The 72,089-nt window shown below is 38.7% G+C and overlaps 3 protein-coding genes across 3 annotated transcripts in view; 1 reads left to right on the top strand and 2 right to left on the bottom strand.

Annotated features, from left to right (window-relative positions):
- Positions 1-38,631: 38,631 nt before the first annotated feature.
- On the bottom strand, positions 38,632-43,519 carry GNG11 (G protein subunit gamma 11). The gene is made up of 2 exons (XM_001492818.7): positions 42,801-43,519; positions 38,632-39,069 (listed from the first exon to the last, which is right to left on the bottom strand). Exons 1-2 carry the CDS (start codon positions 42,894-42,896, stop codon positions 38,944-38,946), a joined length of 222 nt encoding a protein of 73 aa, XP_001492868.1. The 5' UTR covers positions 42,897-43,519; the 3' UTR covers positions 38,632-38,943.
- Positions 43,520-52,815: 9,296 nt separating this feature from the next.
- On the bottom strand, positions 52,816-57,634 carry GNGT1 (G protein subunit gamma transducin 1). The gene is made up of 3 exons (XM_001492791.5): positions 57,552-57,634; positions 57,355-57,457; positions 52,816-53,062 (listed from the first exon to the last, which is right to left on the bottom strand). The coding sequence occupies exons 2-3, from the start codon at positions 57,448-57,450 to the stop codon at positions 52,934-52,936; spliced, it is 225 nt and encodes a 74-aa protein (XP_001492841.1). The 5' UTR covers positions 57,451-57,457; positions 57,552-57,634; the 3' UTR covers positions 52,816-52,933.
- Positions 57,635-71,171: 13,537 nt separating this feature from the next.
- The window catches only part of TFPI2 (tissue factor pathway inhibitor 2), a 5,176-nt gene continuing 4,258 nt past the window's right edge, over positions 71,172-72,089 (top strand). The window contains exons 1-2 of the mRNA XM_001492769.5: positions 71,172-71,596; positions 71,902-72,084. Of these exons, the coding sequence (XP_001492819.1) occupies positions 71,509-71,596; positions 71,902-72,084 (271 nt within the window). The 5' untranslated portion in view covers positions 71,172-71,508. The remainder of the gene's footprint in view (positions 71,597-71,901; positions 72,085-72,089) is intronic.

The raw sequence follows: 72,089 nt of genomic DNA, 5'->3' as shown, positions 1-72,089 counted from the left end.
TTTGAGCCCTGTGTGTAAAGAAATAAACTTAGTTCTTAGGAATTTATCTTAGTACCTGGAAATTCTCAATTTACTTTCTTAAACATCACTTGACAGGTCCTACTAACTTTCAAAAGCTAACAATTTAGTTTTATCTTTGTTTTGTGAAACTGGACTTCCAGGCTCATCAGAGGTGGTCTATGTCGTTCAGCTGTAGTTTCAGACTATGGGTAAATATAGAAGAACTCCAAAACAAAGACTAAGATGTAAAAAAAAATATGGTTGAATTTTCATCAGTTCCTTTTGACATTCTTTTCTTTATTCTGATCTCTTTTCAATGACAATTCTTTGGCAAGACTAGAAGTCTACTTTTATGGAAGCTATAAACCCAGAATACAGACCATGAATTATATTTTTATATATGATGTCAAGCTCATCTGTAAAATCTTGTATATAACCCTAGCAGCATAAAACTTGTCTATAAAAATACTAGGCGACTGATCATTAAGAATTATATCTGTGTGAAATGATCCCTGAATGAAATTAGAAATATCTAGGGAGTTCTTAACATCTGCACTAGAACTAGAATTATTCCCATAGAACACTTACTAACTTTAAAGTGTGATAGTTTATACCAAAAAACATGTTGACCACAACCAATGAACTATGGTGTTGTTGAAAAACTAATATTTTTAGAAAAAACTACTTTCTAAAAAAGCATGTATGCCAATGAAAAAGATGAAACCTTTTAGAAATCTTTGAAATCTACTTCTATAACACTGGTTCATAGTTTGGTACATATTGGTGAGAATGTTTTGATGAGCCAAAATTTTATAAATATACACACACACGTATATATATATGTGTATATATAAATTCAGCATAAGGTTAAAAATAGTTTTTTGGGGCAGAGGATTATTCTCTTGTATGAATTAGTGTGGTAGCCAGTCTCCAAAATGGCCCGCAACAATTCCCACCTTTTGATGTTCACACCTTTGTGAATCTGTTCTCCAGGGTCGGCTACCTAATCTGCAAGATTTAGTGCAATATGAGAATGAAGTGCCCCATGTCCAAAAGCAGAAAAAAAATCGCCATTAAAGGTACTAAAATGTAGTTTTTTTCTTGTTCCATGGTCACTCCCTTTCTTGGCTTGTCATGGCATTTTTTATTTTCTATTTAGTGTTAACCATATTATTTACATATGTGTGTGTGCACAAAATATTTATAAACTATCCCCTCAGACTTCACCTACAAAACATAAATTCAAATGTAAAATTATTAAGATTCTCAAGAAGGCATGAGAAGAACATTAAACCCAATGTGGTGCCCTTTGAGAATGAGGTTCTCTACAGCTCCACAATTTGTAAGCCTGGAAAACCAGTGGGAAACCAGCCTTTCCCCTTTCACATTGTACAAGGATGATCTATGTGACAATTAGAATTTAGCAGAAGTGATGTTATGTCATTTCTGTAATTAGATTACAAAAGACACTGTGATTTCTCTTTCTCTCTCTCTTTTTTTTCTCTCTCTCTCCCTCTCCACTGACTGCAAGAGAAGCCAGCTTTCATGTCTGAGGACACTTTGGCAGCCCTGTGGAGAGGGCTACATGGTGAAAAATGAGGTTTCAGCAAGGAAGAAACTGAGGACTCATCAATATCCATGTGACTGAGCCTTCTTAGGAATGGTTCCGTCAATGCAGTTCCAGCTTCAGATGACTCGGCTCCTGTGGAAATCGTGATTATGGTCTCATGCAAGACCCTGAGGAGAACTATCCAGTTAATTGCTCTTGAATTCTCAATCCTTAGAAACTGTGAGATATAATTGTTTGTTGTATTAAGCGACTACATTTTGGTGTAAATTGTTATGCAGTGATACAAAACTAATACAGTTGGAATAGGCTAACTGCTTTAAATAAATAGACTTCCTCTAAATTTATGACTTATTAAACACAATAAAAGTTTACTTTTTCTTTACATGACAGTTCTGGGCAGTTCTTGAATGGGTTGTCAAGGCAACTCTCTTCCATGAAGTATTCTCAGACCCAGGCTGACAGAGGGTTTGCTGGCTTCAATATGTGGCTTCCAGGTCACTCTCACAACTAATAGAATTTCTTTTTCCAACAAAAAATGCAATATCATCCAGATTTTCCAATTTATTGGTGTAGAGTTGAGAAAAGCAGTTTCTTATTATTCTTTGTATGTCCTCTAACTCGGTGGTTATTCTACCCTGATTATTTGATATTTTGAGCATCCATTCTTTTTTCCCGATTAGGTGAGCTAGTGCTTTATCTTTTTCATTAGTATTGTAAAAAGAACAATTTTTGGATTTATTTTTGCTAAAAATTTTATTTTTATTTTATTACTGCCCTTTTTCTGTTTATTTTGTTCCCATTTCAGCTTTGTTATTTGGATGTGTAATTTATTATTTTATTTTTTATATCAAATTTGTTATAATATTGAATGCATTTATCTCTGAGGACTGCTTTAGCAGTATGCCATCGCTTCTGACATATAGTGGTTTCACTATTGTTACAGATATTCTGTAGTTTTGGTTTGTATTTCCTCTTTGATCCAACAGTCATTTTAGGGATAATATGAACAAATGAAGAGACGTTCCACATTTTCTAATACAATGATTTTTTCTTATTTTGGTAAAAAACGCATATTATAAAATTTACCATCTTAATCATTTTTAAGTGTGCAGTTCAGTAGTGTTAAGTACGTTCCCATTGTTAGAAAAGCAATCTCCAGAACTTTATCATCTTACAAATCTGAAACTCTATACCTTTAAACAATTGCTCTTTTCCTCCTTTCCCCAGCCCCTGGAAACCACTATTTTACTTTCTCTTTTTTATGAATTGGATTACTTTAGATACCTCATATAAATGGAATTATACAGTATTTATCTTTCTGTAACTGGCTTATTTCACTTAGCATGATGTCCTTAAGGCATATCCATATTGTAGCATGTGACAGGATTTCCTTCCTTCTTAAGGCCGAATAATATTCCATTGTATGAATATACTACATTTTAAAAAATCCATTCATCCATCATGGACTTTTGGGTTGCATCCACCTCTTGACTATTGAGAATAGTGCTGCTATGAACATGGGTGTGAAAATATCTCTTTGAAACCCTGCTTTCAATTCTTCTGGATGTATACCTAAATGTGGGGCTGCCAGATCATACAGTAGTTCTATTTTTTAAAATTTTTTGAGGAACCTCCATACTGTTTTCCATAGCGGTTGCACCATTTTACAATCCCACTAATGATACATGAGTGTTCCAGTTTCTCTAAGTCCTCACCAACAATAAATTATTTTATGTTATTGTTTTTTTACAGTAGCCATTCTAATGAGTGTCAGGTGATATTTCATTGTGCTTTTGATTCGTATTTCTTTTGCAATTAGTGGTATTGAGCATCTTTTCATGTGCTTGTTGGCCACCCATGTATCACCTCTAGAGAAATGTTTATTCAATTCCTTTGTCTATTTTTAAATTAAGGTTATTTTATTTTTTGTTTTTGAGTTGTTGTAATTCTCTGTATATTTGGGATATTAAACCTTTGTCATACACATGATTTGCAAATATTTTCTCTCATTCCATAGGTTCCCTTTTCACTCTGTTGGTTTGTACTTTGATGCACAAAAGTTTGTAAGTGTAATGTAGTCTCATTTGCCTATGTTTGCTTTTGTTGGTTGTGGTTTTGGTGTCATATCCAAGAAATCATTGCCAAATTCAATGTCATGAAGATTTTCACCTAGGAGAATTTCTTCTAGGAGTTTTACAGTTTAAGGTCTTATGTTTAGGTCTGTAGTCCATTTTGAGTTAATTTTTGTAGGTGGTGTAAGATAAGAGTCCAACTTATTCTTTTGCCTGTGGATATCCAATTTTCCCAGCACCGTTTGGTAAAGAGACAGTCCTTTCCCCAATGAGTGGTTTTACCACCCTTGTCAAAGATCATCTGACCATATATGCTAGGTTTATTTCTGTGCTCTCTGTTATATTTTATTGATCTATGTGTCTTCTAATATAATGACTTCTTATTATAAAGATATCAATTTTCCTCCAAATTAACCTACACACTCAATGCAATCCTAATGAAAATTCTCATCTGATTTTTTTTCTTGAGGCACTCAAAAAAAAAAAAAAAAAAAAAAAAAGAAGACCCATAATTGACTATCTCAACTTAAAAGCAGAAGAATAGGTCAGGTTGGGGGTAAGGTATTGCCTTAAGGACTTTATGACCTACTACAAAGGCATAGCGATTGCAACAGGATGATACCTGCACAAGAACAGATGGAAAGATGAATGAAATAGAATGAAGAGCTCAAAATAACACCTGCATATATATGGAAACTAAATAGGACACTGCAGATCCATGAGGAAAACACAATCATTTAGTAGCTTCTATAGAAAAATGGTCACATTATACGGTGAAAAAGTAAAACTGGATCTCCACATACACCACATGCAAAATGGAACTCCCGATTTATTGAACGTATAAAATACGATGGTAAAACTGGAAAGTAAATAGAATAAAATGTAGAAAAATATATTTGTTACCCCAAAATTGGGAAACACTTCTTGAATAAAACTTCAGGAAGTGCAAAAGTTTGGTAAATAAGTAACAAAATCTTTAAAGAGTTCTGTTCAAAGAAAGACAACATAGTTAGGGAAGAGCCAGATGGAAGAATAAAGAAAGATTTCGGTAATATCTAAAAGCCATGAGTGGTTGTTATTCTGAATATATATGACTTTCTGTAAAGCAATAAGAAAAATAGAGCAACTCTGACAGAAAAAAGCGTTCAAAGCATGTGAAGTTCTACATCTGCCTTGTGTGCTATGGTACCCACATATGGTTATTGAGCACTTAATTAGGAAATCTCACAAGCTTAAGGAGAGACGCTAAATAATATGAGAGGAATGCAAATTAGAACACTTAAAACATCCTGACTCCTGTTTATGTGGCAAAATTAGAAAGATACTAAATGACAAGTGTTGGAAGAGGTGGAGATGCAGATATCCTCATGCACTGCTGACATGAGCATGGTGTCTACACGGTCAGAATTTCTGTGTATGTTTGTGTGTGTGTGTGTGTGTGTGTGTGTGTGTGTGTGTGTGTATAAAATGGCATGATCTATTTTTCTGGATCCCCAAGGGAATTTTTCTTTAACTTTGAGGTATTGAAAATTTTTTGAAGTAAGTTTTAGTTTTGACTATTCTTACTCAATTTTGTCCAGTACAGGGATGTCTTTCAATATATAGATTCAGATCTCTTATTTCAATAAGAGTTTTCTTGAGTATTATCTTTAAATATTTATTCTCTTCTATTACTTTTTGCTTTCTTCTTTGGGGTTTCCAATTATGGGTATGTTGGATTTCCTTTGCCTGTCCTTTTCTCTCCAAAGCTTTTATTTGTCCTGGATTGGAGTTACACCACTGGCTTTCCTGGGTCTCCAGCTTGCAGATGGCAGATCATGGGGCTTCTCAGCCTTCATAATAGCATTCCTTATATATATATATAACCTTATATATAACCCATTCCTTATAATAAATTGTATATATATATCTCCCATTGGTTCTGTTTCTCTGGAGAACCCTGACTAATACATTGCTTTTGGATGATTTCCAGAAGGAGAGGTGGAAAATGATGATATATAGCCGTATTTGTACTGGAGGTCAAGAACTGCGTTATGAGATTAACGCTCTGGCAACACTGCAGAGAATAAATGAAGAGGACCACAGTACACGTAGTAAAGCAATTAGGAAGACGCTTCAGTAGTCTAGATGAGAGATGACAGTAGATTAGTTTAGGATAGTAGTCATAAAGTCACAGTGAGAGTCAAAAGCAAAATGAGTGAGAGAATTTGGCTTAGGTGGCTGATCTGTGTCATACTCCAGTCAGCACCTCACATTACCACTGATATGGGCTTAAAGTAATGAGTGCTGAAATTGGCCCTCAACTCTATTGTTGGTCCATGGAGATTTCTATTTTCTCATTGCCAATAAGTTCCTACTATCAGTTTTACTAGTGCTAGGCTAAAAAATGAAATGAAATAATCAGTGAAATTCTTGCAAGTTCTGATTCTCACTCTTCTCAACCAGTGACAAAAAATCCAAATCTTGACATATATGAACAAGAAAAATTCCTCTTGATGTCCCTATTGCTACTACTATTACTAATGCTTTTGCACGTATATATGCTTTTAATATAAATGAAGCCACATGGTTTAAAGTTAATAGTAGATGGAATGGAAAGGAATAGCATTAAGTGTAAATGCCCACGCCTGTCCTCAAGCATATGATCAGCCCCTAAATAGCTCCCCTTTTCACTTGTGTGAGGTGAAGGAGTCCCTACCCTATCTTCTGTTTCACACGCAGAGAGCATAAATGAAACCTGTCGAAATTTACTACATTTATAATTTCTCACATTCAGTTTTCTTTACATTTAAGTATACCTATAGCATTTTTCTAGGGTGAATGCTGACTTCATTTATGAAATATGTTATTTATTTTGTGTGAATAGAGAAATTTTATGTATTGAACTACTAAAGGGAAGCTAAGATATATTTATTCTTAATTATCTATCCTAGAGAAACTTTTGGGGGAATCAGTTACCAAAAAAGATGCAGAGCCAGTCTCTGGAGCAACCAACCACTTTTTGGTGGCTCAGATTCTTCATGTTCCTCCCTCTTAATTTAGAGGAGTGCAAACCTGGCAGCCATGTTGGTACTGAAGAGCTGAATGTCTTAGCTGTGGATGACAAGGACTAAAGTCAACAAGGAACCCAATTAAACCAATTGGATTATTTCTCCGTGTGCAGTTTCTTTCTCTCTCTCTCTCTCTCTGTCTCTCTCTCTTTCTGACACACACACACACACACACATATTACTTTCTCTGGCTGGAATTGTTATCCATGGAACAGTTTCCACAACTTGGATGGAAAAGCAGCATAGAATACTGGCATGCAACATGGAGGGGAAAAAACACAAAAACAGCAGGATAAGAGGGGAAATATGGGAGAGATGGTCTGGAGAACATTTTAGTTCTTGGTTTTAGACCCTACCTGTCTTTGGCATCCTTCGGGCATTTATGTTTAATGATTTTCTTTCTAGATCAAGCTATTTGAAGTTCATTTCTCTCACTGTAATTAAAACAGTCTCAACTAGTCTAATCTCCCAGTCATACCCATTGGCACAAGAAAGCATGGACTGATTGCCAGTATTTTGCTCATACTCTGAGACTGGTATACAAAACTGTAGTTTCCCCCAAAGAAGCTGAGATTATACTTCTGTGGGAAAACGAACAAAATGGGGGGGCTCTTCCCTTTGCCTTCTCCTACTTCAACTTTCTTGGTAGTTGCTGTGACAAAGCTAGATCCTCCAGGCCTGCTCTGTTCTGCAGTCAGCTCAGCCTTGGCTCGTTTACCAAAACTGCCTTCTTTTCTCTCCCCCACCTGGACAAATTTATTTCTGCCACTTTGGCTCGAGGAAGGTGGAAAGGAACTAATGGGCAGAAAATTAGGAAAAGTTGAAAAGTGTGGAGAATGAAAGATATAAAGAAAGCAAATGATAAAAGGGAAGTCATGCCAAAGCAACCAGAGAGGGTTGGGTTGGCCTGAAATAAGGAAGAAGATTGGTGGAAGTAATAAGGGGAATAAAATAGATAAGAGGAGAGAATAACGCAAAAGACTGCATTGAACAGATAGATATTACATTGCATTTTCCTTGCAGCCAGCACCACTTTTTCTTGATTTTTCAGTCAAAAGACATTATTTTTTAATGATTCTTTAATCTCAGCAGGTGTCCACACCTTCTCTACCTTCTTTACCTCCTCTCAATGTGGGCACCCTCACCTTTCTCTCTAGCCTATGGTTCTCAACTCTGGTTGAACATTAGAATCACTTGGGAAATATTTAAAAATACTGACCCCTGGGCTCTGCATCAAACCACACCTATTGGAATCTTGGAAGTGTGACCCAGCATTGGTATTTTAAAAAGCTGCCCAGCTGGGTTGAAGACTGCTCACTTCCTGCTTCCTATAATCAGAACCGTATGATAAACATTCTCTTGATATTATACTTCTTTTGCCTCAAATTTCTTCAGCTATTGTGCATATTTCCTTTCTTCCCTGTGATCTTGGAGGAAAATTATCCCCTGTCCTTTCCAAGATAATGCCTCTATGGGTACTCCTGATCCTAGGGATGGTAAGGTTCTGGAGCCTGAAGTGATTGTTGAAAGTGTGGTTACATGTTTGCTAGAAGATTTTTACAAGCAAACAACAAGAACAACTGTTACAAAAAAAATTCAAAAGGAGGTGATATGAGGAATAAAATAACCTATCTGCTCGAGTATGATTGCATCTTCGCAGTCAAGAAGGCTTCTCTGATATTTCACCACTGTCATCATCATCCCTAACCTTTTTGGAGAACACAGTGTGACCAGGCACTGTGCTGACTGCTTTACGCCTTCTTACAACTCAATTATGATCTTTATAAAGCAGAAACTGAGGTTTAGAACCAGTTGCCTGAGGCCGCATAATTATTAACTTACGAGAGTCATAATATCAGATGATGTTTATCATACGTAAATATAACACAAGAGCTCCTAACATCATGACTACTGCAACATCCCCTCTTTTGTGCTACCACCAAAACTTGTGACTTACTAAAAGCTCTCAAAACCAACCTCCGCTTAACAAGTGGCCTAACTGATACTCTGCATTTCCTCAATAGCACAAGCCATCAAGTCCCCAAGGCATGCTGCACAACACGGTAAGTGTGTCCCTGCAATTCCACTCCACAAATCGAAGCTGTACACTTACCCAGAGCTAGTTTGTATTGTTCTCAAACCTGTTTATGCCATTCTATAGACAGGGTTAAAGAAAGGATGTCATTGTTTAATGAAAACAAAGTTGAATAAATTTACAAATAACTTTGTAAAGATGAATTGCTTGATACTACTGTTGAATCAGGTATAGGCAAGACATTACTAAAGTTTCTGAAACTTTATTCAGCATTCAAATTGCTTTTCAAGTTTTTTGTTTCACTTTTTTTTTTGAAGAAGAAGATTAGCCCTGAGCAACCATCTGCTGCCAATCCCCCTCTTTTTGCTGAGGAAGACTGGCCCTGAGCTAACATCTGTGCCCATTTTCCCCTATTTTATATGTGGGACTCCTGCCACAGCTTGGCTTAACAAGCTGTGCCTAGGTCCACACTTGGGATCTGAACCGGTGAACCCCAGGCCACCAAAGTAGTATGTGTAAACTTAACCACTGTGCCACCAGGCCGGACCCTTGTTTCACTTTTTTGAAAGCTAGAATTGGGCAATAGATTGAAAAAAAAAAGAAGTAGCCATTCCAATTGGCAGATACACACTTAAAGGAAATGTCTTAGCACTATATCAAATGAACATGCCTTTTTAAGTTTTATGTCTAAATTAAATATTTACAGTATGTATGCATCACTTTTTGTGACTCACAACTTTAGTCAAGTTTTTTTGATTATCTGACTGGTCCCGCTTGCATCAGATCAGTATTTCCACCAGACATCTAATACCACACTTTTCACAATGTATCATTTGTTCACACACCTGTCTTCTTACCGGCTTGTGAACTCCTTGATTACAGCATCAGTGATTTCCCAATCATTATATATGACTTTGAAATATATCTTGGTACTTAATATTTTAATAAAAAATAAGTCTGATAATTTGCAATAGCCCAAAGATAAAATCAAACTCTCTTCAATCTTGATCCCAGGAAAGCTTAGATGCTCAATGCTCACATTCTCTGCCTCTAAGCTGAGAACTGTTGCAAATATTACCAGAAACACAGCTGCCCCTCCCCTTTCTAAATAATATTTTCCACATATGCTGAAACGGTAAGTAATAGGTTTAATCTAAACCACCTCCCTCCCTCCCATTTAAAATTCTACTTAGGTGATATAGGGAAAGGATCTAGTATTTATGATATACCTACTACATGGTAGAAATGGGTTAGGTACTTTACATGACATTTAATTGTTGTAGCAACCCTGCGTGGTTATTATTACACTCATTTGACAGATGAGAAAACTAAAACTCCAAGGAGAGAAGTGATTGTGCAGTGTTACACAGTAAATAAGGATTCAAACACAAGTTTGTCTAATTCCAGATTCTACAATCATTCTGATGCACCAGGGTATTTATGTCACCAAAGAATAATTATATAACATGGGTAAATGGCAATATGAATTTGAAGGCAATGGGTTTTTGCACAACCCTCTCGTTTGTATTTCATTTATTTATTTATTTTCTTTTTAGAGTGTCATTTAAGGTATCTCATGCTGTGTTTAAAATAAGCCTCTAAAGGCTAAAGCTTTAAAGAGGAATGATTTATTTATTCTCACAATAGAAGTATCCTCATGCATGAACGCTACAACTGTGTAATCCTCGTCAAAACAGAGAGATAGATTAGATAGATAGATAGATAGATAGACTGATAGATAGGGAGAGGAAGAGAGAGAGAGAGATGAGGGAAGGAAGGAAGGGAGGGAAGAAGAAAGGAAGGAAGGAAGGAAGGAAGGAAGGAAAAGAGACACAGAAAGAGAGGGTGAAAGAGAGAAAGAAAGAAAGAGAAAGAAAGAAGGAAAGAAAGACAGAAAGAAAGAAATTTGCAGGCCACTTCTAATGGATATACAATATACATACACACATATATCCATCCATACATGTGTAAATATATACATTTCAGTCACAGTTTTTCTAGACCAAATGGTTTGATCAAGGAAATGTATATTATATTTAGCACATGTACGTCTCTGTAAATTCTCTACCTGAAACTCTTTTTCAGCAGTTGCTACAATGTGTTATATAAAATACATAGAAATTCCTGCAAATATTTATCTATGATATCTCATTATTATCTCCTCTCTTGCTAGGAACTCCATCTACTCCTTGTTTCATTGGGTGCAATCAATTTTATCTTCAACAAAAGCTGTGTCATGCACTCATCATGCCATGCTGATGGTCCATAAAGTTACTTGCTTTGATGAGCAGCCCATCATTTAACATCTTGCCAGTTCTCTTTATCTTTTATGTAACTTTGATGAACCATTGTGAAAACACCCAACAGCGGTTCCTGGTTACACATTTCTATGTGTAGAAGAGGGAGAGAGCATTGAGGCATAGAATAAACTCTGCCCTTTTCCATATGTTTCAAACCCACAAGAGGTATGGCCCACTAACTCTCCATCACAGTTTCTTTAAGAGGAAGTGAGACGATTTCTTCCTTTGCATTATAAAAGTTCTAATTGAAGAAGTACTCCATTGAGAGTAGGTTCAAATATTAGGGATATCTCTTTTTGCCCTACTTCAATATGCATATTCAATTAGCAACTGAGTAACAAAAACATATTTTAGAAGGGTAAAGTTACAAACCCTCGGGGAGGAAAATGACTTGTATAATGAAAATGCTACCAGGCACTTAACTAAAGCAGCTCTGGCAGGGACAATTATAATATAATTTATCACCAGAAAGCACACTAAGATGCAGAATACATAATCATCTTATCAGCAAGCTGAGAGCAGTGGCAAAACTCATTTGAATTAAGAACCAAAAATGTAAGTCTCAAGGAAATTATAAGGTGTCAAGCAATCAGCAAAATTGAGATGAATGCTAAAAGTCTTTCAAGAGGTATATTTAATTTTTTTTTGGACTGAAGTCTGTAACTATACAAAGGGTTAAAAATATGGTACTGTGGGGGGCTGGCCCCGTGGCCGAGTGGTTAAGTTCGCGCGCTCCGCTGCAGGCGGCCCAGTGTTTCGTTGGTTCGAATCCTGGGCGCGGACATGGCACTGCTCATCAGACCACGCTGAGGCAGCGTCCCACATGCCACAACTAGAAGAACCCACAACGAAGAATACACAACTATGTACCGGGGGGGCTTTGGGGAGAAAAAGGAAAAAATAAAATCTTTAAAAAAAAAAAAAAAAAAAAAAAAAAAAAAAAAATATGGTACTGTGGGTTCAGAAGTAAGAAGTTTGTTAGGGATATATATGTACTTGAAGTAGAATATAATATTCCACTTTTTTTTTTCTTTTAGAGAACTGTATATTTAGGTATCACAACTATAAAAATAAAATTATTTCTATTTGCTAAAAGCCTAAAAGTACATGGTCAAGGGCCTAAACTGCATGAAGTACACAGTGTTTGGCTTTTCTCTGCTATATTTCCAGTTTTATTTTATTTATTTTAAGGGACTCTGTGTTGTGCATACACTGCCATTATGCTCTTTTAGAGTGAATTGATCCACAGTCAATTGCACTAAAAATGTAATATCTGGCACACTTAAACAGTACTTTGTCCTTTTCAACCATTTTCCACCTGTACTTTTGTAAGAGCATTGCCCTGGTACAAGGAGGAAAGAGCAGTCTTCTTTGTCACATCCATTCTCCAGGGAGAAGTTAATAACTGCCGCAGCCCCAGACGGCTCCTGCATCTCTGACTCGAGGCAGCCTTGCACACTAGGTGTGCCCCTGCAGGCACAGCATGGCCAAGTTGGCTCCCTTCCCTGTTTGTCTTCGGTACACACAAACCGGGATGTAGTTTCCAAAAGGAACTATTCTAAGAAGGGACAGAAAAATGAGCAAAGGAAACGCAAAAGCACAAAAATAAAATACATTGTATAGTGGCAGCGTCCAGTTTCGTATATCCGAAGACTACAAAAAAGCAGTGGTAGCAAAGGAGGACAAACTTGAGACTTAAGCCAACTTGTCTTCATTTAAAGTCTTTGGTTTACCTTATACTGGGTTTGTGTACTTGGATATGGCTTGAAACCCGTGGGCCCTCAACGTTTGTTTTAATTTGTTTTAATGTGTAAAGTGTGACTAATGACTCTTACTTTGCAGGGCGGTTATGAGGATGAGTGTGATGGATGCTAACTTGCCTGTAAACTCCTAAGTGCGATCAAATGTAAGGCATTTGTCAAGCTACGGAAGCAATTTTAATCAGGGACACCACGTTATGCACTGTTACGGTTGGCACTGCCTTTCAGGGAGGTGGAACTCCCTCATCCTTAGTTCAGAGCTCATAAGTAGATTCGATCACAGCACAGTTGCTCTCTGTATCTGCAGTTCTGCATCTGCAGATCCAACCAATTGTGGGTTGCAAAGCCTATGATAGTTGCATCTGTACTCAACACGTAAGACTGTTTTTTCTTGTCATTATTCCCTAAACAATACGGTATAACAACTATTTACACAGCATTTACACTGTATTAGGTATTATAAGTAATCTAGACGTGATTTAAAGTATACAGGAGAATGTGCGTAGGTTATATGCAAATACTATGCCATTTTATATAAGGGACCTGAGCATCCATGGATTTTGGTATATTGGGGGGGTCCTGGAACCAATCTCCTTCAGATACCACGGATGACTGTACCATCTGAGACTTCTCCAGTGAGTGCTGCTTTGTGTCTGAGAACCTGGCCACGACCCACCTGTAATAAATTAAAAAACAAAAAGTTTTGCCTGGTCCAAGAGCCCCAAGCCTTTTAAAGGTACACTGTCCCCAAGATCTTGCTTCTCCCCTCTCTATCCAATTTTAATTTCTTTGACAAAACTCAACAACAGCTAATGTTAAGAATTTCCCATCGGAGTAAAAGTAGAGGAAAAAATCCTAAATTTGATTGAAGGAGTCTACAAAAAACCAACAACTAACTCCCTATTTAATTGTGGAATATTATGCATAAAGCTCTTAGAACAGTGCCTGGAACAAAGTAGGTACTGCAAAAGGGCTTGCAAAAAATAATTACACTGATTTTGTCAGACATGCTACAAGTAACTACATGTGCAAATTTGTGATATAATACTAACTTTTATCCTAGCAAAACTTAGATGTTCAATAGATGTTCTTTTTTTTTTCTTGGATTCCTACTTTTTTCTTTCTTTAAGAAATTTTCTTCATATTTGGTTTTGAAATTTAATGATGTTCTAAATACGTTAGTACAGGAAAAGAGAGATTTTGAGTTGTAAAATTCTTTTAAACACTTTTACTATTTCTTCCTCTCTAAAGAATAGCTAATGCCTTCCTATTTTCGTAGACTGAAAATCTTTGCAGCAAAAACACAAGTTTGTGATGGGGTGACTACGTGTGTTTCTGAGAGAGTGAGGAGGGTGCATCTATTTGAGCTGTTCTGCACATCTGGGTCCCTTTCTGTCTTTTCCTGCTTTATGTGTCCATCTGAACGAGGCTTGGACTTTCCTGACTCGTCAGATGTCACTAAGTCCCACTCATTTCAGTGGTCGCTCAGTGGTTCCAGGGGCCCTTAGTGTCCCAGTAATGTTTCCCAATATAGACTTTAAAAATCAAAAACCCATTTAGAGAAGTGCAATATTTCTCTACTTCTCCCTAGGTTTCTGAAAGATAAGAAGTTCTCTTCCTTAAAAATCTACCTTAAGGGGCCTTCCTGGTGGCGTAGTGGTTAAGTTCACGTGCCCTGCTTCAGCGGCTCGGGGTTCGCAGGTTTGGATCCTGGGCACAGACATAGCACCGCTCCTCTGGCCATGCTGTGGCCACATCCCATATAAAGTAGAGGAGGATTGGCACAGATGTCAGCTTGGCCACAATCTTCCTCAAGCAAAAAGAGGAAGATTGGCAGTGGATGTTGGTTCAGGGTCAATCTTCCTCACACACACACACACACACACACAGAAGCTGCCTTAAGAGTTATGAAGTGCTCCTAACTTCTTATTTCAAATTGTCTGAACTTTAGTCTTCTCATCAGAAAGAAAAAAAACCCCACCTTAATCAATAATAATTCATATCCTGACTCTAGCCCTGTGATATGATGCTACTATTATCCCATTTTATAGATAAGGAGACTGAGTCAAAGTGAGACTAAGCAATTTAAAGTGCTGTAGCTAGTAGGCGGCAGAGCTAAGCTTTGAACCCAGGTATCCTGGCTCCAGACTTCCAGCTCTGAAACAATGCATACACTGCCACTCAAACTAAAATCACTCACTTAACGTCTTCACTAAACTGTAGGTTTTGCAAAGCCTTCTTACATTGCTCACAGGACCCAGTGCATAGTAGACACCTAAGAAACAGATGTTGAATGAATGAACCATATCAGGGAGCTATTCTTATCCTTGATTTACAGATGAGGAAACTGAGATTAAAGAAGGCAGAATAATCTACTCAGAATCAAGCAAATAGTACATTCAAGATTTGAACCTGGACCCCTTGGAGTCCACATCTTTTCCTCATTCCTTCTATAGCATGCCACTCTACCTCTTCTTTAGAAATCTAGAAATCTCCAGAAAATTAATAGATACCAAAAATAAAAACACTGGGGAGAGTCTGTTCTTTTGAGGGACTGTATATTAAACACTTTTGTCATGAGGCCTTTGTGAAAGGAGGGGTTCAACATCCCCTGCTGGTGATGGCAGTGGCCCTGAGGTACCTGCTGATGATGATGACGATGATTTCTGTGATGGAGAATCAGTCTTAGTACTAGAAAAAAAAAGGGAGACTGAAGTTCTACTCTTAGGACACGATATTGTTTACCGCGACTAGTCCATTAGGCATCGTGCATGCAAACTTTGATGTGTTCCATAAAATACATCTGCTGTTTTAATGGTCAGACATTATCTGGGCAAGTGAGAAATTCACTCAATTCAGTAATAAAACATCAGATAGTACTTCAGTACTGTCATTAAAATAACACTACTCAATCTAGTTCACAGTTATTTATTTTAAAAATTTTTGAAACTTTTCATTTTTTAACTGTATCTTAGACAATGTGTGACAAATTCTTAAATAGGAAAAGGATAAAAGAAATTTAAGTTAAGGTAGACAGACTGGACTGAAAGATATCAATACAATCATCATAAAAAATATAAAGGAAGTAAATTGGACTAATTTGTATTCTTTACAGATTCAGAGGTAAAAATGGAAAAATTTATATTTTAGTGATTGGCGAATTACTAGTCTAATAGGAACAGCATTCACGTCACCAGCAGCAAAGTCAGAAAGCCACTATCTTAACAGTGATGTTCAGTGAAGTTCTATCCTGTTACATCCAATTGTTTTCTTCTTAAAGAAAGAAACTAAAAAGGAATTGGAAAAGCAGCCGTTTGCTGCCATTCCGGGTCAGCTGCAGGCATAGCCACAGGATCTGTCCAAGTAGATAATGGTCTGTTGCTGTCCAGACAAGCTGGTGACTCAGTCCCAGACTTGCCTTCTGGAACGAATTGTGATCACTGGAAAATTTCACAATTTTCTGCTTCATGTTGTGAATAATAAGAAAGCACAAATGTATGTTTAATGAACAAATAAAACATTTGTTTTGCTGGTTTGAGTGACCTAATCTAATGCTTCAATCTTTGGATCAATAAAAGACTAAAATATCTTCCATTAAGTCTTAGAGTTGCAAGAAAAGGAAACAGTATCAGGAAGATATGTGTTGACAACAACCTGCGAATAAAGGCCAAGATAAAGTATCTTGTCTTACTTTAATCCCTTCTTTCCTTCCTCACTTCCCTTATTCATTCATTCAACAATTATTTATTGAGCACCTATCATGAGCAAGGCTAAGGGTGTGGCTGTGTACACTGTACACACTTCAGGAAGTTAGGGCATTTTATTGAAGTACAGTGGTATACGGTGGATGACATTACAAAGAATGATAAGCAGTTCAAATGACTGTGAAAGTGAGGCTAGATGAAGAGAACTCCTAGCTGGGGCCATCAGAAAGGGCATCTGAGACCCTTCTTGACTCTGATCAAGATTTCCAATCCATTTACAACTCTTTTTTAAAACATACACTAGCCTTTCATTTTTCTTCACTTTCCTCTTAACGGGAATGGATATACTCCATTATCCAACATTTCAATAATGCTCCTGTTCATACTCTAAATGAATTTATGTCCCTATATTTTGATCTCCTTGGTCTTGCAAAATACAAGTCCTAGATAAACCCACCTGTTGATTCTCTCCTTGCTTGTATTGTTTGTTGGCATTCTAATAACTTTTTTTTCATATTATTCTGCAGTCACATTATTCAGCGGTGACCATTCAAAACCTTTTCCATTCTCTTGAAACTTACATCCCAGTTACTTTCTACTTCTTCCTTGGTGTCAGCAGTTGACATTACCTACTATCTCAGAGGGTAAGTTGGACATTTCCTTGATCTTTAAATCACCAAACATGTTCCTTCTCTCTTCTTCCTTCTCCACCCTCTCTCTTTTGCAAGACAGGAAGTAGTCCTCCTCCTCGTAAAAGTCAAGCTCTCCCAGCTGTGATTTGAAGCCCATCCTCTTTCACCTTCTGAGAAACTTTACACAATCAAATGTTTCTTTCTGTCTGCAATATTTTCTATTTTCCCTTTAAACCTAAATATTTTCACTTGCTTTTAAGCTCTCTCAAGCCTCTCCCAAAGAATAAACTAAAACTCTTACCCAATCCTTCCTTCGCCTTCAGCTACAACAAATCTGTCAAAAACGCTGTGCATATTTTGCTGTTTCCAAGTCCTCGTCTCCTGATCACTAGTCAACACTCTAATCTGGCTGGAACCTCCACCATTCCCCCAAAACAGCTTTCATTAAGATTGGTAGTGACCTCCATGTCACTAAACACAATTTATCTCTTTTAACTTTTCATTTTATTTGATTTCTCAGTAGCATTTAATAGTAAAGAACACTATCTCCTTCTTGAGACATTTTCTTCTTTTGACTTGTGTTGTATGTCATTTTCTCCTGTATTAGGCTATGGTTTCTTGGTGTCCTTTGCATGCTCTTTCTCTTCTATCCAGAAGGTAATTGTTGGCCTTCCTCCAGGCCAGGCCTAGGCTCTCTTCTGCTTTTACATCTCTCCTTAAGCAATTCCATGGTTTTAGTTACCATCCATAAGTCTCTTTTGGACATAAATCTCAAACACCTCCTAGGATGTCCTTCAACTGCCTCCTTTTTTATTCTTTCTTGGACAGCATCCCACCTAGACCTGGTCACAACTCTACTTCAAGGTGAATACTGGGGTTGTTTGATTTTAGTATTAAAATTGAATACAATCTTACAAGATGGAGTATAAAAGTAGAGGAAGTTATTCCAGATATTGAAAATAGCAAAACAAATGCACAAATTCATAAGAAAAAAAGATCAAGGCAAATTTTGGAATCAGGAAGTAACCTTGACATGAACTCAACCTTTAGAAATAGGTTGAGCCTGGGTCATGAAGGCATTTGGCTGTCAGATAAGGAGCTCAGTCCTCACTCAAAAGATAATAGTAATCCCATGATGGTTTTCAACAAAGGACTTATGGTATCAAAACTGTGGTTTAAGATGACAAACCTCAGGGTCTTATGCAAGGTGGCTTTATAAAGAGAGACTATAGAAGTATAGACTGTGAAAACTTGTAATATAACTATTTTAGACTTTCTGGTTTGGGGTGATAAAGGCCTTGATCAAGATGACAATGGGAACTGGAAGAAAGAGTGCTCCCAGAAAACATATTGAAAGGCAGCAATTAAATTTGACGTGCAGGATAAGAAGCAGATGAATACGCAGGCTAAAAAGTCTCTTGAAGATTGCAAGTAATTGGAAAAAGAGAGTCACTATTTAATGTGCAGAAGGGGATTTGGAAATATGGAACTAGTATCTATGAAAGAAACCTTGGGAGTTCATATTAATCTAAAAGTCATGCTCAAAGAGATGATAGTTGAAATTTTCAGAGTTGAGTTTTCCAAAGAGAAGGATGTAGAGAAATGGAAGAAAAGAAGGTCAAGGATAAGACTTAGGAGTATATAAAATGTTAAGGAAGGAAAGAAAAAATGACAAGCAAAGAAGAAATTTAATTTGTGCAGCCAGAAAAGCCAAGGATAGGAAGCATGTCAAGAACGCTTCTGAGAAGCCAAGGGGAGAGGAAAGAATTTGGCAAATTCTGAGGATTTTTAAATCTTTTCAAGGGATTAAGAAAAGATTGATGAAAACAGCTCAGTCTTTGAAGATGTGTGGTTAAAGGAAAAAAAGTTATAAGAAGCTAGTATAAGGAGGAAGTAGAATTGGTGAAAAGTTTATGCTTTTGCTTGCTTATTTTAGGCTAAGAAAAACCTGAAAGCATATTTATACAGTGTGGAGGAGCAATTATTGGAGAGAAGAAGCATAATATGATAAAGAAATGATTAAGTGACAAACATTTGGAGGATGGAAGAAACTAAAAGAATTTAAGGAACAGGAGAAGATAAGTTACAGAAAAAAGGAAGACGTGCTGTCCTTCCAACTTTTGCTGAAAACAGATCAGTGGTGAGGACCTGAGAGTGATGCACTCAGAAGTTTATTCCAAATGGCTGAGAGAAAGTTTTAGGGCGCTGTTGGAAAAGAAAGATAAGGGAGGCATGAGATCACCTGCAGTTATTCATCTCCTAAAATGGCCGTGTACAAAATAGAAAAGAGGGACTGCCAAGATAGTTTTTCAGCATTCCTTTCGAAGAGTGTTTAATGATAAGTTTTGCCCAAATGATTGTTATATTTTAAAAAGTCTAAACCTGGGAAGGCAAATAGATTTAATCTGTCATGTCAACTCCAATTGACTAGTAAACCTGCAGAGCTATTGGGAAGGATTATGGGGCCTGTTCTAGCTCAGCAGGAGATTACCCTGTGATTGATTAGCAATGTCTACTTCGGGCCAAGCCTAGAAGGTTGACATTTGTTAACACTGGAACCATAACTACAAGTATTTAATCCAATTTTCTGATATATAGATCAGAAGCAAGATGGCATTTAAACGTTCATCACAGGTTTATATGAAAGGAGAAATGTTAGGCAAAGCCACCCTAGTTTAAGATGCCTTAGCTGAAAGATTCGGACTTTGGAACCCAGGTTTTGAAATCTACAAAGTTCAAGCAGAAATATCAGATCCCAGTCATTTTTTTTTTAACTATTTTCAGATTTCGTATTCACTCCTTTCTTTGAAATTCTTCTGAAACTGGCTTGTAAACACATTTGAAATTTACATTGAAGAAAAAGTATAATCAAAATTTGCACCACTATCCAAGATTGTTTGTATGATATACTTTTCAGTAGAAAGAAACACCATTCTGGATCTAAAAGCTTTCCAAATGCTGTCTTTTTAGTGGGATGAAGTGAGAAAGGATGGTAGGGAGGGAGGAGAGTTACCAGTATTTCTATACATAGAAAAGTCTCTGCAGATGAGGCAGGGTAGGTGGGATCGCCATAGCAAAACACCTTCTATAGTGTCGGCCCCAGTCAATGACGTGCATATTGTTCAGGGAACCTGGGAAGAAGGCAGACTGTGCTTGGGGGCAGCAGTCCTCTTCATTTGCTTTAATGCCTCAATTTAAACTGGAGACAGAAATCAGCTATGGTAAAGAAAATCAGAAGGTTTATTAAAGATATTTTACTAAGAATATAAATATTGATATATTTCTTGAGTATAATTAACTCTTTGGTTAACATTGTTGAAACTAATTTCTATATTTAATATTTGCATTCTTGTTTTCTATATTTGTGTTATAAAATTCCTCTGCTATTATGTAGTGCATTGTTCATGTGAAGCTGTTTTTAAAGGAAACACAGTTCTGTCTTGATAAATATCAGGAAACTACCAGATGTTTCCTACTGTCTAAGCCAAACCAGTCAACAGTATGATTGTGCTTTCACTGACATAGTCATGAACTGTATACCACCCACAGCCTCTCCTATAATATGGAGTCCAGTGCTTTAGCACACAGCAAAATGTGGAATTTAAATAGTTAGAAAACAAAACAAAATAAAATAAAAAAGGAGGAATGAGATTCTAATGTTATTTTTACCTTTCTTACTAAAAAAACCAAAAGTGCAGTAGTCATGTTCAAAGTCTTAATCCAAAAAAGGAATAGGTTTGCTTTCTAATATCATGTGACACTTCCATAAACAGAATAGAATTTACATTTTTATCTCTTCTGAAAGTGGAGAATTATTTAAGAGATTAGAGAGAGAAAAAGTTAGCATGTTGTTTAAGAATAGTATATTAAGAAGGGTAGTGGCTAAGCAAGTTTCTTATTTGAATAACCCAGAAATGGTTGTAGTGCCCTTGCTCAGTCTGCATGCCAGCCTAGCGGCCAGCTGGACAGGAGGTGAGGTGAGGAGGGAAGACAGGGTTTCAGATGGAGTAAAGGACATATGAATGACTGAGAGGCGGAAGAGCTTAAGGCTTACTTAGCCATCAACCAGCAGTCCTCTGCATAGGTATATACAGAAGAACAACGGGAGAAGAACCTAACACGGTAATTTCAAAATGTGTGGTGTGGAATTTTGAAGCCAAGCTGAGCAGATTGTACTTATATCTCTAGGTAGGCAAAATAGGGCCACTCAAGTTTCCTGAAATGGGAAGTATGTTATTGGATCACTAGTGAAATTCCCCATGGAGAGGTGTAAAGAGAGATGTCTGTGTATAGGACCCTGGAAAGAGTTGCTACTAAACAAGCTGGAAGAGCTCCAAGAGACGGAAGCATGGTAGGTGAGATTTTGAGGTCAAAGGAGAAAGGGCTTTGAGTGGAAAGCAGTATCTAAAGATACAGAAGGTCACAAGTGAATGAGAACTTAAGTGTGCTGGATTTGGCAGTTGGAAAGTCATGAGGAGAAAGCTGATAGTGAGAATGAAAGTGAGATTGCAAGATTTCAAAGAATGAGTAAGGAGTAAGGAATGCAGTCAGGCAAATGATACAGGCAACACTCTAAAAAGTGGGAAATCAGATAAAAGTATGGAGGGTATTGCTCTCGCAGGAAGTGGGAACAAGGGAAAGTTTCTCCCTTTGTTTTGCTATTATAGCTGTTGTTGTTACTGATTTGAGTAGAGAGTGCAAGTCACATTTCTAGGCAGAAAAGAAGAAACTAATCAAGGGTGAGAAATAGAAAATCTAAGGGAGATAGCATAACTTGTAGAATTAGGTTCCAGGAGATCCAAGGATATAAGAGCTCAAGAAGAGAGACTTAGCAAAAAAGGAAAACGCTTGCTTCTCCAACAGAAAAGAGAGGGACCAAGAAATAAAGATGAACTTTTAACACATTCTCATATAGAAGGAGAAAAATTAGGGGAGTGTACATTTGTTCTCAAACTTTTCCACTGTGTGGAAGGGTGGGACATTTGCCAGCAAGATGGCAGGTGAAGCAGGGCTGGATTCTTGAAGAGAAGAGAGAAAGTTGGTAACTGAAACAGTGGAGAATTCAAGTGAGAAGTGAAAGAACCCCAATGCCATGAAGAGCCTAGCCAAGGTTAGTCAAGTTTTCTCCATACGTAGTCAACATCCTGGAAGCAGACGAAACTCGAGACTATGATAAAACAGAGGCGCTCACTTTCCTATGGAGAGGCTATTACATTCTACATCAATCTTTATCACTTTCTTACCATTCCATATCCTGTAACTGAATGACAAGTACCAGAAGCACACACCTCTTTTCTGCCTGAGTAGACAAAGGTAAATTACCTTGGAAGAGACTTATTTTATTACAAGAAGACTCACTCCTGAGCTCTCTAAGACAATCACACGCCACTCAGTTCCTCTGATGTGGTCTAAGGAAGGCTGCTCACATTACTTGTTGATGCCTTAGGCAGATCATAGGGAGAGACTAAGCCAATTTGCATGATGCTCAGGGCCTTATGGGAGGCAAGAGAATTCTTTTCCCCCAAATTTGATGTTAAGGAAATCTGTTGGGTTGGACTAGTATAACACAAAGTTTGTTGGCAAGAAAAGGCACAAAGTCATCTAAGGCTCCAAAGAGAAATTTACAAGAAGGTAAGGGTCCGTTATGTGCTGGCAACTTGGGATTCATGGTTGGGTGACTGGAATAGGAATTACCTCAGGGGGGTCAGTCATCCTGGATCTGGATGGTGCTTTAGTAAATAGCTGTTGAGCATATGTGTGAATCAAGCAAGGAAGTTGCAAATTTTGAGCCTAAGTCTGAAATAAGAGAGATTCAGTCCAACAAGCACATTTCTGACAGCTAGACAACCTTTGATGGGACTGTTTAGAAGCAATGGAAAATGTGACTTGATCAGGCTTTCCATTTCTCTATCCTCCTGGCATTTGAAAGCTCAACTGCCTTTTTCTAAATTGAATAAAGCCCTAGGACTTAAAAATTTTGAGGTGGGTAATTAAAGTTCAAGAGGGAAATATATATTTCCTATTAATAACATAGGAAACTGAACAATTCATAGGGAAAAAAAGAAAATATCATACTTTTACTCCAAACCAGTGAAGACCCTCCTTCTAGTCACACATAAGTACCTGTTTGGGTGTTTTCTCCACTGGACTATGAGCACCAATAAAGCAGACATGGAGTAATTCATCCCTGTGTCTTCAGTACTTAAGGATACCTGGTTCACATTCAATACATTTTGACTGACAGAATAAGGAGAGAAGGAAGGTTGGGGGGTGGGGCATGGGGAAAAGAGGAGAGAAAGAGACCCAGCAGGTGCTGGTTCAAAATAAACTCTAAACAATCTCTTGGCCATGATCTTACTAGGAAGAAAGGAAGCTGGAGATATACTAGAGCCAAGGTGCAGCTGGGCCAGCATGAGAAGGCCAGGGGAGAAATGCAGCTACCCAATGCAAAGTCTGAGAGAGAAGGGCAAGAGTCAGAAAAGAGTTGGTGCCAGGGATTTGCTATTGAGGGAGAGGGAGCAGACAAAGGGAAACTCCAGTAAGAAAGCCAAGATAAAGGTTGAGGGTAAGGAGTGGCTTCTAAAGCAGAGGTTAAAATGAGACACAAGGAGTGGAGTTGGAGGAGAAATTAAAAAAACAAGGGGAAAACACATTAACTTAGATGGTGAGGCAGAGATTTCATTACAAATGAATGTTTTTGATGTTGGACTCCTGAGCACTTTGCTCCACCCTTACTTCTTAAGATTTAGATGCAGCCCTAACAGAAATTAAAAGAAAAAAAAGGTGGTGAATGCCTTACAAGGGCAGCAAGTATAATGGAAGGAGACAAAAGTAATACAAGGCTTCATATTAGGGAAGGAACTGTCTTTAGAAAAATACCCCAAAAAGTATTTAGATGAAAAGAGAGGCAATGAAAGTTGAAGTCCTGAGAGATGAGAAAGAAAGGTAGAGTTAAACTGACTATTTTATATTTATATATGTATTTCATATATATTATATATAAATATGTATTTATATATTTTTGTATGTATTATTTATATATTTTATAACTATATTAAACTGACTTCTGATTTGCATTAGAAATTACCTGGAATTTGCAGGTGAAATAGAGCAGAAAATAGAGGATGAGGAGGAGAAATGTTGAAGGAGGACTGGACAGCAAGGCTTGGAGAGAAGGATGGTGCAAAGACTGCCATGGACAGATATCTGATACTCAACTTGAGGTTATTTCCCCTTTTATCTTGTAAACTCCTCTTTACTCAAGTCATGAATAATATTTGCTACATACAAAAATGCCTTGTGAGAATAGTTTTGGGGAAATGAAGAAAAGACTCAGAAAAGAAAATAGTGGAAGGGGGTGAAATGTGAGTGGGCTGGAGGGATAAGTTGGTTAGAATTCAGAACCAGAGGTGATCTTGAGAAAGTAAGTCTCAGGAATTCACATACATGGACCTAGACTTCCCACGGGACATACAACAGGAGAGCTGAGTAAGTTTTGTCTAACTCTGAAAGGACAGGGTGAAATTATCTGACATTGGAGTTACACAAGAATGATGTTAAAATGGCTGACTACCTGGTCCAGGCTGGATAGAGGCAAAGAAAATCGAAATGTGGGGAAAAAATTGGGAAAAGTAAAGGAACTATAAAGGAAGATGTGGACAAACACCAGCATTTATATAAAAGGAGAGATGAAGGCCTAGAAAATTCACAAAGTTTAGGGTTGAAGATGAAAAAATTTTAAGATAAACCAGTGCTGGCGGAGATAAATTGAGAGAGATGAAGGAAACAAAGCAAAGACTGCAATAATGAAGCAAAAAGACAATACTGGTATTTTGATATTTAAGTTGGTAATTTATCATAAAGCAGGATGTGGTTGTCATTATGTTCTACATTCTGCCCAAAGTGCTGCTCCCCCTGAAAGGGGGTCAGGGTCCAGGCCTGAGGTGCCTTTGACCTTCTGACTCAGACGATTGAGGAAAAAAGTCCCGGCTTAAATAAATCATCTAAGAGCACCAGGGTCAGGCCCCTGACAATTTATCAGGCTTAGAATAAGAAGAGAAGGAGAGCGAAGTGCATCAGTAATCAGCCTGCAGAGATGGTCTGGGAATTAGACAAGGGAGTGACCTCCCACCCTTCGTTACTCTCCTCTACTCCCAAAATCCACTCCCCTCCCCACTCCACCACACACTGTCCTGTTCTCCTATTGCCATCCCTCCGCAACTTTTAAGACCCTATCATGGCCCTCAGGAAGTGTGGGACAAACCGGCTCTGGGGGAACTACAAGTGACTAAAACATATGATGCTCAACTCATTAGTAACCTGGGAAATTAGAATTGAAACAAGAATAGTATCTTTTAGAGAGCTTCAAAGGGGAGAAAGGAGGTCAGAATATTTTCTATGTGATTGCAAAAAGTGTACATTTAATGGGAGGAAACAACACAAAGAATTTTCACAAACTGAACAAAATTGTGTAATTAGGGACCTCACCCAACATCAAAACATTTCCAGAATCCCAGTAGGGGTGTTTCCATACCCCTTTCAGTCACACCATACACCTAAGAGCAACCACAATCTTGACTTCTGGCAACATAGATTCGTTTTGCATTGAAAAGTTGAACTGTCATTTTGTTCACATTTTTAATACTCTCCGGGAAGAACTCAAGATAGAAATTATTAATATCACAAATCAGTAATATACCAACAAAAATACTAGTATTTTAATACTTTAAAGTAGCACACTATTACGAGAGAGTGGGATGTGCAAAACTAGTGTTATAATTCCTTGGGTTAAGGAGATTGAGAAATGCTAAGGGTGAAATGTTAAAAAGGTCATCATCTTGGAAGTTGGCAGATTAGGGGGAAGGGTGGAGTCGAGGTCTCTGATGTTTATCAAGGAAAAAACAAGGTTAGCAGGTGACTGCATCTATGGAGAGAGGATGGCAAAAGCGAGCAGCATGAACTTCAAACACTAATAAGAGAAGGCAGTAAAGCGGTAGTCAGGATGTGGCAATGGGAGCCCCTCAGCCCCTGAAGGAAAACTGGTGGAAGAAGGAGCAGCCGCTTTGACTGACTACGATAAAAGGAAAATCTAATGGAAGGAAACAGTTGGGAAGACAAGTCACTTTGACGACTGTGCAATGGAAGGTAGAGAGGCTACAGTGGGGGGTACACAGGGTTTTGTGCTCCAAGTCTCCTAGAAGTCCTCAACACAGTGAAATAGCAGTATGGTCTAAACTACAGGTCCAAAGCATTCCCTTTCATTTGAGTTATATAGGCAATCTCCCTCTCAAAGAAAGGATCCTAATGTTTTTTGCCTTATTGACATTTTTGAGATGAAAATTGTATATTGTTTTGACTTCGGATTGCGGGGGAGTATATAGACACAACATTTTAAATTGAATTTCAGAAGGTTAACTGACTCCTGAAACTTGTTCACATATACTTATGTATATTACAGGTTAAGAGTTCTTGGCTTAAGGAAAATGTGTATTTGAAAAAAATAGCATGCCAACTGAGGATATTTATTTGAACTGAGTAAAGACACTGTGCAAAGGGGAAAGCACTGGACTTACAAAGTCCAAAGTCCTGACTAGATGTATGACCTTGATGAATCCCTCAACCTCTAGGGCTTAATTTTCTCATCTCTTGGATAAAAATAAGTCACGGGGTCTTCAGGTGTTGTGAGACCAATTTCAAACTTGATGGGGGCGGGGGAGGGTGTGGGGGGCAGTGATTCCCCCACAACACCAAGCAATTCTCAGACACCAGCTGGGCATCTGGGAATTCAACTCAATTCTGACACTATTTAACTGGAGATAACATCAGATCCCACAGGTTAAGGGTTCAGTCCTACAAGACCACCCTTTCCTCCCACTTTAGGCACCAGTTGCAAGCCCAGGTTGTTACCTGTACTTCTGAATGCTGGCTATAAAACAGAGGTTCCCACGACCCCCTCCTTGGGTTTGATCAACTTGCTAAAGCAGCTCACAGAACTCAGAGAAACGTTTTGCTTACTAGCTTACCAGTTTATTATGAAAGGATGTATCTCAGGAATAGCTAGATGGAAGAGACACATAGGGCAAGGTATGGGTAGGATGTGGAGCATCTATACTCTCTCTGAGTGCACCACACTCCCCAAATGTCCACGTATTCACCAACCTGGAAGCTCTTGAACCCTGTCCTTTTGGGTGTTTGTGGAGGCATCACTGCACAGGCATGATTGATTAAATCATTGGCCATTGGTGATTGATTCTATCTCCAGTCCCTCTCTTCTCCTGGGAGGTCAGGGGGGTGGGACTGAAAGTTTCAACCTTCTGATCAAAGGATTGGTTGTCCTGGCAACCAGCTCCCATCCTTAGGAGCTTCCTGAAAGTCACCTCATTAACATAACAAAGACACTTTTTGATGCTATCAATATTTAGGATTTCAAATGCTTAGGATTCAAAGATTTTAAGAGCTCTGTGCCAGAAATGGGGAGGAAGACCAAATATATATTTCTTATTATAAATCACAATATCACATGGGGTTTAACACTTATACTGTCTACCTCTCAGGATCAAATGAAATAACATGATGGTGCACAGAAAATATCAAAAGACCATACAAATAGAAGTCACTATCAGTGTTATGCTTATCTATTACTTGTTGGTTTATTCATCCCCATGAATCCAGTTTTTCCTAGAATATTGAACATATGAGGAGTAGGAAATCATCTTCCTTCTCCCTACTGGTGAGAAAACAAGAAAATAAGCAAATCTCCCCATCTATAATCTGTAATAGGGATTGGAAAAAAAAAATACTTTTCAAAAAGGAGACTTTCCTTTAGAAATTTTAATGGCCTGAATTATGAATTAGATAGTCAGAACATTCTTTTGATTTCAGATTTAGGTGCATTATAAATGATACTAACAGGAATTATACAGTACTTATTTTTCCATTGCTTCTTAATCTCAGATTTCATTTCTTGGACATCCTTAGCCTTAGTGTCTGAAGGAAAAAAAGAACGATTTGAGTTCCATTGTGTAGCAAATAGCGGTAAAATACTCCGTTAGAGAAAGCATTATACCGAAAATCTATTTAAGTAAAGTCAGACAAGACACCCCATTCAGCTGCAATTTTGGTTTAACTTGATGTGTTAGAAATATAGGAGATTGAGATTAGTCTAATCAGGTTTTGCAATAGTAATAATAATGGAGAGGGAGGATGAGAATAAAAGGAAGTGAGAGAAAAGAGAGAGAGAGAAAGAGAAAGAAAGAGAAGAAAAAGGAGAAAAAGGAGGAAGAGGAGGAAAAGAAGGAAAAGAAGCAGGGGAAGAAAACCAATACTTCAACAACAATGTGGAAAACCAAGAAGATGCATGGGATTCTAATTCAATGCCCTATATCCTTTATCCCCATTCATTACCAACCTCTATTTATTAAGGGTTAACTATGCCATGTACTTAGGAGAATACTAAAGATGTATTCGATGCACTTCTTTGTTATATACATCTACACCAGGTAACCTGGTGGTTTCATGTGAAAGAAATTACAATCAGCTTCTCTAGAGAACAGAATGTATGACATTGATGGAAACAAAATTAAGCAATGAGAAAATGAGATTTAGGTAGAATCAGAGTCTCTGGCTCTGAATCTTGGTTTCACCACTTAAAATATGTGTGACCCTGGGATATTTACCTAAGCTCTCCAAGCCTCAGTTTTGTCCCCGTAAAATGGGGATTCTGGTACGCATTTTACAGAGTCCTTGTGAGGATAAAATGTCAATGTGTACAAAGCTGTTGGCACAAAGTCAGACAAACTCAACAAATGTTAGCGAGCAGCAGGAAGAGGCACAAGAGGAGGAAGATGCCTCTAAATAAGGAGACCACAGACCGGGTAGTCTCCGGGTGGCTTTGCTGCTAATTTCTGTACAATCTTTATAAATGCCGCTGGCTTGTGCTTTCCTCATCTTAGAAGTTAGAAGGACAGTCTACAAAATCTCCCTCACTTCCGATACCAATTATAAGTTCAGGGGTCCATAAGACCACCCTTAGAGTCAATAATTTGCTAGAAGGACTCACAGAACTCACTGAAAGCTGTTGTACTCACAGTTATTACAGCTGAAAGAGACAGATTAAAACCAGTCAAGGGAAGTGATGCATAGGGCAGAGTCAGAAAAGTTCCAAGGACAGAGTTTCCAGGTGCCCTCTTCCAATGGAATGATAGATGACACTACTCTCTTGCAGACAATGTGTGACAATATGCATGGAGTACTGCCGAGCAGGGAAACTCATTGAAGCCTTAGTATCCAGACTCTTTGTTAGGGCTCCACGGTCAATTGCCCATATGGCTAGCCTGAGTCTCCAGCCTCTCCAGAGATCAAGCTGATACCACGTACTCAAAGACCCACCGTAAGTCACATTGTTATACTTTCTGGTATGGCCCAAAGCTCCTGGATAAACAAGACACTCTTATCAGCAGGATGTTCAATGGGCTGAGAGATCACCTCCCAGGGATGGGTAGGGAAAGGCCAGACCCCTCTTTGGGCAAGGTCAATCTTTACTACATACTGTCAAAAGCTGGAATGCCAGCTCTAACACCAGACCAGCAGCCTTCACACTTTTATTGACTGGAATGTACAAAAAGAAATGAATTTTACATCTTGACTTGAACATATATATGTTTCATAAGACAAATACCTTCTTCCTAAATGGAATGTATGGTGATAGTTTATTTGATTTTGTTTTATTAAAAATATTAGTAACTTTCCACTAAATCGACCACTAATGTATCCTAAGATGCAGTTTGAAAAACACTGACCCACAGCAGGGCCTTGTGGCCTTGTATAAAACCAGCCTCATGTTTGGTTTTCTAAAAATGCTTTTATGGGAACACAGCCATACCCATTTGTTTGTGTATTTTATTGTCTATAGTTACTTTCATATTGGAGTACTTGCCACAGAGATGGTGTGGTCTGCAAAGGCTAAAATAGTTGCTATCTGCTCCTCCACAGCAAAAGTTTGACAACCCCTGATCTAATATACCATTATGATTTATGACCTTAGGAAAATACATTTATAATATTTCTTCTATCCTTTCCAATATAGGACAAATGCATAACCTTAAACCCATTTTTCAGTTTATACAAATGCATGATAATGACACAAATGTTAGATTCCAGGCTGTCAAGTAAATTTTGCGAAGAGGAGTCCCTAGTCTTGTTTTGGGAAATGTCCTTCTAAAAAAGGTCAAAGAATCACATGTTTCCAGGGTCAGTTACCAAGTCAATGGATGCACCAAGGCTGTGTAATACTTTAAGCTGGTGATTTGTGAGCCCTCAAACTTGTGATTGTGTTACTCATTAATCAAAAAAGTATGGGCAAATTCCTTCCCTTCCAGATAACTGTACTCTCCAAACTACAGCAAAGTATGAGGAATTTGTGAGAAACTTTTGGCATAGTAAAAGAAATCAGAGGTCTGAGAAATACTGATCAGGGTTAAGGAGAAAGAGTTCAACCTTAATATGAGAAATGTATTGAACTAAGAAAAAAAATTCCAACACAGACATACACCCGAAGAAACATCAACAGGAGTCCCTCTGAAGTCCAAATTCAGACAAAATGTTCCGAAGAATTAAAACAAGGGCAAATTTGGGAGCTGAGGAGCAAATTAAATAGCAAACCCAAATTCTCTTGACATCTCCCTCATCTCAGCCGTCTAAGAGTGAATATTAGGAAAACACTAGAAAGAAATGCAGGCTGCCCCAAAGGGCTAGGAGGGCTGGGAGTGGCACAATATTATGTTTCTGAAATATTGGCAGGATTAGCTTATTATAGCCTTTCTCTTCACCAGACTGACTGACTAGTGCTGGAAACAGAAATTAAAGCTTGTTACATCACGGAATTTGGCTCTGTTGAAAATGAGTCCCTCAGCATGAAGAGGCGATCAAGTTACAGGAGTCCTTTCTAATCTATAATGCTTCCGTTATAGATGAAAAGGAAATAATCAGAACCTGCAGTCTTCTGCTTTCCAGAAATTGATGTGTCTATAAACTGAATCAGTACCATTAATTTTCAAGAGGCTGTTCATTTCCACTTACATGCAATTTGTCTTTGCCACATTACTGAGGTTTCGTCAAGGTACTGAAACTCTCTAAAATTCATTTTGATGCTTCTCCTCTCACAAATAATCCTTCCCTTTCAATCTTTTTAAACTACTGTCTGAGTGTGTGCCCTGATCATCCCTATATATTGCTTTTAGCATCAGAACCTTCTTGTTTATCCTAAAGAAATTTCTTTTCCCACATATCCCTGGGTTATTCCTATGGGCTTCCACTGCCCAAAGTTGAGACCAGGATCTTCACCCAATGAGGTGGATAGGTTGTAAAATGTACCCAAATTTCTACCCTTCTTTGTATCAATATTTCTTTGCCATGTGACTTTGCAGCTCCCACACCCAAGAGGGGGCATCTATTTTCCTTCTCTTTGAATCTGGGTTAAGCTTATGTCTTGCTTTGTGCAATAGAACACAGTGAAAGTGATGGTGTGCTAGTTCTTTCCCTAGGCCTTAAGACGCATTTTATGCTTCCACTCTCTTCTTAGAACCCTGCCATGCTATGAGAATAAGCCCAGACAAGTTTGTTAAAGGATGAGAGACATAATATCCCAGTCACCAACTTTGCCTTAGCCAACTCCTAGCCAACAGCTGATCCATCAGCTGACTGCAGATGAATAGTGAAATTAGCCAAGATCAACAGAGTCAGGCCCAGAAAAACCGCCTGCAAGACTCATAAGCAATAATAAATGGATTGTTTTAAGTCAGTGAATTTGAAGTAGTTACCCACAATGGCTGGAAAAGCATTTCAAAGACTTTTTACCAAAGACAGTATAACAAATTAACTCTTATTCCGTCTACTCTTGTTATATAAATTTGATAAATGCCTTCTTGGTCTGCCAAGCTGCACGCGACAAGTGAAATTTCTCCCTCTGTTTAATACTTCACAATTATCTTCCCTTCATTTAAGCTACTGTATCTCCTTCTATGAAATGTTCCCGGAAAAATGTAGAAATGTCCTAGCCTTTCTTTAATCATTCACTTATTACTCCTCCTTTTCTCAAACACTTTACTTCACTTATACTCTGTACATAAAATTGGTTTAATTAATTGGACTTGGTAAATGTCACCACCATTCCTTTTGACTGCCAATTCCTAGAATGCAGGGAAAATATTGGCTGAACTTGTCCAGAGAATGTCATGTTTGCAGGCCCATAATCCATTTGTCAAATCAAATTAAAATAAATGGTTTATAAATGTCTAAATTACTCCCTGCCCAAAATTGAAAAATCCAAATATTAATAAATACTGTTTTATTCTACTTTATATCTACTTGTACATTAAAATAATATATTTAAATAAGAATCAGCTGAAAACCTAATTGCATACTGTAGGGGAGGAAAAATTTTTCCTCTACCCTTCTAGGTTCTTTTGGCTGGCCTATTAACCAAATTGACATAAGGCAGATCAACAGGAGGAAAAGAAACTTAATTTTGTACATTCAGGAGCCTCATAAAGAAATGAGAGGCTCCCCAGTAGTCAGGAAATTAAGACTTACATGCCATTTGAGCTAAGGAGAAGTGGGTAGAGGTTTGAGACATTAAAAGAAAAGAAGGCAATTCATAGGCAGATGGGAAGAGCAAACGTTTGTAACAACCAAACCAAGCAAAATATTGTAAAAAAATATTTGTCGTGTTATGCAGAGACAATGCAACACAGAGAGAAATTTGAGCAAACAGGCCCTGCTGAGCTCCCCCAGCTTAGCATACCTAGCCCATATTCTTTGTAGTTATCTCTGGTCATAGCTCTTTTCCTGGATCAGGCCTTCTATCTAAATCTTTTTGGCAGTTAAGGGGGAGGTAAAAAGCTTTTCTTCTGGGCCTTGATGGTCTTCAGCTCAAAGTAATCCACATGCCAAAGTGGCACATTTTGAGGAGGCTCATTCTGAACCTTTTCATATACAATCTTTCAAACATCGATTCAAATAAAGAGAAAGTACAAGTCTGGATATTGGCAATTAGAGAGCATGCACATCCATGTTGTGAGGTTCCTTATTAACACAGATCTTTAGTTATAAAGAGGAAACATTTAGCAACAATGGTCTTTGAATGATTCTTAAGTAATCAGTGAACTACATCAATATTTATCAGAGTCTTTAGATTATATTTTTAAAGTATTTAATACAGATTTAAGTATTTCTCTCCTCTCATCTTTATTTTTTTCTCTTAGGTTGAGACACACACAGGTTTTAACACTATTTCATAATACTCAATAAAGCAAGACTAACTCTCTTTCCTTCCTTCCCTGCACTATACCAGAGCTATGAAAGTTTGAGTGAATATTCCAATTCTGTAGAATAGATATATTTTTTTAATATTTATATTCAATCTGATTACTTCCAAAAAAGTGTTAAAAATGTTTATTGATACTGTCAATGCCAATACATGAGGCCTTCTTATGGATTTGAGGAGCTCTACTCATAGCCTAGAGAATCAGGCCTGTTAATTCCCAAACCACCTCTGTGAAGTAGGTTATTAACATTGTCTGTCTCAGGCTGGTTATATGAAAAGGCTGAGATGACAGAAGCTAAAGTCTGTGGCCACATTTATTAAAGAAAACATACAAGCTTTTACAGAGACAGAGTTAGATCACATTTCAGAGAAAATTCTTTGGTACCTGTAGGCAATTCTCTACTGCAGACTGACTATCATTTAATAATTTTGGTATTTTCAAGAAAGTCCTTACAGAGTCCAGTTTATTTCTTCTAGGCACTCTACAATAATTCATGTAGCTTCTATCAGATAAATTCTGGTACTAAATTGAGAGATTATATTATTCAGCAAATGAGCAAAAGCGATTTGATATATAATTAGAGTTTATCACTCATCATAATTTAGAATTGTGAGATAGTTTTTATTATGAAAGCAAAATTCTCCCACTTGATATAGGTTAAAATTGTTGTATTAGGCTGTGAATATAGGAAATCAACCAACCAACCAACCAAACAACCAACCAAGCAGTAAGAACAACTAAAATGAACTACTATAAAACTCTACGTCATACGTCAGTGCTAAAAATTTCTGAGGCTATAGTAGCTGTACCTATACCAAATAGCTATACTTATACCAAAAGCCACTTCAGAAAGTTGTTGAGCTAATAGCTCTTTTCACTGTGCATATGTGTTGGCTTGTAGTAGAGAAGTAGTATTGTATAGCGTTTAAGGCACAGTGTATGCTTTGACAGTTACACTAGCTGTATGACTTTGTGTAAATTATTTACCAGATACATAGGTACTTCTGAGAATCAAAAGATACGCTCTATGTCAAAAGCTTACTCCAGTGTCAAATAAATATTAAGCACTTCAAATGTATAAGTCATCATCATCATCATCATGCCATCATCAGTATCATCATTAAAAAATACAAAAAACATTTTCCTATTTACCCTAACTTATACATCATAATATACTGTGCAATTTCCACATATATCTGATTAATTATATTTTCTGTAAATTCCACGATGCTAAGGACTTTGTCTAATTCACCACTATATATTTTAGGCCTAAATCAGCACCTAGTACACAGAGGGAGCTCCAGGCGCTTTTTTGTTGAATAAATGCATACATATATTTATATGCATATCAAGATGAATTATTTTTCATGACTGTTGAATTTTACAAGGACTTTTCCCCTTTATTTTAAGTGTAACTTTTGTACAATAACTTCTGGGCCAATTTCTGAAATTTATAATTCACCTATTTTGATCCCACCTTGACTGCTCATTTTCATGTTCAATGAAATTATGCACTCTTTAATATCAGGGATTTCTTTTAAAAAGAAGAGAAGGTAATCATTTAATGTGTGTGTGAACCAAAAGAGAAAGGAAGAATTGGCATCAATGCGTCTCTACTCTCCCAACGTAAGTGAATGTTTTTTAATGGTCTGTGGATTCACCCTCTCAAAGTGAATGCAGCTCAAGTGGAAAGGTGCTGATGACGACGTCCCGGTCTTGCTTGATTAGGACAGCTCAGCGCACAGAGTAGGGGATCAGGGTTCATCCTAACAGGAGAGCTCCCACAGCACTTTCCTTCTCTGATCATCCTGCTCCTCTCTATTAAATCAAAAATAGGTTGTTAGTCCCTGCTCTCATAGGCTGTTATGTTAGAAACAGCAGCTTATTTCTCATTGATTATCATCCTTCAAAGACTCAGTTAAAGGGGATAAGAGTGGAATATAACTATTATTGACTCAATATCTTTGTTATACTTGGTGGGATAAACTTAATAGATCAAAATATACTATTAGATCACGTTGACTATACAAAATTATTTCTCATTCGTAGAACATTAATACCAAAATACACTTACTCTCCAAGGCCTAAACACAGCAATATGAATTTTGCTTCTATTTTTTATTTTTAAATTAGACTTTTTAAACTAGATAATATATTCACAGGGTCCCCAAATCAAAACTTTACAGAAAAATATGCAATGAGAAGTCTCAATCTCATCTTTTCCCACCTGGTTATACTCACCACTGGTCCTCATAGGTAGCAATTTTTAGTAATTTCCTGTATAACCTTTCAATGTTTCTTTAAACAAGTAAAAGTAGATGCAAATAGGTACATGAAAAGGTGGTCAACATGACCAAACCTCAGGGAAATGCAAATCAAAACCACAGTGAGATATCACCTCACACCTGTTAGAATGGCTATTATCAAAAAGACAAGAATAACAAGTGTTTGCAAGGATTTGGAGAAAAGGGGACCCTTGTGCACTGTTGGTGAGATTGTAAATTGGTACAGCCCCTATGGAAAACAATATGAAGGTTCCTCAAAAAATTAAAAATATAAGTACCATATGATCCAGCAATTCCATTTCTGGGTATTTACTCAAAGAAAACAAAAATACTAATTCGAAAAGGTATCTGTACCCCCATGTTCACTGCAGCATTATTTACAATAGCCAAACAACCTAAATGTCCACTGATGGATGAACGGATAAAGAAAATGTGAGAATATTATTCAGCCATAACAAAAGAAGGAAATCTTGCCATTGCAGCAACATGGATGGATCTTGAGGGCGTTGTGCTAAGTGAAATAAGTCAGACAAAGACAAATACCATATTATCTCACTTTTATGTGGAATCTAAAAAAAGAAAACCAAGTTCATAGATACAGAGGACAGAGTGGTGATTGCCATTGGTAGGGGGTGGGGGGCGTGGTTGAAATGGGTGAAGGTAATCAAAAGGTACACAAAAATCTGACAGTAGAAGTCATAGGAAATCAAGAAAATGCAAATTTAGACAGTAATGAGATACCAGTTTGCATCCAAGATACAGAATAACCTGTCTTAAAATACCAAGTAGGGGTGAGCTTGTAATGTAGATTCTGCCTAGAATTAGGAAAGCCTATTTTGCTAATTTAATGTGGGTTTATAGAACGTAAGTCTCAATACACAAAGCATAATAAGTATTTAATCAATCAGATATCAAATGATTACACAATTATATACTGAAAGAAGTTGAACACATGATTTGAATTCTACTTAACAAATTCCCACTTACTAAAGGTTACTTATATAATATATCTAAATACATAGTTACCATATTTTCATTTTCTTCCTAACGCAAGCTAATAAGTTCAACACTTGAAAATCAAGAGTATTTTATTACACTTCTTATAGATTTGCTGAGTTACGATGATGAAACAGTAAGGAAAATAGAACAGATTAGATTTGGTAGAAACATCTACAAGATTGGATATTTATTAGTGAAAAAACAGAAGTAGGCTGACTAATTTGTCATATGGTTGAAGGTACAGGAAGAGCAGAAGCTAGGACTTGCAGATGCATGTGAATGGGCAGCTGAATGCGGCTGATAGAAATTCAGGATACAGCCTTGTAATCCCCAACTTCAAGAAGTTAGTGGATAAATGCATTGAGTTGGCCTTTCATGAAGGAAGCAGGTGATTTGATCTGTCTTACCAATAAGCAGAATAGATGTTTGCTTTTTTATGCAACAGAAGAAAACTTTATGACTTAAATGAAACAGTTCATTAAAGTAAAACTTTACAAGCACCAAGGTACTAAAATCCCATGCCACTTTAAATGTTAAATGAAATAATAGCAACATAACCCAAATACTAATTGTTCTATGGCTGCTGGCAAAAAATAATACCTTTGCTGTTCTTAAACCTCACCTTGGAGTAAATCCTCCTTTGGAGTAAAATTATCCCTGGGCTCTCAGTAATCCCAATTGACTTCAACACTTGGAAAAAAGGCAAGAAACTGAAGGAAATATTCCCAGCTCTTGGTTTGCCGTAACCTGCTCTTTCAAAAGCCTGGGGTATCCCGTTCCTTCTTGGAGAGGGAAGGGAAAGTAGTTCCTAGTGAAGGTGCTGATAGACTTGAGGAAGCTGCTGGAGTCACAGGCACCTCTCTGGCTTGATGAAGCACACCTATGCATCTAGGCTGGAGAAAAGACCTCGTCAAGCAGAAACCTGGGTTTCTGGTGTCATATGTAAAATTGCAGGAGGAGTTAGTAACTGAGCCCACTTGAGCTGGAGCTAACCTGTAAGGGTTTTCCTTGTCTTGTTTTTGGCTCAAACCTGGTGAAACTTGCATCCAAAAGACAGAGGGAGAGGGAGGAAGAATGCTCAAAGAGAGGAAGAAAGGTCCCTTTCTTTAAGGTCCGGCTACGGGTGTCTTCATGAAGGACTTGAGCAGCCCATGTACTCTGGTGTGCTGCATCTGCGGGCTAAAATCGCTGCAGCGATGGTCCCGCTGTGGAACGTTAAGCCATGGACTGGGAGAAGGCACCTCCAACACCTATCACCGACAAAGGATGCATGGTCAGAATATATTAAAAACTCCTGCAAATCAATGAGAAAAAAGCAAGCTAATTTTAGAAATGGGTACAAGGTTAACTTGTCCCTTTGGAGGAGAAGGAAAAGAGCAGTGCTTGGCCCAAGCCACGCAGAACCAAGTCTCTGTTCCAATGACACAGAGCTGGAGGGTGGCCATGCCAAGACCTGCAGAGCCTGTAGGAGGTGCAGCTCCCTGAGGGTGAACATTCCAGGGCTGGCGCCCGGGTGCTCCTCTTGACCCCAACCCTCTCCCTATCCTAAGGCCACTGTTGCGGCAACAGTTTGAACAAGATCTGTATGATGACAAACCACAGAAGTGCTTATGTAGGCATGGCTTGGCCTGGTTCCTGACTCAAATAATCTGATTCCTGTTAGCGTTCAGTTCTATTCACTCAATTCCCTAATAGTTAACGTTAGATCAGACACATTCCAGAAGTCAGAACTCAGCACTGTAAACCTCCTAAGAATTGAAGCAGAGAGAGCTGGATTGGGGAACTGATCTATCAAACCACCTCATCTTTTGATACATGTCCCAAATACCAGAAAGGTTATGGGGAAAAATATAAAATTTAAGGCCAAAAAAATTAAATGCTGTCTTAAATCATCAACACTCATTTTTCAGAGATAAAACTTTATTTGAGGCATCAAGCAATATACTGAAAGAGGTGAGTCATGCACAAGTAATGTCCTTCTTTCCATAACTGCACATTTGATACTCTCTGCCCTCTTAAAAGGGGAGTGTAGTGAGCAAAGATGAGAAGCACATAGCTTGTATACAGAACCATATCTATATAAGTGCTGAAGAAAGTCTCCTTTAAATTTCATTCTTTTTTTTTTTTTCTCTTTAAAAGGCATGTCGGTTTCATTCTGGCAAACTAAAACAAGCTAGTTCTTCCACTGAGGATGAAGCGTCTCCCCAGAGTTATTTATGAAATAACGCAGCTGCCTTTTTCTTTAAAGGGATTCTTGTCTTCTGGAATTCCTTTCACCAGAGGATCCTCTCCAGAACGTTCTTCAATGTAATTCTTTATTTCTTCAGAACATTTAGACACCTTGAGAAAAAAAAATGAATTAGGTCAGGATTGTTAAAACTTTGTCACCACCCTTTAGTGAAATTAATATAATTGGGTACAACCAGCATTTTGAAAAATGAAGTAGAACCGCATAAAAATATTAGCAAGCATCACAGAACATATGGAATACATATGAATGATACAATCTATGGAAAATATATTTGTGACTGTGGTCAGAGTCAAAAAGTTTGAAAGTCACTGTATTAAATAGATCATCTCTGGCAATTTCGATTGATTGTTCCTCATATGACTTCCTCACTCTGCTAAAATTTAATTATGACGTGTCCACAATATTTTAGGAACTAAAACATACCCTGCTTTCAATCTTCCATGCTAATGAGCAGGTGCAGTAGTAAATTCCCAAATGTTTTGGAGTGTGTCCTGCCAAAATTCCCATTTATTATGGGTGAGTGCCAGGTTCTGCATTTCACAAAATGACAGAAGCATTGGAGAAAGTCTGACTCTGGAAAAGCTGGAGTTGCTCAGTCTCATTCTGTGTCTCTGCTCAGAATTCCTTCCCGTTGCTTGAGGACAATGATCCTGATAGAAGAGTTATCTAAGGTGACCATGCTTGTCTAGGACTCTTGTGTTTACGTAATCACTTCAAACTTTATTTGCAATGGAGAAAGGATGGAATAGTTTCTTCAAAATATCTAACTTGAAGAGACAGGTTGCAAGAGTGAGAAAAAAAAGGAAAGGAAAAAAAGAAGGATTAGAGTCTTAATAAAGGCCTGCATTACTAGTAAGAAATTAGAAGTAAAAATTAGAGAAGCTCGAGGAAATCCCAATGGAAACCTTTTAAAACTAGGCAAATTGTTCCCACTGAATTTGTCATCTAGATTAGTAATCTTCAAACTGTTTTAATGGTGATCACTAAAACATGTTTGTATATGTATCCCAAAATGTATATAATTATTTACTTATAAATAAGTGCTGATGCTACTGTGTTAATACAGCAAGCATAATTATAAAACATAACCTGGAAATTATAAAAAGATGAGATTTAAAACTAACCAAAGATAGAAATTTTCATATTTTACTCCCACACCCCAAAGACTCTTTGCACACCAATGTGAAGGCCACTGATTTAAATTTAAAACTAAGTGATGTAGTTATATGACTTAAAGTGTGGCAAAATAAAATCTTCTCAGGTATCACTCATTCTCCCAGGTAGCATCTGCTCTCAATTGCTGCTGGCATTCACGGTGTGTGCATTTTAAGTGAATTCTCAGCAGTGATGATGCAAGCATCCACAACCTGGGGTCTGTGGCCCCAGAGAAATTTGTGGATAAGATTCAAGTTTCCCCAAATTGTATCCATTCTTAAAGAGGCTTCTTCATTAGATTTCCAAAGAGATCTGTAACCTCTCAAAGTGAATAATTACTCCTTTGATGCATTTCCTTCCATGATCAAGAGGATATGTTTGAACAACACTTAGCTGGAGCCAGAATTCAGCCTGTGAATTTTGTGTCCTTGGCCTGAGCAGAGCACCCAGCTCAGACATGAACAATTTATTGACAGAATAATGGACTGGGCATCAGAAGGCGTGTTTTTGTAACTACCCTATCGTTGTCTCTGAGGTCTTAAATGAGGAGCTAGTTAGCCTCCTTGGGATTCTAGTTTTTCCTCCTTAAAAGTGAGAGAGTTGAATGATCTCTAAGAGCCATATTTGTGTAGCACTAATACCCTATAATTAAAGGTGGAGAATCAAATGTTTGAATATTATTATTAGGAATTGATGCCTCTCCTTTTATCCCCTAAGGCCATTTCAGAAGCTTTCGCTCCCTCTGGCAAACACCTGGAGCTTCCGGATGGAAAGTCCATCCAGCAGGGTGTGTCCTGAGGGGTGGAAGTGGGGAGCTGGCAAGGAGAAACTGCTAACGAAAGACACCTTTAATTTCCACACAGGCAGCTGCATCCAGGCCCCCACAAATTCCTAATCTGAAGCTTTAAATAACAAGAAGACACTTGCCTCTTTTTTGCCCTATAAATTCTGCATAGTGATACCAGATATTAAGATATTCAACCCTGCACAGACAATGCTTTACTTCAGTGCATACAACTCTGCTTAATATGGAACCTCGAAGGTTCACGGTGTGAAAAATCTAAGTGGTCAACACATGCTGTACTGCGGGCTTTGCCATTCACAAAATGGGTCCCTTAAAATTTCAAGAAACAAGTCTACATATTAGATCCTGTAACTTTGTTTTTTTTCTTTAAACACAGCTATATTTGTTTGTTTGTTTTGGGTTTTTTTGTTTTGTTTTGTTTTGTTGTGAGGAAGATTGGCCCTGAGCTAACATCTGTGCCAATCTTCCTCTATTTTATGCGGGACACCACCACAGCATGGCTTGACATGTGGTGCCAGGTCTGTGCCCAGGATCCAAACCCGCAAACCCCAGGCGGCCCAAGCAGAGCATGTGAACTTAACCCCTACGCCACTGGGCCAGCCCCTAAACACAGCTGTGTTTTTAAAGCTATAAAAACTCTCAACATCAATAAAAAGGACTTTGCACTCCAAAATCTAGGAAGAGTAGGTATTTGGAAGTGAAGGATTAAATTTGAGAAAAGAAATGTATAAAGAGTAAAACTCAAAAAAGCGTGCATCTTCCAAACATCACTCTAAATGTACATTCTGAGTGACAAAACTCTTGGTATGAACAGCTTTACCATGACTAGAGCAGGAAGGCAAGTGAGCATACTTACCACATCTGCTTCATTTCCCTTGTTTTTCTTAATTTTTTTCCTAGTATTAAACCATAGAGAAATGAAATTGTTTAAATTTTTCTTGCTATGGAGAAAGGACTAGATCATTTTCCTTAAAAAATATCTCTCCATGGGGCTGGCCTGGTGGCATAGTGGTTAAGCTCAGCATGCTCTGCTTCAGCAGCTGGGGTTCACAGGTTCTGATCCCAGGTGTGCACCTACACCAATCATCAATCCATGCTGTGGACCCACAAACAAAATAGAGTAAGATTGGCAAAGATGTTAGCTCAGGGCCAATCTTCCTGAGCAAAAAAGAGGGAGATTGGCAGCAGATGTTATGTTTTATAGGTATGCACAATGAACTAATACAGTAGTATCTGTATTTATTTATAAATAAATGCTTATACACATACTGAGGTGCATATGAAAATTATGGAAATTATAATTTGGAAATTTTAAAGGGATGGAAATTATAAAGGGATGATATTTACAAATAAAGAAAAATAGATTGTAATGTTTTGCTCCCAAGCTCCAATGGGCTGTTCGTTGCACAGCTCTGGAGATCCCCGGTGGAATTCAAAATTAGGTAATTCAAGACTTTAAATTGTGATTAAACAAAACAAAACAAAAACCTTTCAAATACCATTCTTTCCCGTAATGAAAAAGATCAAGGAACTAACTAGCCATCTGCCTTTTCCTACAGCTTGAGCTTTTAAAGCCAACTCTCTACCATCAGGTAGCAGTTCTTGTCTATTTCCCCCATTCTAGGCTCCTCAGATGTTCGGACATTCGGGTTTAAATTACTCATAGGATCCTTGCTCTCTCATTTACCTCCTATGATGTCCCTACAACAACTGGCAGTTCCCAGGTACCACTAAAGCCCTACTTCAAGAGAAGCTGCAGAAACAAAAACCCCAAACCCTGTTTGTTTTACTGTAACAAACCGGGAAAAGCTGACCTTGTTGGATTTCAGAGAAGGAAATATTCTGGGACAGCCGAATTACCTGTTGTCTCTGCAACTTCACCTCCTTGCGAAGTTGCTCAACTTCCATCTTCAGCTTTTCCTTTTCTGGCAAATCTTCGATGTGAAGGGCCGGCATTTTCGCCCCAGAACCGGGCCCTGGGACAGCTCTGGAAGTGGAGCGGCTGGAAGTGCTGCGAACCGCGGCGCGTCCCGAAATAACTGCGGTGCCTGCGCACCCCGCCCGCCGGCGCAGGACGTGACCGCCTCCCGCGCGGTGGTCCCCCGCGCCCGGGGGCTCAGCTGCCTCCGGGCCGCCCCGTCACGCCAGCCCTGCCCAGCGACCCAGGATCCTAAAACCCCTGGTCTCGTTCTCAGGTCCCCTCCACCCCGGGAACCTTGCCCCAGGGAGCCCGAGTAGGGTTACGTTTGAGAGGCGGCTCCAGGACGCTGAAAAGCTTCGCGCTGCTTGATCTCCCTGCGGGGGTCGTGCCACGCCCGCGGGGGACCTGCCTGGGCGGGGGCCCAAGGGTTGGGGTTGCGCTAGCCCACTTTCCTGGAGAAACAACAGAAGTTTTACTTTTTGTTCTTTTTTTTTTTTTTTTTCCGTTCCCAAGTCACATCCGGGTTTTGTTTGTGAAGCAAGAAAAGGAGGACAGTACCCAGCAGGAAATAACGGCCCTTCACCTCTCCAAGAGATTCAAAAATATACGGCACTTAACTTTCCCCCAGTTATGAGTGTGTTTCTTGGTGGCAAATGTGGACGCTTAAAAAAAGGCCCAAGTGGAAAATGAAACTGATGTAATCTCAGAAACACCCACCACATTTGTTGATGTGTATCCATCCAGTCTGTTAAATGACTGACGGATTTCAACATTTTGGGATAAACGGAGCCTGTAATATTGTTTACAACTTGCAGGGCCCTTTTCTGACGTTAAGAAATGGTCCGCATCCTCAACAGCAGAGTTTTTATTCTTTGTCACGGAACTGTTCTGGAATGATTGGAGGACGAGCGGATGATCCTGGAGAAGACAGAAGCAGGAATCTTAAAGTTCTTACCAGAAAGTGTTTCTCGGCTCCCCATTGCCACGGTTTGAGTGACACTTGACACCAAGGGTTTTGAATTCCTGCCCCAAGCATCTTCCTGCATATAGGCAGTGGATTCACTTAGTATTGGTTTCTCCACTTTCTGGAAAGCACTATTCATCTAGCTGCCACTTTGTAAAGCCAGGAAAAGTGTCTGATGTGAAAAATGTTGATGTGCAATATATACTTTCCCTTTGACTATAAACTAAAACCTTGTTAATGATGCTCAAAAGACTAGAAGAAGAATAAAGCATGGATGTAAGAAAGCTTCCCAAGCAGTCGGATATTTCTCCTCTCTGGAGATTCCCTCCTGCCTATAGAGTCAAATTCAAGTTAAGAATGAGGCATTAACTGACTATTTCAGGGTACTTGGCCTTAGACATCCATAGCCATTCCCTGTTTCGTAAGCAGAGGTTTTTGTTTGCTTGTTCATAGTTTCTCACCAGGTTCCACCCACTTGTCATCAAGGAACATACTAGAATGAAAAGAACAATGAGCTGCTTGATGAGTACTCAGGGGTTCTAGCCCAAGCTCTGCCACTGGCCATCACTGGAAAAATCACTTATTTTTTTGGATTTTGGTTTTCTAATTTGTAAAATATGTGACGGGGCAGGGGAGGGGTGAATTAGCTAAGGTATACTTTGTTTCTAATTGTATTTATGTCTCTAGATCTGATAAATCACTTTTACAAAGAAAAGGTTGCTTCTTTTTCTATATTTGAAATACCACACATTCCAGGATCTTCCAGGCTCAAAGAAGTTAGATCAGCTGCCAGAGATTTCCCTGTTAGTAAGCAGTGAGCCAAGACAAAAAGCTCACATCTGTCTCCAGAACCTATTCATTTCTTTGATTCCTCATTCCTTAAATTTAAAGGTTAGTTACAAATAGCTTAAATAAGTTAGTGAAAGTAGTTAATGTGGCCTAAATTAAATAAGTTCAGCACCCAAATTAAATAAGTTGGTTAAGTAAATGAATGTGAGTATGTCTGTGCCAAATCATAAAAATAGAATTATTTTGGCCTGGAAATTTCTTCCCAGTGAAATCATCTAGTTGGATGCAGTGATAAATATTTATAAATCCATAATGATTCTTTAACTTCTTCCACAGTATTATGAGACTTAAATTAGAGATGAAATACACATTAGTCTACTTTTTAAAAATTTTTATTCTTATCAAATGTCACATGCTAATATCATACTAAGTAAATTGATTAAACTAAAATGAATGGGAAAATGCTGAAAGCCCATATTCACACAGCATTCTGAAAAATGTTTTGTTGTTGCTGTTTGGTTTTAAATGATAAAATGATGGCAATGCTTTTTTTTTAAACAAAAAAGTGTATAGCTCTCTATCCCTAAGCACAGAATTTACCTCCCAGAGACCATCCCTGGTAAGCAATTTCTTGTGCATTCTCGCAGAAATACTCCATCAGCAAAAATTTTGGATAAACAAATTTTAAAATCTATATCAGTTGTATCCAAATGTAGTGTTAACTTTTTACTTATGTTTTACATATTACCTCTAATAAAAGTTACTTTACAAAATAGTATATGCAGGAAGCATTCTGCAGTAAAAATGAGAAGGATAATCAGAAATGAAGTTTCATTAGCACACTCTCTTTTCACAAATATTTCAAAGAAATCTGCTTAATAAAATAAAATTCACCATGTGGCTATTTTCGCTTTTAAAGTATAAAAAAGTGAATACCATGAAATATTTACCTTGGGATGCAAAAAAAGGAAAAACAATGTTTTGACTATTTTTCTGATATATTAAGTATGTCATTAAACACCCAGTGGTGCAGTGGTTAAATTCGCACATTCCACTTTGGTGACCCAGGGTTCACTAGTTCCGATCCCGGGTGTGGGCCTACACACCGCTTGGCAAGCCATGCTGTGGCAGGTGTCCCGCATATAAAGTAGAGGAAGATGGGCACGGATGTTAGCTAACTTGAACTCAGAAAAGATTAGAGTTCTGGTCTTATTTTATCTTGTGATTTTTGCAAGACGTAGATTCTCTCCACCTGTTTAGTTGGTGTAAATAAACTAGGTTACCTCCCACCTTCTACTCTTCTAAAATTTATAAAGTAATTGGTGACTGTTTAGAAACAGTCAAATGATGATTTCTTAAGGAAAGTATTTAACGCACATTTGATACACTCTTGGTTCATTTGATATTTGGTTCAATTTATTGTAACTATCACATGGAAATTTTCACGAACTCACCCATTCCATGTAACTATGTACATAAGATTCCTTTTCTAGATGGAGATAATGTGAAGTCACAGGATGACCTGTGTCTGATGCTCTGATTACCTTAACAACTACTTACAATTTATGATATCAAAATGATTCCTTTGATCAATTCTGTTCACACAATAATTTAATTTCCATCACATGTAACTCATCGTTCTCATTATTTAGTTTACTGTTTTCTTTATGTTAATACATTCTTTTAGGAATTTAGGAAGTTGGATATTAGCCTTGTTTTGAAATCTGGCTAAAATCAAATCAATCTAAATTAAAATAACAGTGAGGTTTTTTGTTATTTGCCAAAGCTAAACTTACCTATGTGTACAAAACACCTTCAAGGGGCAAGTATCTAAAATGATGTATTTTAGTAAGTCTGTATACTTAACCCCTTCTCACTAATAACATCAGGAAGTGTTATGGAAGAGCCAAATGCTAAGGCTATGCCTGAAGTGTTGTTTCGCTGTAGTCCTACCTCATTCCCATTAACCAGTAATCCGTGGCCCCAAAATAACTTCTGGAAAAAAAAGAAGAGTCACTCACTGCCGGTTGTAGCTGTGTAGTCTGTGGGGCAGTCATGATTTCATTTCCTTCTTCCTGGACTGTCTTTCTCTATACATCCTTCCTATGATTTTTATCTTATTCAAAATTCTGCTGATAATCTGTACTTTTAAGCAACAGGAATTTTACCTAACTATTGATTTAATCATTAGTTAAGCCAATAAGAATTCTGAATCATCCAATATAAAAAATACAGGCATATTTCGTCATATTGCACTTCACTTTATTGTATGTTGCAGATATTGCATTTTTTACAAATTGAAGGATTGTGGCAACTCTGCATTGAGCAAGCCTACCGGCGCCATTTTTCCAACAGCATTTGCTCACTTTGTGTTTCTGCATCACATTTTGGTAACTCTCACCATGTTTCAAACTTTTTCATTATTATTATATTTGTTATGGTGATCTGTGATCAGTAATCTTTGATGTTCCTATTGTAATTTGGGGGGGGGGGCCACCACGAACCACACTCATATAAGATGGAGAGCTTAATCCATAGGTGTGTGTTCTGACTTCCACCATCCCTCTCCATCTCCTCAGGCTTCCCTATTCCCTGATGCACAACAGTATTGAAATCAGGCCAATTAATAACCCTACAATGGCCTCTATGTGTTCAAGTGAAAGGAGCAGTCACACATTTCTCGTCTGTAACTTTGAATCAAAAGCTTGAAATGATTAAGCTTAATGAGGAAGGCGTGTTAAAAGCCAAGACAGGCTGAAAGCTGGGTCTCTTGTGCCAGTTAATCAAGTTGTGGATGCAGAGGAAAAGTTCTTGAAGGAAATTAAAAGTGCTCCTCCAGTGAACATGTGAACGATAAGAAAGTGAAACAGCTTTATTGCTGATATGGAGAGTTTTAGTGCTCTGGCTAGAAGATCAAACCAGCCACAACATTCCCTTAAGCCAAAGCCTAATCCAGAGCAAGGACCTAACTCTCTTTAATTCTATGAAGACTGAGAGAGGTGAGGAAGCTGCAGAAGAAAAGTTTGAAGCTAGAAGAGGTTGTTGGTTCATGAGATTTAAGGAAAGAAGCCATCTCCATAACATAAAAGTGCAAGGGGAAGCAGCTGGTGCTGATGTAGATGCTGCAGCAAGTTATCCAGAAGATCTAGCTAAGATCATTAATCAAGGTGCCTACACTAAACAACAGGTTTTCAATGTAGCCGAAACAACCTTCTATTGGAAGAAGATGCCATGTAGGACTTTCATAGCTAGAGAGGAGAATTCAATGCCTGGATTCAAAGCTTGAAAGGACAGGCTGACTGTCTTGTTAGGGCCTAATGCAGATGGTGACTTGAAGTTGAAGCCAGTGCTCATTCACCATCCTTGAACATCCTAGGGCCCATAAAAATTATGCTAAATTTACTCTGCCTGTGCTCTGCAAGTGGAGCAGCAAAACCTAGACGACAGCACATCTATTTATAACAGGACTTACTGAACATTTTAAGCCCACTGTTGAGACCTACTGCTCAGAAAAAAAGATTCTTTTCAAAATATTATTGCTCATTGACAATGCAGCTGGTCACCCAAGAACTGATGGAGAGGCACAAGAAGATGAATGCTGTTTTCATGCCTGCTAACACAACATCCATTCTGCAGCCCATGGATCAATGGGTAATTTTAATTTTCAAGTCTAACTATTTAAGAAATACATTTTGTAAGGCTATAGCTGCCACAGGTAGTGATTCCTGTGAGGATCAATTTCAAAGTAAATTGAAAATCTCCTGGAAAGGATTCACCATTCTAGATGCCATTAAGAACATTCAGGACTCATGGGAAGAGGCCAAAATACTTATATTAACAGGGGTTTGGAAGAAGTTGATTCTAATCCTCATGGATGACTTTGAGGCATTCACGATTTCAGTGGAGGAAGTATCTGCAGATGTGGTGGAAACAGTAAGAAAACTAGAATTAAAAGCAGAGCCAAACATGTGGCTGGATTGCTGCAATCTCGTGATAAAACTTTAACAGATGAGGGATTGATTCTTATGGATGAGCAAAGAAAGTGGTTTCTTGATGTGGAATCTGCTTCTGGTTGAAAATGCTGTGAAGATTGTTGAAATGACAACAAAGGATTTACCAATATGACATAAACTTAGTTGATTTAGTAGTGGCAGGGTTTGAGAGGACTGCCTCCAATTTTGAAAGAAGTTCTACTGTGGGTAAAATGCTATCAAACAGCATTGCATACTACAGAGAAATTGTTTGTGAAAGGAAGAATCAATCAACTCAGCAAGCTCCATTGTTGTCTTATTTTATGCAGTCGCTACAGCCACCCTAACCTTCAGCAACCACCACCTGATCAGTCAGCAGCTATCAACACAGAGGCAGGAACCTCCATCAGCAAAAAGATTATGACTTGCTGAAGGCTCAGATGATGGTTAACATTTTTTAGCAATAAAGTAGTTTTTAATTAATGGATGTACGTTGTTTTTAAGACATAATGCTATTGCACATCTAATAGACTATAGTATAGTATAAACATAACTTTTGTATGCACTAGGAAACCATGTGACTTGCTTTATTGAGATATTCACTTTATTGCAGTGGCCTAGAGCTGAACCTGCAATGTCTCCAACGTATGCCTGCACTGGTGTCCTTACCTGCTTTTAATTAAATTAAACACTTATCGGTCAATTAAATTGCACAGACAATTTATTAGTTGGTATGGCAGTTTCAAAGATATGTAGAGCTTTTGGCTTGGGAAATTCATAATATAGCATTGAGATTAAGACAACCATACAAATTATAATGAGAGAGCAAAATAACGTTAAATGACTTAAGAGATACAAAATACTTTCGGGATGGAGTCGGGGAGAGCAGAGATAGTTCTTAGTGAGCCTCAGAAGAGCAGTAGGATTTCAAAAGGCTGAAATGAGATGCAGTGGAGGGACACTTCAGGTGGAGAGGTCAGGGTAACCAAATTCCAGAAGGTGGAAAAATGAGGAGTCATGTCAGGGATTATTTAATTGTTAAGTTTGTTGACTACAGGAAGTCTACAGGGCTTATAAAAATAGATGACATCTATTACGTTTCCTTCTATATGCTCAGCCCTGATTTAAGCGATTTTAAATATTCATGCAAGGATCCATCCTAATCCTCCATTTTATACATTAAAAAAACTGAAGTTCAAAGAGTTGAAGTTGCTTTTCCAAAGTTCTCAACTAGAACGTGAACAAGCCAGGGTTTTAACTTGGAATCATCTGGCTCCAAAATCGATTTCCAGTTGTTAGATGAAAGCTAGAGACATTGGTTAGGACTAACATGTACTAAATGCCATAGCCAAGCATTTGCAATTTTTTAATCAGGAAAAAGAAAGATATACAGAACACTTAATTGCACATGGAAATCCACTAGAGACAGACCACAACTAAACAAACAAACAAATAAAATACACAGCATGCTAGATGGCGATGGGTGCTGTGGAGGAAAATCGCAGGGGACAGGGAGACAGGAAGTGCTGGGAGTGGTTGGAGAGGGTTTGTAATTTTTTTTTCCTACTGAAGTATAATTGATATACAATATCCTATTAGTTTCAGGTGTACATCATAGTGATTCAATATTTATACACATTATGAAATGATCACCACAATAAGTCTAGTTACAATCTATCACCATACAAAATTATCACAATATTATTGACTATATTCCCTATGCTGTACATTACATCCCCCCATGACTTATTTATTTTATAACTGGAAGTTCATTTCCTTTGCCTTTGTCGCCTGTCGCCCAACCCCTCCCCACTCTGATATCCACTAGTTTGTTTCTTATATCTGAGTCTGTTTCTGTTTAGTTTTGTTTGTTCCTTTGTTTTGTTTTTTAGATTCCACATATAAGTGAAGTCATACGGTAATTATCTTTCTCTGACTTATTTCATTTAGCATAATACCCTCTAGGTCCGTCCATGTTGTCACAAATGGCAAGATTATATTCTTTTTTATGGCTGAGTCATACTCCATTGTGTATATATACCACATCTTCTTTATCTATTCATCTACCAATGGGCATTTAGATTGCTTCCATATCTTGGCTATTGTAAATAATGCTGCAATGAACATAATGGTTCATATATCACTTCTAATTAGTGTTTTTGTTTTCCTCAGAAGTGGAATTTCTGGATCGTATGGTAGTTCTATTTTTAATTTTTTGAGAAACCTCCATACTGTTTTCCATCGTGGCTGCACCAATTTACATTCCTACCAACAGTGTACAAGGGTTCACTTTTCTCCATATCCTTGCCAACACTTGTTATTTTTTGTCTTTTTGACAATAGCCGTTCTGACAGGTGTGAGGTGATACCTCATTGTGGTTCTGATTTGCATTAGTGATGCTGAGTATCTTTTCATGTGCATATTGGCCATCTGTATATCTTCTTTGGAAAAATGTTTTTTCAGGTCTTCTGCCCATTTTTAATCAAATTGTTTGGTTTTTTGATATTAAGTTGTGTAAGTTCTCTATATATTAAGCCCTTGTAGGATGTATAATTTGCAAATATCTTCTCCCATTCAGTAAGTTGCCTTTTTGTTTTGTTGAAGGTTTCCCTCACTGTGCAAAACTTCTTAGTTTGACGTAATCCCATTTGTTTATTTTTGCTTTTGTTGCTCTTTCCTGAGGAGACTGGCCTCCAAAAATATTGCTAAGACCAATGTCTAAGAGCTGACTGCCTACGTTTTCTTCTAGGGTTTTGTAGTTTTAAACAGGAGGGAAAGAGCTTCTCCTGAGGAAAAGGAAATAAGAGATTCCAGTAGTTTATCCTGGAATCCCTTAATATCCAAAGCATGTTTGATATGTGGTAGAGTGTGTTGCTAACCATTCAGCGAGAGATCCAGAGTCTGAACATGAGACATTTATCAATTCACTTCTTTGAGCTTTGATTTTCTCCATTCCAAAACGAAGGGGTTGGACAAGAGTCAGTAGATCCTTGTTGAGCATTTACTATTGGCCGGAGTGGGAGGGCACTGTTCTAGGGGCAAAAGTTGGGATGACCTTTAGATTGCCTTCCAGCCCAAATAATAGTTCTTACCTTGTTTTAAAAGGATGACAATCAATTTGCATTTCTGAGTATTCCACTCACTGTTGTATCCAAAAATAACCCTGTAAATGTGAGACAGCAACAAGGAAATACTATCGCCAAAAACAGTTTCCAGGTTGGAGTAATTAACACTGGTTATTTGTTACAGAAACAGAGACAAGTTATCTTTTAGTCATTAGCACAGAAGCAGTGAAATTTGGTTTCTGCAAACCCAGTAAGATGCCAGGAGGAAACTGATTAGCAGAATGATGCAGATGATACTGTTTGTCTATCATCTCTCCCTTACACTGCTACAGAAAAAGGGCTGTACTGGTGAGAGTCTTCATGGGCATGGGATGGAATATCATGGATCTTAAAGGATTCTGGATATTTTGTCTAGTTCCTTGCCCAGTAATAATACTAGTTAACATTTATTAGGTCTTACTATGTTCCAGGCAGTATGCCAAGTGTTACAGTCACCCTATTATAATATTAAACCCCATGAAAAAGGGAATAGCACCATTGTTATCCCTAACTCCCAGCAGAAGAAACTGAGATTAAGAAAGATTTTGTAATTTATCCAAAGACAGTTATGCAGTAAAGTGCCAGAGCCAGAAACTGTGGCTTCTCATAACCTTTATTCTGCTTCTAGTTAAATCCACTGTGCTCTGTGACCACAGACTGAACCCTTAATCCAGTTGGCATTCTGGGAAAACGTCTCGTCATTAGCGACAAGTAGAATTGGTAAGAATGTGAGAAGAGGTTTTGTTAAAACCGTCACCACTGACTGGGGTTTGAGAGAGAAAAGCAAACAGAAAACAAAAATCCACAACAAAAATCTTCCCAGCACACATTCTGCCAAGATAGATCTTCTGTGGATCAAAAGAATAGACTTCCTAATTCTGTAAGCAAGAGAAAAGTTGGGAAAAATGTAAGTCTAACCATGAAATTTCTGGGTGAATTATTATGAGTGTTGAAAGGGAAGTGAATAAACATAAAACATTAACTATATGCTGGCAACCAGAATAATATAGACTTATTCATAAAACATAGAAATTATTGTTAATGAATCGGGTCAATTAATATTTATTGTCAATTATGCGTTAAACCCTGTGTTGAATACTTTAAGAAAACATAGACTTATGCATTATCACATCTCAATTTTTATTAAAAGTTTAAAAATTCATGTACATGCTTCATAGTATTATATATGACCAAAAATTAGTATTGTCATTAAAGCTCAAGATATTCCAAGGATTTTTTTTTTCTTATGAAATCACACAACCTCCTTTGAGCTCCTTGAAGGGGTTTTTGTCCTCTGGGATGCCCTTTACTAGTGGGTCCTCCCCAGATCTTTCTTCAACATAATCCCTCACTTCTTCACAACATTTGGATACCTTAAAGGAAAGGAGAAAAAGATGACTCTTTTGTTTAATATGGAATATTGCAGAATCCTAGGATGTATTTATTACAATAATTTTTTGCGTTCTATCTTTTCAACGTGATTCTTTCTCCCAATGTGTATGTACTTTCTAGGAGAGAAGAAGAAATAGCTGCCCCCTCCCCTGTCCTCCTGGATATCTCAAGGTAAAGGATAAACAACTGGCCACACTCCAGCTAGGGATTCCCAGCAGACACTGCCTCCAGCTTCTGTAAAGGAGACAGGATCCAGGGATCAGAACAGAACTGGCAACACAGGCCAAGAATGTCACCGGAGTTGGGGCCGACCCAGTGGTGTAGTGGTTAAGTTCATGTACTCTGCTTTGGCAGCTCAGGGTTCCAGGCCTGGATCTGGGACACAGACCTACACACCACTGTCAAGACATGCTGTGGCGGCATCCCACATATGAAAAATAGAGGAAGATAGGCACAGATGTTAGCTCAGGGACAATCTTCCTCACCAAGAAAAAAAAAAAGAATGTCATCAGAGTGAACATTGATTAACTCTTTTTCCTCACTCTAAAAATGTGACCTGTAAAGGCGAAGGGAATGAATAATTGTTAAATTCCAGGCTTCTCACCACTCCTGGATTCTCAGAAGCATGCACATGCAATTTTATTTTAAACTCATCTACAATGATTGATCATGATAGTGCAGTAGAGGTGAGCTCCAAAGGGTCAGGGACCTTTGGCTGATTTGTTCACATGTACCCCAGGCACCTAGAACAGAGCCTGCATTTAACTGGTGCTCATAAATAAATATTTGCTGAACTGAATCATTGGTTTTGTTTATGAGCTTCCTCCTCACTTATCAGCACCATTTAACAACTTTGGGAAAAATCATGCTTTAGTATTTTAATGGATTCAGCAGAACCTGTTAACATACCATTTAACACGTCTTTTACAGAGAGGCAGTATTCTATACATATGTAAATACAAATGTGTGTGTGTGTGCACATGCATATACACACTGGATCAAACTATTCACTTCTTTTAACTTTCAACTTGTTTCATTTTCACTTAATATACCATTTATGATATGAACACTATTTCATTTTTGGCAGTCCTTAATGGAAGTGGCCATTCTATAAGTTATCTAACTAATTTACTGGGTTTCTTAAAAAATAAAATCTTTATTTTCTGCCATTTTTGTTTGCAAATTCCAAGCAACATTAGACATAAAATTCAAGATTACTTCACAATTTTGCAAACTTGTGATCCACATATTAGAACAAATTATTTCCAACTGGGGCAAGGCCTTGGTCAGGTGGCTCCTTCATATGATGCTACTTGGAGTTTATACACACTTTTGAAATATGCAGTAACTTAGATTCACTATTTTTCCTCCTTCTCCAAACACCAGCTGTTTTGGCCCCAACCAGATGTCAGGAACAGACGTTTAAATTGCTGTCTAATTGAGGAGTCAGTGAAGGGTTGGTTTGATGGTATCTGGCTAGGATCTCAGGATCTGAGGAGCAATAAATTACCCAAGATCATATGGGAGTGTATGTGTTTAAAAATTATTTCAGGAAGGCTTATTATAAGTATATATAGGTTAATACAGGATTACCTGGCACGGTGGAAAGGGCATGGACATTGGATTCAGGTCACCCCAGGTTTCAATTTCCTCTCTGCCCACCTACCAGCTACATGTGTATCTTTAGTTTAGATAGTTCATCTAAAGTTTAGCTACCTCCTCTATGAAATAGGAAGAGCAGCACTGGTTGCATTAAGTGCTTGGCATACCATAGATGCTCAGTCAAATGGTAGGTATTTTTAGCTATTACTGCAAAGATTGTCTTTAGTCTTTGCCTATTACTTTGACTTATAGTCATTGCAAATCTGTCAGCTTTAGAAACTGGATGCAAAGAGTTGTCTTACTCTGACAATACTAGTGCCTTGACAGCAAAATAGGTTGATGCATATTATAAATCATTCTGGTTCATAGTTATCAATACTAATTAAAAAAATGATGATAGATAGCACTTGCTATTTACTAGGGATTGTTCTCAAAGCTTTCTACATGCTATTCCATTTATTTCTCCCAATTGCCCTCTGAATTAGGTGTTGTTACTATTCCCATTTACAGAATAAGAAATAGAGGCACAGGTAAGTTAGATAACTTAGGTGAATGTTACACAGGGAGAAAGTTGTGGAGCCAGGATCTAAACCAGGGGTATGGTTCCAGAGTCTATCCACTTAACCATATGGTAATGACATTATGCCATGCTGCGTCAGATCTATGGGTTCAGGACCTGGAAGTTCTACGTGCGCGTGCGCGCGCGCGCGCGCGTGTGTGTGTGTGTGTGTGCGCGCGCAGAGTTTTGGCAGTCTGATATTAAATTAGTTTGACTTCCAGACCAAGGAGACATTGAGTAATAGGGAGAAGGAAACCCAAAACCTGACAGATGAGATGTATGTGATGTTTACCCAAAATAAAGATTCCCAGGTGAGCTTGCCACAAGTGAGTAATAGAAATAAAGATAACCAAATTGCCTGCAAAACAACAATCCTGGGTATAGAAATAATAAAACAGCTTTTGGAAGTTTCAAGTAAAGAAGAGAAAATAACTCTCCTTTACCTCAAAAGTTTATTTTATTTTCTCCAAGTTATAAAGATAAGGATTTTAACTTTTGGTGTGTATTCCAAGCTTTTGTGCTGCTTATAGGTTTAATTTTATCTTGACAGCAAAACATGTTTTGCCTGTATGGGAAGGGCAGCAGGGAAGTTTGAGACAATTATAAACATAAAAGGAGCCAGGATTCCAATTTTTATTGGGAGTAAGAGTTTTCAGCAAAATATGAAAATAATGCAAACTCCTTTTTTCGCTTTGGCCCGATAAAATGAGTTTTTAAAAGAAACATAAAATATACTCTTATCTTTTGTGGAGGAGTTTTTATTCTACTAACTTTCCTAAAACGAAGAGATCTAAAATACATATCTACATTTTTCCAAGCTTCATTTTGTTTGGTGGAAACTTTTATTTCTTTGCCATTTCTGCTCCTTCCAAAGGCGGAGAACTCTTGGTAACCATTTCCAAGATCTGTCAGATGTTTATAGGAGGAACCAGCGAGTTCTTGGGCTTGAACTCATTTTTACTGGCAAAGAAGGAATAGAACGTACTCCTTCATTACTGGCCATGACAGTGCTGAAGGGGATGAGGTCTTGGCTAAAAGTATTTGAGCCATATCAAATAAATCAAATAAAGAGAAGCTTATCAATTTAAAAGAGTAAAAATGAAACAGCTATATGCATTGCTTCACTTTCTTGCTCTGCTAAATATGGTCTCTGTCTCGTATTCTTCACTAATCCCTTAATCTTTTTTTTTGTGAGGAAGATTGGCCCTGAGTTGACATCTGTTGCTGATCTTCCTCCTTTTTTTGCTTCAAGAGGATTGTCGCTGAGCTAACATCTGTGCCAGTCTTCCTCTATTTTATGTGGGATGCTGCCACAATGTGGCTTGATGAGCGGTGCTAGGTCTGCGCCTGGGATCTGAACCTGCAAACCCTGGGCTGCCAAAGTGGAGTGTGTGAACTTAACTGCTACACCACCGAGCAGCCCCAATCCCTGATTAATTTTTATGTGAACAATTTATTTTTAGCTACATTAAGCCTTCCCAGTGAATGGTGCCAGGGAGGAAAAGTAATTTTTCCTCTAGCCTTTTTGCTTCTGGCCTAGGCATCCCTGTAATAAAAAAGGCAGATTAACCCAGGAGAAAAACAAATAGAAGGTTAATAACATGTATACCTCCTGTATACATGGGAGATACCCAAGAAAACTGAGTAACTCCCCCAAATGGCCCAAGACACCACCTTAAATACCATCTCCAGCTAAAGACGAAAGAAGATGTTGAGAGGTGGGGGAGCCAGTGATGAGAGGTGACCAGGAAAAGCACAGGAAAGAAACGTAAGGTTGTTAAGCAGATTTAAGTCCTTGCCTTCTGCATTGATAGGCGTTTCTAGAGATTTGGTCATCCTTCTCTTCCTGGTACAGAGGGGGAGATACCCTTACAAATGGAGATTTCCCATATAAATGTAAATGTCTCTTCCAAAAGGGTAACTTCTACTTACTTGGTGTCCAGAGATTTTCCTGTGTCTGCTGTTTCTTAAAAATAATCAGCCTAAATAATCCTTGTGCCAAAGAGGCATATTTTGGGGTGGCACAGTCTGCTCCCCTTCAATGGTATCTAACCTGGTCATCCTCCAGTATCTCTAGCTTAAACTAAAATTCAAGACAGAGCAGCAGTTTACCAGCATTCTTTCCAGCGTTACTTCTTTCTTGAGCTGATCAACTTCCATCTTCAACTTGTCCTTTTCTGTCAGGTCCTCAATATTGATCACTGGCATCTTTTGCCTACCAAAAAGGTGGAAGGTTAGTTCATACATTTGAATTGCCGGACTCGATTCAAGTCAACATGAGCCAACCCTTGCCTCAGCCCTTAACTTACTAAGTGAACTGTTTCTTTCTTTGATTTAACTTCCTATGAGAATCGATTTCTCATGAATGCTCTGAGCAATTCTAGCACTGCACACTAGCCTTGGGATTTTAAAGCTCCTGTATAATCTTTATTAATATGATTAAACCAAGCACTTGACTCTAAACACCTGCTAGTAGGTTTGTGGGGAGAGGTCAGTTTAGTCAGTATAAAATCTTAAATACCCAAAGCTCTTCCTTCTCCCTGCTTTTTTGCACAGTGTAAAAATTTAGGTTTCCAACCCTCATCTCCAACTCCAAATTCCTTCACCATATGATTCATGCCATTTAAGTTAGTTTGAGGTCATTTCTGAGGACTGCTCATTAAGCCCCTAAATCACTAGACTATTATAAACTCACATTAACAGAGAACCATACAACGGGTTACTATAAGTTCTTCATAAATTATGGATTGAAATATGAACCAACAGAATAGAAATATAGCAAACAAACAACACTGTTGATCAGAAATAAACTAGCATATTACTTAGAAGTGTTTCTCCAAACAATATCTGGAATTTGCGTGTAGCTGTCACAGTGAATTGGATAGCAATGATGCAACCACAGCAGGTTAAAGGGCACATAGTGAGTCTGATCTATCAATGTACATCATAAAAGAATAGACTCTTTCTTCTGCACCCCTAGCAGTCTCTTGTCCTTCATTAGATCAATGGGCATTGGGAAAGATGGTTCAGTACCTGGTGGGACCCGTAGGAAATGGAAAATATTTCATTGTAGCCAAGTGGCATCATGTTTATAATCTTTCCTTTTTTGATCCTCTCTCTCTCTTTTTTGTTTGTCTGGTCCAATTTTTATAATAATGTATTTTTATGAAAGTGACGTATTCAGGCTACATCCTCTTTCAGAGAACAATTTAACATTGTACATCTACATGAAAATACTCTGCTCATCATATATTAGCAATTAACTTATTTACTTGTATGTATATATTTCCTTGTTTTCATTTCCAAAACCTTTGAAGAAACATTATTTCCTTTCCAAATTTTATAATACCTACTCTTGTCTAGGAAAGAGGTAGTTTAACTTATTTTTAGGGACAGATATTTAATCAGGCCAGCCCAGAGGTAGGAAAGAACACCCTATGGGTACCCAAAGCTAGTCTTTCCTGTATTTTTTTATTTTTGCCAATCTGTTCTTTTTTTAAGAAACAATATGACAACAGAAAGGTTATTTCTTCCTGTGTAAATATCATTTGGTATTTGAGAGCCCATCTCAATTTTATTCTTACCTTCCTTCTCACTTCCTTCAGAATATCTATAAAATTCACAAACATCTATTTCTGCTGATGATTTTTGCCTGTTGATATTGTCCTTTGTATAACTTTTCTCCATCTTGGGAAACATATTCCAATTGGCCATGGCTTTGACACTTCAGTGTGCATAAGAATCACTTTAGGAACTTGTTAAAATAGGAGCCTAACCTAAGAGGTGTTGATTTGGGGTAGGGCTTAGAATTTCATCTTCTCTGTTCCAGAGAAACCATACCATATTATTGCTAATAAAATGATCATTCCCTGGCACTTGCTAGCTGTACGGCCCTGACCAAGTTACTTAACCCCTCTGTGCCTCAGTTTACTAGGAAATAGAAGCAATAATATTACCCACGTTATGGATTTCTTGAGAGGAATAAAGACTGCATAACAGTATGTAGCACAGAGCAAGCACTCAGTACATGTTAGCTGGGTTACTCACTTACTCTGTACCTCTAGACTTTCAGACCGTGCTGTCTTACATGTCACTGGCTGACAGGTGGCTTTATAAGAGCTCTTACAGGATCATGTGGACATGATTTGGCTCCTTTAAAACCATGTGTAGACATTGATGGTGCTGCCCTGCCCAGATCTCCCTTTCTAGGGTGAGGTATTCATCCCTCAGCAGCTGTAGGTGTTGACTGTCAAGGGCAAACCTTCTGCACGGGTTTGTCCTTGGCTGATGGGAATCACTTCAACTGGTGATGTCTGGAGATTATACCTTCAACTGGCCCCTGTGGGTGACCTGTGGCAAATAGCTGGCTGAAGTAGGGTTCTAACAGCCCACACCACTTGCCTCTGGGCTGAAAAGCCTTGGTGTAATCGAGAACCTTACAGAACTCCCCATGGGTTCAGGATGAAGCTAGACGTCTGAAACCATCCCTTTGCTTAACTTCTGCTTCATCCTCCTTTCCTCCTTCCTTCAGAGGTTTCCCCTGAGAGCTTACCCTCGATAAATCACTTGGACAAGGATCCTTGTCTTAGGCTCTACTTTTAAGAAATCTAAGACACTGTAGATTGTAAGGATCTTTATAAGAGCATCCATATCTTTTGTAACTTTATCTCCTTACTACTGCCTATTGCCCTGTATATTGTTAGGTATACAGAAGAGAATCATGAAGTGTTGATAAAGACACTTGCAAGCTATGTCACAAATATATACCTAGACATAGAGAAAAGTGCAAGGCATTTAACTTCATTTTATTAACAAATGATTTCTTAACTCTAAAATGCTGTGATTCACCATGTTTAATAGTATTTTAAGTCAAACACACTTCATTTGGTGGAGATCAATCCTAGAAAATTCGAGAATGCTTGACAAATTTGATGCCACATGTCTTGCATGAGAAAATTTAAAGAGTGAGGATCACAACTCTCACTTCCCTCAAGGACACCCAGACCCACAGAGAAGGGCAGCATATATCGTCTCATGGAGAGTTCAGATGCTCAAAGTTGTTTTGAAGTCAAGGGTTTAAAAGGATTCAGATATAACCTCATCTAATTTACTCTCTATCCCCAAGCTTCCCCCTGCTCCCAACCTGGGCCGCTCATATCTAAGCCGTCAGGTTGGGCCACCTCTCCACAAGAAGTCCTAAGAGGGGCTAGATCAGATTACTGGCGCTATTACCGAGCATCCCCACCCCTACCTTCACCAGAATATAAAAGGAGGACTCAAGACTCAAAACAACAGGCTAAGGTAGCAGTTACAGCTAACCCCGGGGAGAAACATACCCCCGTTAAGCAGAAGATATTTGCCCTTTACCTCTTTCTCCATTCTGCACTACCATCAGAGGAGCTAAGGTCCAAAAACAGTGAAGAAGAGGGAAAGGAAGTATTCCATCCATAGAGCACTGGTTCTCAATGGGGGCAACAGTGCCCCCTAGGGGGCCCTTTGCAAATATATCAAGTTGTTTGTGGATTTCGTGGGGGAGGTGAGGGATGTTAGGAGGCTAGAACTATGTACAGTAGCCCAAGTGTCTCACTAATGTCTTTGAGAGTTTCCATTAGGTTTCTTGGTAATTTATTTTAGAATTAAAATGGACTAGTGTAAAGTTCAAAGGCTACCTGTTTTGTTTATTTTTACACATTTCAGATAAGCGTATTTTGAAGTAAGAAAACTTGACAAAATATTTAACTTATAGGGGCTGTATTGGGGGAAATTATGAAAATAATTTTTTAAAAGTCCTTTGTTTTATACAGAGAAGCAATCACAGAGTCTTTGAAATATAAATGTTGCTAGCAGTTTAAATATTTTGATTTTTAAACATTGTTTGATACATTTTTTTCAGAAAAATTCACTGTATTATGTACAATAAACTTGTAATCATATGGGTATAATTTTCTTACCTTGTACCATCTTTTTCATCTTGACATTATACTTGGGACTATAAAAAATAACAGCTAACATTTTATTCATTCATTCAACAAAAATTTACTGTGTGCTGTTATGTGCCAGACACTATTCTAGATGCTTGAGGGTAGAGCAGAGAAAACAATTAGAGAACTTTGCCCACAAGGAACTTACATTTTAATTAGGGAGACAGTAAAGACGATAAAAAATAAACTGTACCCAATTTTAGATAGTGATAAGTGCTAAGGAGAAAAATAAAACAGAGAAGGAGAAGGAACAGGAAGTGTCAAGAGAAGTGTTCAGATGATTGAGAGAAGGCTTCTCTGAGACGAAGCTATTTGAGTGGCAGCCTGAAAGAAATGAATGGGTGGGCCACGTATGTATCTAAGGGAAGACAGTTCCAGGAGACGGTAAGTGCCAGGGGACCAGTGAGCCAGTATGGACACAAGGAGCCAAGAGAATACGTGGAAGAATAGTATGCGAGATCAGTGGTCATGTAGGTCTTGCAGGGCATTGTAAAGGCTCTGGCTTTACTCTGAGTGACTTAGGGATCTTTGAGCATTTTAAGTAACAAAGTGACATTATATTTTAGTGGCATTACTTTGGCAGCTATTTTGAGGCTAGGCTATAGAGGGCAAGGGTGAGGGCAGGGAAGAGGCCTTTTCTGTAATTAAGCTGAGACATGATGGTGGCTAAAGTCAAGGTGATACAAGTGGAGGTGGGGACAAGTGGAGAGATTCTAGATATATTTTGAAAGTAGAGAGGATAGGATGTGCTGAGAGGTCACATGTAAAATGAAAAAGAAAGGGAAAAGTGAAGATAACTCCAATGATTTGGGCTTGAACAACTACAAGAAAGGATTTGTTATTTCTTGAGATGGAGATTGAGAAGCTTGTGAGAAGGGGAGTTGCAAGCTTGAGATGCCTGTTAAACATTCATTTGAACGAGCAGTCTGCAGTTCAGCGGAGAGGCCAGAACTGGGAGAGAACCACGTGAACAAGAACAGGTGAGAACACCCAAGGTAAGTAGAAAAGAGAACAGAGGATTGAATGCTGGAGCACCCTAAAGTGAGAGAGAAGAGACGAAAATAACACAGGAGAGTGGATTTGTCGTGATGAGGATTAAATGAGATGATATTAGCTAACAACTTTTGAGCATTTACTGTGTGCTGGACACAGTGCTGACCACATGTATACAATGCCTCTAACACGTTATGTCTATGTATCTACTCTTTTTTCCTTTTGTTTTTTTTACTTGGGCCAATGAAATGATAGCAGCTAACAAGTATTCATTCATTCAGCATGTATTTATCAACTACCATGTTCCAGGCATCTTGATTGCTAAAGGTTGAAAAAGCAAACAAAATCAGCTTTTTTAAATCTCTTACTGTGTTTATTCTTCATCACTGTATAAATCATTCTTCTCAGTTGAGGTTTTTTTCTGTCACATAAAAAGTAGTTTGCGTTTTGGGGGTTTTTTCCTCCATGCAATCAGGTTGATCACAAGTTTTATCGTGTTTGGCTTTTGGAAGCCAGTTGTTTTTGTATCTATTGATATTTTGTTACATAAATACCATTCTCTCTCAAACTGTTAGCTTATTCTTAAGGTACAGGTGGCTTATAGACATTTAGATATGTTCTATGACAACTCACTTTCTTCCCCAGAGCAATTCTGTTTCTCTGTTTCTACTGAGCCAGGTGGGTTGGTGATAGTAAGTAATTTGTTTATTCCACAGACATGTATGAGATCCTCCTTTCCAGGTCTTGTTCTTAGCACTGGAATACAATGGTGAATAGGACAGGTAAGTTCCCTGCTCTCACAGAGCTTACATCATAGTGAGAGGATCAGACAAGTAAAATAAAATGAATAAACACAGTGACTTCAACTGATGAATGCTAGAAAGATAGTTTGTGATACCACAAAGTCATAAGGGACGACTGGGATGTGGAGCAACATCATGTAGACTGATTAGAGGTAGAGCCTGTGGGACCAAGATCCAACTGCAAGGAGGGAGACAGTGAAGCGAAGGTCAGGAGATGAGCATTTCATGCAGGGAGAAGGGCTAAGCAGAAGGAACAGCTCATGCAAAGGACTTGAGGTGGAAACAAACTTGTTGTACTAGGAAAATAGAAAACACAGTGTAACTTGAGGATAGTAAGACCAAGAGAGAGAGATGGGATGAGGTCAGTAAGGGAGGCAGTAGTCAGATCACACAGAGTCACTCAGACTGACTGACTTGAATGGTAAGGAATAAAATGAGGAGCTAATGGAAAGTTTTAATTTCATTTTGAAGAAGCGAAGTGTTGTGACATGGTCTAATTTGTTCAAAATACTCTGCTGTGTGGGGTTGAGTAGGGAACAAAAGTGGAAACGGGGAGTTTAGGTAAGAATCTAATGTAATGGTACCTTAAGAACAGACAGACTTGAACTATATTGGTAGCCATGGACATAGAGTTGGGCAGATTAAAAATGTGATTTGGGGGGGCTGGCCCCATGGTGTAGTGGTTAAGTTCTACATACTCCACTTCGGGGGCCCAGGTTCATGGGTTTGATTCCCAGGCATGGATTTAACACTACTTGTCAGCCATGCTGTGGCAGTGACCCACATATAAAGTGGAGGAAGATGTTAGCTCAGGGCTAATCTTCCTCAGGAGAAAAAAAAAGTGATTTGGAGACAGAATTGACAGGACTATTGATGGATTGGGCAATGAAGGGATGAGAGGTGTAAAGAGTGATTTCAAAGTTTTGGGCTTGAGAATCTAAGTAGAAGTGTCATTTACAGAAAGAAGGAAGGTTGGGGGTATATGATCAAGACTTCAGTTTAGGACATATAATGTTTGAGATGTCTATTAGACATCCAAGTGGAGATGTTAAATAGATATAAGTTTCTGGAATTTGGAGGTGAGATCAAGACTATATACTATATACATACACACAAATATATGTATATGTGTATGTGTATGTATGTATATGTGTGTGTAGCTGGTTTTCATGTATATATACTTGAAATCACATAAGAAGAGAGTACAGTCAGAGAAGGGTTCTCAAAGTTGAGCTTTGAGTTGCCAACCCTTTAATGGGCAGGCAGAGGAGGAGGCCAGATTGATTGAGAAGGAGTAGTCAACTAGGTCGGGGAAAACCAGAAGAATGTGGTATCATAAATACCAAAAAAAAAAGCATTTCAAGAATGAGGAAGGATTTGAAACTGTTAAATACTGCTGAGAGGTTAGACAAAATATAAATGGGAAAATATGGTCTTTGGTGATCTTAGGGACAGCTGGCTTGGGTGTCACATTTATTGAGAGATCCAGTAAGATGTGGCAACATGAGTTGCCCTTGACAAGAGCACTTCCTGTTCATCCTCTTCCCAGTATGGAATTTTAATTGGAGAAGAATGTGGAAAAAATAGAGATGAGGAAGTCGAGGCAGAGGGTGCAGATAACATTTCTGCTAAATTTTGCTGGCAAAGGGAGCAGTGAAATGGGGCCCTAATAGGAAAGGATGTAGAATCAAATATGAACTTGAAATTTGGGGTGAAAAATATCAGAGATAGAGCACTCCAAGCAGAAATTATTAAGACCTGGGTGTATGTGCTGAAGGATAAGACAGGAGCAGACCTGACGGTGTGGAGGAGACAGAGGAGTGAAGTCCTTGAGAAGATGAGAGGGCGAAGGACCAGAGCAGCAGCCAGGGGGTTGGCCTCTGATTGGACCAGGGAATAACTTCCATTGTGACAGAAAGGAGGATAGAGAATACGGGAGATTCAGTTGATCAGTAGGAGCAGCCCTCTCTATGCCTGGTTCAGTATACGTAGTCCAGGCTAGTGTACACAACTCTCTCCTAATACAGACCTTTCAGTTCACCTAAATTTCTCCCTCAGCTAATAGCCAATAAGAGAAAAAAAGAAGAGTGGGTGTCCTAGGAGATGTATGCCACTTTCCAACTGCAGCTACTGCCTCCCCCTGCCCCAAAATGGCAGGCTGTTCCCTCTGTGTGATTTAAGACACAAAAGCTTTTCCACACAAAGCTAGAATAAATGAACATTTGGAGGGTTTATGGCACTTTAGTAAGTAGTGTATAACTAACAGGAGATTTGGGCTAGAGCATAAAAATGACAATATTTTTGCAAGAAAAGATGTCTTTAGACTTGAAAGGTCAAGGTCTATTCCTTTCTGCTAAATATAACCCTGAAAATAAGGACTTCCATGATTAATACTCTCAATCCTCTAATCTGATTATCAACTTTGGCAGATGTTTCTCTTAGAGCATTATAGCAACGTATTTAAATTGTAGCTATCTGTTTGTTCTCAGTTATAAACTTTATGTTTGAGTAAAAAGGAAACCTGAGATAGAGCTGTCCAGTACTGAAGCAGGATCATGAACACGTGTTATGTATGAGCCTGGCTTTGATCTTCACCAGTGTGGAAGAAAAGGATGTGGACACAGTGAGTGAGCCCAGCGGATCAGGATTCAGACTGCCTGTGCGAGCTGTACAGCTCTGGCCACATCCCTATCTGTCTAGAGCTTCAGCTTCTTCATTTGCAGAGTGGGGAGAATAAAGTATCTCCCTCAAGTGGTTATTACAGGGGATTCAATATGCTAATGGACTCAAAATACAGTGCAAACTCTCAACAAACATTGTATCCATTCTTATAGTTATTGCTATTGAGGTTCCGACATGGTATACAGGAGTTAGGGAAAATTCTTTCTTGCTTTCCTCATTCTTGACATGCCACTCTCCAGTGATTAGTAAACCAGGCTAGAATTCTGGGTAGGCAGTGAGGCTGCACTGTGCTGGAAAGGTCTTGGTTAAAATAGTACAAAATTTGTCCCAAGCTTCTGGGTGCTCTACGTAATTAAATATGCAGAAACATGAGCAATAAAAAAGATGGTCTGCATCACATGTAGGCATGACATTTGAGGGAACATACATCTAGGAAGAAGAGAAAGGGGCTTTCTGAGATTCTGCCCTCCTATGGAAGGTAATGCTTTGCTAGAACCATAGCTCCTAAAATAACCAACCAAAGCAACCAGCTGACGATGGAATGAGACACTGTATCCCACAGGCAGAAGAGATGGAATGTTGGATATGTTTGCGTGGATTGGCTTTTATTTTGAATTTTATTTTGAGCTATTGCTTAACTTTTATTTGTTTCCTCCTCTATGGCCCCATAGAACCTGGTACACATTTTTAATATGTACTAAGAACACTATACCACAGCAGTGTTATATAGCGTTCATGTGTCTACCCTATTATGCTGTGAGATCCCTAATGTGATTATTCATCTCTGTATCCCAAACACCTGGCACAAAATTTGGCACATTTTAACTATTTAATCTGCTTATTTTTTAAATAGGTCAATGAAAGAATGACCAAGTAAGAGACACATCACATACTCTGTTATCTTATCCTCCCTAGGGGGAACAAGAATAATAAAATCAGGCATAGGAATTGTCTCATCCTTTAAAGCGGGTCCACCTGTTATATAATACTCACAAATGCACTCTGTATCCGACAGAGGGCGCGTTAGAGTAAACACGTCCTATGCGGCCCAACTTGCTAGAAAAATGCCTAGTTGGTGAAGGTTGCCTAAGCTCTAACAAAACCTCGTGACCCCTCATCTCTCAGAAGACATTAACTGCCTTTCTTAGCAGATGTGTAAACTTGTTACTGTCAGCTGGACTCATTTCAGATTTTATTTTGAGAGACCTTAAACTAACAGGCAGCAAGAATTCTGTTTATGATGAAGTTATAATGTAGCTCCTTAAGAGACTATGTTATATAATAAGTGTTACAAATATAATAAGTATCACCAAATCAGTGGGAAAAATTAATTCTCATTCACTCATAAGCTGAACATGCTGCCTCTCTCTAAAGTGTCTGACAGAGACGAAGACCATCTGCCTCAATCCTTGCCTTAAATTTCATGGTCACCTTCTAAGCCTGTGGGGCTCTCAGAGGGTAGAACATCATGCTCAAGGCTTGGAAATTCTAGCAGCTACTGTGTTCCAAATCAACCTCACATCCATTTGCTATGGCGCCAAGGGGGGAGAAAGAACAGAGGCAGGGATCTGACCCACGCACACAGGCTCTGAACTCACTGTAGCTTTTGTGTGTTTCGATTCAGGTGTTTAGTGTTCTACCCTAAGAAAGAGCCCGGGTCTGGGTATGTTAGAAAGAACACAGGGCTGAGGATCAAGAACTTGGGTTCTTCTAGTCTCAGGTCTACCAACAACTAAGGTAAATAAACACGACCAGTCATTTTATCTTTCTAGGTCTCAATTTATAACTCTGTAAAATGAAAATACTGGAACAGATGTATTCACAGTTTCTTTCAGCATTCAAATTATAAGAACTTCATGCCTAATTTTACAGAACTCCAAACCATTTTGAGCCTCTGTCTTTAGCCGCAGTCATCAAAGCTGTGACTTGGTACAGCAATGACGAATCAATCTGGGTGACTGTTCTTCCCAGTTCCCTCCAGCCTTGTACTTCCTGTTGACTTTGGATAAAGGAATTTTCTTTCTCAGCTATGTAGTAACCTTTGGCCCAGACATTGGTTTAAGGAGACAGAAGTACATCCCTAAGGAGGATATTGTGGTAGTAACATGGCTCCCTCCACATGGTCCTAAGGATAAATTCAGTAATTTATAGTCGTCCCAGGAAATTTAGATTCCCCTTATATTGGAAGATATCTTTTTTATGGACAAAAAAATACTCAACTGTTTTTCAATTAAGAGGAGTAATTTCCTTCCTGATAACCTGGCTTGACAACCTCAAACTTCTAACTACCCCACTTGTTCAATTCTCCTTCTTCCCCGTCCCTGCTCAGTGCTCATGGAGGTGTTAAAGATGCACCCTATTTGGCACAGAACAAGGGAAGGAAACTAACATTTCTAGAGTACTTCTGAACATGGATTTCAATCTGTGTCTACAGACTCTACCCCACAGAGGGGTGAAAAGCCTGGTTTTTGGACCCCCTCTCACTCCATGTGCTACACAGCAGGTCTGAGCGGACTCAGTACTCTGCTCTAGGTGAGAGAACCCTGAAGCTCCCTTCCCCAGAAGAGACCATCACAAAGTGATGTTTGATTGTGCCATTCCTTCCTAGGCAGAGAGGTGGCCTCTGAGCTCAGCCAAAGACAAGAGCTGATGGGAACAAAGTCACAAGTTTCAGTCCTGCAAGGCCAGTTCATGCTGCTCTGTGTCCTGATTGTGGTTGATGTTCCATCTTAAAATTTTGTGCCAAGGCTCTCAGTGGGCACTGGGCCGTGGGATGATCTGGGTGGATTCGGTGCCTGTGTGTGAGGAGCTAAAGCATGTCTCTTTGAGTGCTTAAGCACGTGCCCTGTAATCCTCATAACACACTGGTAAGGTACAGTTATTATATCCATTTTATAGATAGGGAAACCGAGTCTTAGAGAGTTTATATAACTTGTCCAAAGGAGCAAAGACTAAAAACTGGGTCTCCTCTGCCTCCCAAGTCTATTTTCCCATTGCATCATGCAATTTCCCATAGTAATCTGCCCTATTTCAAAAGATTCCTCTTTTTATATGAAGCAAAAGATGATCAAAAAGTGCCAGCAGCTGACTACAAAGAACAGAAGTGATAATAGTCAATGCTGAATGACACATTTGACTCAGCATCAGTCCTTGAATTTATTTTAGTCCATTTGGGAGATACATATTCAATCATATTCAAAAGAATGGAAATAGCTAAGTTTGAAGTTGAGTTAACTTTTCTCCTGAACGTGATCCTGGTTAAATGTTTGATAAAATTTCTCTCCACTAAGAATATTTGGGAGGTACTGGAAGGGTCTAATCTGATTCTCCCATGAATGGGTCTTTCCAAAACCAGCTGATGGCGTGCTGGAGCCAGCTCACACTGGCTCTGGGGAACGAGTTGTACCCATCTATTTCCAACTCTAGCAGCTTGAAATTGGCCATGATGGGAGCATTTACACCATGGAAATCAACAACCTCTATAAACCAGCTCTTCTTCTTTGTTTTTCCTACTGGAGAGCTGGTTGTTAAACATATATCCTTATATCTCTGACTGTTATTCTTTTTTTTCCCCAGTTTTATTGAGAAATAATTGATATACATCACTGTATAAGTTTAAGGTATACAGCATGATGGTTTGATTTACATATATTGTGAAATGATTATTGAAATAGGTTCAGCTAACATCCATCATCTCATATAGAACAAGACAAAGAAAAGAAAGAAGAAAAGAAAAAAATTTCTCCTTGTGGTGAGAACTCTTAGGATCTACTCTCTTAACAACTTTCCTGTATATTGTACGGCAGTGTTAACTGCGGTCATCATGCTGTACGTAACATCCCTAGGACTGATTTACCTTTTAACTGGAAGTTTGTATGTTTTGACCACCTTCCTCCAATTCCTCCTCCTCCCACCCTCCACTTCTGGTAATTACATTCTGTCATTCTTTTTTATTTTGTTGTGAGGAAGATTGGCCCCGAACTAACCCCTGTTGCCAATCTTCCTCTTTTTGCTTGAGGAAGACTGTTGCTGAGCTAAGGTCTGTGCCAATCTTCCTCTCTTTCCTGTGGGATGCCACCACAGCATGGCTTGATGAGTGGTGCTGGGTCCATGCCTGGGATCTGGACCAGTGAACCCCGGGCCATCAAAGTGGATATATGAACTTAACCACTACACTGCCAGGCCGGCCCCCTGACTGCCATTCTTAATCACAGATAGTCTGACAGCATAAGTGACTCTCAGTATTTCCAAACAAGGTTCATTTTCCTAGGAAGAGGATTCTATGCCATGACATGAGGATAACTGAAAACTAGCACAAGGAGGTATAGTGTGCAAAATATCCCAGACTATTAACCCACTGTGAGATTGGGATTCTCAGAAACTTGGGAGAGAACTGTAAACTCCCTCCAATACCCTCAGGAAAAGGCAGGAATAACTATTCTCTTGAGACTATTGAATAGAAGAAAAGGAAAAAGAGGAGGAAGGGAAGACATGCTTATCAAGAGAACTCATTAAAATATTTTCCAAAAATATCTTTAATATTTCATGTCAAATCGCAGGGTAGATAATTTGTTTTGTTTAAATAAAAAGTTAGACTCTGGCTAAGATGTCAAAGGAGCAGGGAACTTTCACAGATGCACCGACATTAAGAAAGGTGTGGGGAGGCATTCCCCAAAGCCACCTCTCTTTGGACTTTCATGTTCCAGCTCAAAAATCATAGCTACAACTCTCAAGCATAGCTGGTGGGGGTGTAAAATGATAGAACCATTTTGTAAAACGGTTTGGCAGTTTCTAAATATTTTACCCAAGAGTAGTAAAAATTCCTTGTGTACACAAAGCGGCTTTATTTATAATATTTCCAAACTTGGAAAAACACAAATGTCCACTAATAGGCCATTTGTGGTATATTCGTACGTTGGAAGACTACGTAACATTTAAAAGGAACGAACTATACAATAACACAGTTGTGTCTCAAAAACAGTAGTGGAGCAAAAGAAGTACAGAACCGCAAATACTTTATTATTCTATTTGCATTAGATTCAAGAACAGGCAAAATCAATCCAGGGTGATCAGAAGAGTGGTTGCCCTCGGTCTAGGGATAGAAGGATAGACAGGGAAAGGATATAAGAGAATGTTCTGCAATGATAGAAATGGTCTAATTCTCGACTGGAGTGGTGATTACAAGGGTGTATATAATTGTCAAAATTCACCAAACAGTACATTTAAGATATATTATGAGCCTTTTATTAAATGTTAATTAGCCTCGATTGAAATATGTATATATGTATAAATGTAAATAAATACACATGTACTTAAATTTCTAATCTAATTAAAGGGTCCACTGCATTGAGCCCGGCTTCCCTTGGCCTTATGAACTTCACACTTTCTCTCTGCCCTTCAAATACGTGGATTTCGTGCTTTCAAAATGTGGATCCAGGCTTCAGCGTGATGCTGCAAACTGCAACCTTATGAAATCACCCCCAGGTCATTTCCCTCTAGCTTGTCGACTTCCCATCACTGACACATGCCCCATCTGGTCATCCCTGCCGGCTACAGAAGACAGTTTGTGAGGCAGGTTCAACTTGGGGAATTCCTCCCCCCAACACACTTTCCAGCGCCAGGGCGGCGAGAGTGGGAGTCACAGACGCCAGCCATGAATCAACCTCTCCTCCAGGCTCTGCACAGGCACGCTCCGCCCCGTCCGGGGTCGCAGGACGCTCACCCTACATAAAGCAGGCACCCAGGCTGTCTCGAGGCGGGACGCTGCGCACCCTCATCCCGCTGGCGCTTTCTTGGGACACTTCACCATGGACGCTGCTCACCCCCTCGGGCTGTTGCTTCTGCCGCTGCTCCTCATGGGGACTGTGCTGGGAGCTGCTGCTCAGGTGCCATCAGGTATCGATCGGCCCGTCCAAGAATCCCTCTTCCCGCCAGGCTTTTTCTGGACCAGGCGGCCAGGGTGCGGCTGGCCATGGGCCCCCTGCACCCCATCTCTGCGCCCTCCTTCTCCCAGGTCCCTGCCGGGCGCCCCGCGGAGCCGTGCGATGGGGACACTTGCGCCCAAGTTCGCACTTTCTTTTTCTGCAGAGGCCCCTCTGCTCCAAACGGAGAGGACAGAATTCCCCGGGAAGCCTCTCCCTCCCTGAGATGTGGCTGACTCCCCTCCCTCTCTTTGGTTTTTCCTTCTGCCCCTACGGTAGGAAACAACGCAGAGATCTGCCTGCTGCCCCCGGACGAAGGGCCCTGCCGAGCCCGGATCCCCAGCTACTACTATGACAGGTACACGCAGAGCTGCCGCCAGTTCATATACGGGGGCTGCGAGGGCAACGCCAACAATTTCGAAACTTGGGCGGCCTGCGATGAAGCTTGCTGGAGGATAGAGAGTAAG

This window comes from Equus caballus, chromosome 4 (genome assembly GCF_041296265.1).
Source record: "Equus caballus isolate H_3958 breed thoroughbred chromosome 4, TB-T2T, whole genome shotgun sequence".
Lineage (NCBI taxonomy): Eukaryota > Metazoa > Chordata > Mammalia > Perissodactyla > Equidae > Equus > Equus caballus.
This window is presented reverse-complemented; position numbering and strand designations above follow the sequence as displayed.

What these genes read in the sequence shown, in the direction of transcription:
- GNG11 (XM_001492818.7), bottom strand. Translation starts at nt 42,896, where the DNA reads ATGCCGGCCCTTCACATCGAAGATTTGCCAGAAAAGGAAAAGCTGAAG. An exon ending in TGAAGTTGCAGAGACAACAG is followed by an intron (nt 39,070 to 42,800) that starts GTAATTCGGCTG and finishes TTTTTTCTCAAG; the next exon opens with GTGTCTAAATGTTCTGAAGA.
- GNGT1 (XM_001492791.5), bottom strand. Translation starts at nt 57,450, where the DNA reads ATGCCAGTGATCAATATTGAGGACCTGACAGAAAAGGACAAGTTGAAG. An exon ending in TAACGCTGGAAAGAATGCTG is followed by an intron (nt 53,063 to 57,354) that starts GTAAACTGCTGC and finishes CTTTCCTTTAAG; the next exon opens with GTATCCAAATGTTGTGAAGA.